General features: G+C 44.5%; 2 protein-coding genes across 4 annotated transcripts in view; both read right to left on the reverse strand.

Annotated features, from left to right (window-relative positions):
• Positions 1-25245: 25245 nt before the first annotated feature.
• FAXC (failed axon connections homolog, metaxin like GST domain containing) lies at positions 25246-52572 on the reverse strand. Its single transcript, XM_049817660.1, has 6 exons — positions 52260-52572; positions 51488-51623; positions 45928-46124; positions 38815-39032; positions 33767-33883; positions 25246-32182 (listed from the first exon to the last, which is right to left on the reverse strand). Exons 1-6 carry the CDS (start codon positions 52532-52534, stop codon positions 31899-31901), a joined length of 1227 nt encoding a protein of 408 aa, XP_049673617.1. The 5' UTR covers positions 52535-52572; the 3' UTR covers positions 25246-31898.
• An 11423-nt stretch (positions 52573-63995) lies between these two features.
• Positions 63996-71807, reverse strand: part of COQ3 (coenzyme Q3, methyltransferase) — a 7949-nt gene continuing 137 nt past the window's right edge. Inside the window, exons 1-7 of one of the 3 annotated variants that reach the window (XM_049817666.1) lie at positions 71291-71362; positions 70502-70599; positions 69981-70133; positions 69712-69811; positions 67900-68142; positions 66565-66724; positions 63996-65093 (exon numbers count right to left, since the gene is read on the reverse strand). In XM_049817666.1, the coding sequence (XP_049673623.1) occupies positions 64897-65093; positions 66565-66724; positions 67900-68142; positions 69712-69811; positions 69981-70133; positions 70502-70503 (855 nt within the window). In that variant the 5' untranslated portion in view covers positions 70504-70599; positions 71291-71362 and the 3' untranslated portion in view covers positions 63996-64896. Of the gene's footprint in view, positions 65094-66564; positions 66725-67899; positions 68143-69711; positions 69812-69980; positions 70134-70501; positions 70626-70728; positions 71108-71290; positions 71363-71807 lie in introns of those variants that run through there. The other 2 variants (XM_049817665.1, XM_049817664.1) reach the window with 2 other exon arrangements.

Below are 71807 nucleotides of genomic sequence, written 5' to 3' on the forward strand. Positions count from 1 at the left end.
ACACTAAAAAGTCTTGGCTATTCTGCTACCACTGAGGCAGCCAAACTCCTTTCCTTTTGGAGAAATGGCCTGTCCTCAGTACTATTTTTCTAAAGTGAAATGTGTCCCTCCCTTGAATTATCAACATGAGGCGCACTGGTTGGGCTGGCTGTTAGCTCTTCACCCACCACATGCTCTGGTTTTGCTCAGAAAGTGCTGGTATCACACAGCAGCTAATGCATTAATGGCTAGCTTATACTACCACGTCAACTGTGGTCTCGGCTGATCTTGTGGAAAAGTGTGAAACGATAAGGAAATTGCTAATCTGAGTGGTGGGGCATGGCTCTGTGTGCAACTCCCACCTTTCACAGCTGCTCTTTACACATGCATGCCCTTGGACAGCTTCCCAGGCTGTCTCACTCCAAGGGTCTCCCGTAATGCTCCTCCTCTCCACCTAGGGTCAAGTCGTCTTCTCCTACGCTAACACCAACAGCTGGAGGCCAATGACACATGAAGTGCATGCCAAACATAATAAGAGTTTACAATGCTAATAACTTAAGCAGGCAGAGTTTGACCGAGGCGTAAGCGTGACATGGCAAAAAAAGTGATATGGAAGCACAACTTGTCAGACTTTGCATCCTACATCCAGATGAAAGAGGGTACGTGCAAAACATGACCTTTCCTAAGCTGTCCTGCTTGACCTACTGTGGAGCTATTCCAGGAGTCAGGAGGGACAGGCACATGGGGAGCTGATTAGACAGGGGGAGCTTTTGTTCCAGAATTTTGAAATTTTGCTGAGAATCTAGAAACCTTTTTTTTTTTTTTTCCAATTGTCTGCCAAAAAAAAGCAGTTTATAGTTTTTATTTTACAAGCAACAGTTTTAAGGAAAACTACTTTTTTTCCATCAAATTGCCAATTTCCCATTTGAAGAAAACAGGTTGGAAGGAAAGTTTTTGGCCAGTCCCAGCCACCAAGCATCAGTTTCTTCATTTTGCAATCCTACTTTATGAGTCCTTTGTGCACCATTGAGCTCAACTCTTCCAGGCTACCTAACAGCACCAGGCACAGTCACTTTCTCTGCACAGTCAGAGCAGGCTATGCAGACATGGTTTGCACCTCCATTAGGTCATAAGGCAAGGTAGCCCCAGCCATACGCTCCAAAGATTGCCAAAGTTATGATGGTTTGCATGTCCAGCATGCCTCTTATTTTTAATGACAAGTTACACTTCAGTTTATCATCAGTAAAACAAAATCAAAATTAATTGATCATGAGCTCACTGTGTATTAATCACAATTCTCTGCTACTACTAGAAATAACAATTAGTCTATATTATTACTGTGTGAAAAGCAAAGGACTGGTTTAAATATGTGGTAAGTCATCATTTAGTACTACATGGCTCCCGCCATTCCGGTCTCTCTATTCCATGTAAGAATGGCAAAATTAAAAAAGATGTAGAGCACAATGATATTGCATCAACTACTGCTGGTAGAAACCATAATAACACAGAAATTATTTGTTTATGTGACATTTTGAAAAGAATGTGACAAAAATGCTAAATATCTCTCTACATAATCTCACTACATAAGCTGTTTCTAGCATCTGAGTCAGCCATACTACGTGATACTGCAAACTCTTCAGATTACATGAAGTTTGAGAAGTGCGGATAAACACAAATGTTATAATTGCCAAAATAAAAGAGTGTTAAGCCAGGGAGATTGCAGCTTAAAGCCTAGCTTAAGAGACTGGATCCGTTGTCTTTCTGAAACAGCTTCAGCTGAGCACATTTAGAAATCTCCCTATAAACCTTCATCTGTAGCGGTGTTTATTTCCTCCATTCCCAGTAGGCAGCCTGATGCCTTCATGCCTTGGAATCCCCTCTTTATATTAATTCCCCCTCCCCTTATATTTTAGCTGACTAGAAAATATTTTCCCCCCTTAATCTTTATTATTGTTTATGTTGATGCATGGAAATTAATGATCATAAGGGAAAAAGATATCTGTATTTGGACTGTATTGCAGGAACAGTTGGCATAACGAAGAGCGGCTGGGACCTAGTTTGCAGTATTTTCCCAGGAGATGCTCTGAAGAGGGGTATGGACTAGTGATAGCTGCAGCTTAACAGTCTGCAAAGATCCACGATGTTACTCCCCGTTTCAGACCTGTTCTGCCACATTTGTTTGTCCATTCTCACTGCCCACCCTGCCTCCACACCTCTTCCCCAAAGCCTGTGAAAGCAAATCCCAGGCTAATGCGGACACACGATGAGGCACCAGCAGAACAACTGGCGCACGTCAACATTTAAGGTTGAATGAGTCGGGGAGGTAAACTCCAGTATAACGTGGGGGCTGTGCTGAGAAATGGAGCTGTGGGGGTTATCTAGTGAATCAGGAAAGGGGTGCAGGAGAAATGGATACTATGTGTGAGAGGTGTACGTGTGTTTTGGAAATCCACCTAAAAGAAAAGTCACGGGGACAATATGCTAGAGAAGATACACCAGAACTGGACCCGATGACAACTGTCTGCTGTCATTCATTCCGCTGCCGTCTCCCAAATGGCGTCAGACAGTCAGAGGTCAGCTGTAGAACAGTAAAGATCACAAACCCATGGGATGCAGGACCTTGAGAAGGTCACCTGCTCTTCGGCCACCTTCCCATCTCCTTATCGTCCGCGTTCACAAGGGGTTGCTTCGAGTACCGGTTCTGGTATTTCTCCAGAAATTACCCAGTATTTCCTTTTGCCCCCCCGGGTCTCCCAAGATTACGATTGGTTTGTACCAATTTCAAGCTTTTCTCAGAGTATGTTTCCTAGTGGAGGGAGCGCCGGATATTTCCTGTAAGACCTCGTCAGCTGGTGTCCCCTTGCTCCCGCTTCGCTGCAACGCCTCGCAGGCGGCGGTGCCGGTGCTGCGCCACCACCTCTGCCGCTCCCCGGTCTGCGCGGCGTGACGCCCCTCGCTGCCAGCCGCACGCGGCTGCTGGGCAGACGTGCTGGGCAGCGTGCCCCCCGCGGCCTCCCGCTCCCCCGGCCTGGCACCCGGCATGTTTCGGGGCACGGCTCCTGCACGATCCCGTGCAGGTGACCGCAACCGTCATACGATTGCGTTACCCCAACATGTGACTTAAGCAGTGTCACGCTGCATTTCACACTCGCCTAATTCCGAGTTACGTGTCAGCAGTTCCTATTTCCTGTCTGCCTGTGGGTTTTCTTCTCCTCTTTTCCTTTTTTTCTTCCTTTTTTTTTTTAAGGCAGCGGATGGTTGTCAAACATGTTATCTGCACGTATCAGTCCCAGTGAAGCTGGAACACATCGCTGGAGTTTTTCCCTGGGGTTGTCTGGGAACCGTGCGCGCTGCTCTGTGGCGAGTTCTTCCTTGCCCTGCAACCAGCAGAAAGATCTTAAACTACCCCAGGTGCCAGCTGCATCCTGCCAGATGGTCAGGGATTTTTCTCTTTCGGTTTCCTACTGACCCAGCAGAGATGGCACGCTCCCACCAACTCTACGTGACCCACCGCAAAACCATGTCCTTACGCTCAGGCAGCTTCGAATGGCTGCTCTCCCGTAAATGTGTTACTGTCACTTTTTTAAGAGATCTGGGGGGGAGGATCAATCTTCATTAATTTGTGGAACAGGGACCTTGCCGTTACCGAATGATTCGTTTCCTCCATGCCTGGGAGTGCGCTGCTACCTCCAGCCCTGGAAAACCCCGGTTCCAGGCACCAGAGGCACCTGGTGCAGAACTCGGTGCCACGGACTCGCATCTCGCCACACATTTGCTGGAACGCTGAAGGCCAGATACGCTGAAGATGCCATGCGTTATCCTGGGGGCTCTGCTGACACCCTGCCAGAGTCAGGCTGGCAGGAGCTGCCGAGGCAGATGCTTGCCCACGTCTCCCAGCAGAAGCGCAGCCGAATGGTGACTGTCCAGGAGAGGCGAAGAGGTACGAATAAAATCCTCAAAGTAAGAGCATGGTGTGCTCTTGAAATCTGATTCTTTCCTAATTATTTCACTTAGCACTCTTAATGTTGCCAATTATACAAGAGGGTGCAATTATTCATGCTATAGGAATTGCGACATGAGAGCAGGTCAGTGGACTTTTTATTATTAGATAAAGTTCATCTCTCCAGAAATATTCTCATGGGCCAGTCTGTGGCAGCTGAATGAACTCTCACAGGAGTGATGAACCATTGCTAATTCTCCCCTGATCCACATGCAGAGCACGTTTCACCATCCTCGTCATCTTTAACACTATCAGCAAGGCACCTTTTAAAAAATCTGAAAGACCCTACAACAGATGCCTCCACAGTTCTCTGCCCTGGGAAGAATACAAAATTTAAAAAAAAAAAAAAAAAAAAAAAAAAAGAAAAGAAAATTAAAATAGGTATTGTTTAATGTGGCTTAGGAGAAGCTCAGTATTAACACACTGAAGTTGGTGTTATTGTTATAGAACAGTGAGTAGAGGATAGAGCAGAACAGACCAGAAGTTACTTCTTTGTCCAGATCAATTAGCCTATATTCTGGCAATTAGGAGTAGTTAAAATTGATGATGCAGTCAGCTATCTATTTGAAACCTTTTTATTTACAGGCATGTATACAACGCCTGTTTCCTGAGCAGGGCAGAAATCAAGAGGAAAATTTCCTCAGTCCCAGCTCTATACCTCTTCCAGCCCACCCTCTGCCCAGAAAATGAGTTCTCTTTCCTTTTTTTTTTTTTTTCAGCATCATGTTTCCAGTCTTTTTCTTTCCATCTCTTAGATTTTCTTGGCTGTGTAGTTCATCAAACTCTTCCTCTCCCTTCCCTAAATAAGTTAGTTTCTAACCAGGCTTACAAACAATCTACATTTTATGCAACTGTTGTTATCTATTTTGATCCTGAATGCTGTACCGTTGCCACATTCACCAGTTTTGATCAGGTTTCCCCTAATCTCCATCATAAAAATAGAATAGCCAAATAACCAAAGTTTGGTAATATGTCCAGTGACAGATGGCTTGCAGGAAGGTGCAAGAAGACTTCATACAGATAATTAAGGAGAAACCCGCTCTTGGAGAAAGTGTCTCTGTGTCTTGAATGGCTTCTGTATTCACTGAGGCAAAAAGGTTTATATCCCTTCTGCATTTTTCATCCTATCTAATGTGACTGTAGACTTCTTAGTTATCTGTAATTGCCCTAATAATAAATGTCTAATCTGTTTTTAATCCTGCTAACCCCTTGGAGCTCTATGATATCTAGCTACCATGAGCTTCACAAGTTTATTTTGCATTGTGTTAAAAAAGATTTTCTTTGGATTTTAAGTAATAATAGCACTTTTTAGTTCAGATATTCATTTCACTGGCATTACAAGAAAGAATATACAATCTATTTACTGTCTCCATTTTCAGTATTATATATTCTGCCAATATGTTCCCACTTCCTTATCTTCTTTCCAAACTAAGCAGTCTTAGTCACTTCAACCATAACTCAGATGGAAGCATCTTCTATTTTTACAACCACCTCTGCTACCGAGATGGCAGCTTCTGCTTCACACTTCTCTTTGAGACAAAGGAAGCAGAACTTAGACTAGAAATCTGGATGATGTCATATTTTATAATATGTGTCTTCATGACATGTCAGATATGACTATAGCATGTTCAGTATTCAGCCCCATTCTTTGCATGGCCAACATTTCACCTATAGCTGCATATTGATCAGCCACTTCCACTCAGCTCTTAGGCTATCCCAATTATTTTCTTAGTTGCACTGAACTGACATCCCAACAATGTTTATGAGTAGCTTAAATTATTCCTTCCAATGAACTGTATTAGACAGAATAATTTAAGCTACCTTGTATTCACTAAGAACAAATCGTCACTTTCCATGTCACAATCTATTAAGTAGTTTATTTTCTTTTATAAATCCTCTTTTCAAAACCTGACTGTCAACACCGTACTTTTTGGCATAATCTCTTCTCTGAGGTCATTGAACTCTTCCCCACTGGTCTTAGCTTTCTTCAGTGGGCCCTCTGTACTTCCTGCGTGAGCTCTGCTCTATGCCTGGCTCGGCACGTCCACCCTCCTCCATTGTTTCTTGGCATAAAATAGAGTAGCTGATTTCTCTCCCTGTATATCATGAAAATTTACATCCAAACAAGGAAAAGTTTACACCCTGGGTCAGTTGTGACATGTGATTGTGTATACACTTCCTGGTACTTGGGCCTTGGGCTGCTGAGGAGCTATTTTTGCCATCCTTCTCCCAGTATGACGTACTTAAAACTAGTAGTTCATTATGTCACTCATTTTGTTTTCTGTAAACACAAGGCCCCAAAATACATTTTAAGTCTGGTTTCTTTTGCTTTAAGGCTAAAGTGATACAGAACAAAATCTAGCATTCCCACCAGAGCAGAAAGGGGGAGAGAGAGAAGCATGACCTGCTGATATAAGTAGGACTGAATACGGCAAATCCTCTGCAGTAGGTGGAAGAATTTCTCTTTTGGTTTTTATAACTGTAGACACCACAGTCAGTGAATGCATTAAGCTATTCATAATGACATATCTTAAGCCTGGCTCTTCCAGAGTGTAAATTGGTTATAACTACAGACATACAAGAGAAAAACATGCAATTATGCTTGGCCCCAAAAGTCTTAAGAATAAAATAGTATCACTGACCCACCTGCATGACAGAAAAAGTACAGTGTCAGGAGACAGGATATAATTATGAAACAAGGAAAGACCAAGATTTTGAAAGAGGGAATGAAACATGGGAACCTAGCACACTGACAAAATGATCCATCTGCCCTAACTTTCAGGGCTGAAAAGATGGCAAAGTTTGACCTTGTTGATTCATGGTTTTTTAATTATCAATGGGAGGAAACAGAATTCTCCAGAAGCAATTCATTGCCACCTGTTGTAGGTGTCTGTCCGAAGATGCTATGCAATGCTCTCTGGAGATACCTGTTCCATATATCGGACTCCAGATGGAACCTTCATGATGCAGTGTAGACATCCAAGAGCCATAAAGGAACTAGCTTTGATTTAGACATCTAACTTTAAGACCGCTGAATTAGGTTGGATGTACGTCACCCAGTCTTCTTATTGTTTAATGCCATCTTCCTCTTCCAGAAGACAGAGAAGGAAAAGGTTGTGACCCCAGCACATAGTGATCCCAGGAGGTCGGTGCGCAATGGACCCAAGGAGCTGCTGAGCACAGCAGGACCCTGCAGCAGCTGGCGTTGCAGTGCTCCAAACCCCAGCAGTAGCTTCTCCAGAGCTTGGCCATCTGCCTTTTTAGCTAGGAACAGTCCCTGTATTGGGTCTGCATGGCAAGGTTTTGGTAGCTGGGGAGGCTACAGGGGTGGCTTCTGTGAGAAGCTGCCGGAAGCTTCCCCCATGTCCGACAGAGCCAACGCCAGCCGGCTCCAAGACGGACCCGCCACCGGCCAAGACCAAGCCCATCAAGCGACGGTGGTAGTGCCTCTGGGAGAACAGGTTTAAGAAGGGGGAAAAGTTGCTGTGGGCACAGAAACAGCAGCCAGAGAGAGGAGTGAGAACATGTGAGAGAAAGAACCCTGCAGCCCCCCAGGTGAGTGCAGAAGGAGGGCAGGAGATGCTCCAGGCGCCGGAGCAGAGATTCCCCTGCAGCCCGTGGGGATGAAGACCATGGTGAGGCAGGCTGTGTCCCTGCAGCCCAGGGAGCTCCACGGGGGAGCAGATCTCCACCTTCAGCCCGGGAAGAGAGGACCCCACGCCGGAGCAGGGGGATGCCCGAAGGAGGCTGTGACCCTGTGGGAAGCCCGTGCTGGAGCAGGCTCCTGGCAGGACCCGTGGCCCCGTGGAGAGAGGAGCCCACGCTGGAGCAGGTTTTCTGGCAGGACTTGTGACCCCGCGGGGGACCTGCGCTGGAGCAGTCTGGGCCTGAAGGACTGCAGCCCGGGGGAGGGACCCACGCTGGAGCAGGGGAAGAGTTTGAGGAGTCCTGCCCTGAGGGGGAAGGAGCGGTAGAGACAACGTGTGATGAACTGATCCCAACCCCCATTCCCCGTCCCCCTGCGCTGCTGGCGGGGAGGAGGGAGAGAAAATCAGGAGTCAAGTTAAGCCCGGGAGGAAGGGAGGGGTGGGGGTAAGGTGTTTTAAGGTTTGGTTTTATTCTCATTACCGTACTCTGATTTGATTGGTAATAAATTAAATTCATTTTCCCCAAGTCAAGTCTGTTTTGCCTGTGACAGTAATTGGTGAGTGATCTCTCCCTGTCCTTTTCTTGACCCAGGAGCCTTTTGTTATATTTCTTTCCCCTGTCCAGCTGAGGAGGGGAGTGATAGAGTGTCTTTGGTGGGCACATGGTGTCCAGCCAGGGTCAACCCACCACACTCCAGCATATACATAGTTCTGCCTTCTGCTGTAAACCACAGGAAGACTCAGGCTAACAGCTCATGTACCTGCATTCACTGCAAAGAATCAAAATTGCATGCAGGCAGTAAAAAAATACCCCAGAACTGCAAGATTTTCCCCATTATCCCATTAAACCCACACTGAAGAGGAGGAAGGGAAACATGAGCAGCCATGAGAGGCACACTTATATGACTGGGTGCAGACGTAACCTCACTCCAGTATGAAAACCAGAGAGCTGCATTACTGCATTGATGTACTTGAGCTAAAAACTCACCCCTATCTCCCCTCAGACCTTAGTTTCATTGCAGGAACGCTGATGGGAATGGCAGTTGTGAACACCTGCTTGACAGAAATGAGTGTGAAATGCAATACTGCTTGTTCAGCTCTTTGACTACATTAAGTGCCACTAAAACACTGCAAGTGCTACATATATTATTCAACTTTTAAAGGTATAACGGGAACTGGCAATCATTATTGGCCTGGCCAGAGTCTGTGTCAGATTTGTTCTGGCTGGAAATAAAAAGCATAGCTATTACAATTTGCGTAGGAAAACTTGATCATTAGCTCATATAATTGCCTCATAATATATAAGGACTGGTTTATCTCTCTGTGATCAGACCAGGGAAATAAGCTCATAATTCTCCTAGCCAGTGCCACCTGTTTTACCATTGGGCATGCATGGGCTGAAGAGTCCAGCTCAAGTTCTGCTTTGGTGGAAATTCTATATAGACCTAGCACAGGCAAAAGAGTTGGGTACAATGTGAACTCCAGTGATAATGACAGGAAATAAAAAAAAAAAAGGAAACAAAATAAAGAAAGAAATCCACTCCTACCATAAAAATACAACAACACGACCCCATCAGTTTGTTGCCGCTGGGCTTCTCTTGCAGTCAGACTTCTTCAGCCAAACCAAGGCTGTGCACCAGCAGCTGCATTGCCCCTGCACAGGACCAGCAGGCCCACAGTCACAACTGGCTAGGCAAGAGGTATTTAGTCCAGAAGGTCCTGCAGAACATCTGCTCCAGTGTCAGCACACTGTCTAGCCCAGAAAACACTTTCTAAAACGTTATCATGCCTCTTAGCAAATGCCAAAAGCCATTGCCTCAGTGGCATAGAAAAAGAGCAGAAGACATCTGCCAGCACCTAAGCATCTAAGATCATGCCATTTATATAATTATTATATTAATAAATAGGAAAGTAATATAAGTATTCAGGAGTTGGAAAATGACAAAACAAATGTGACCCTAAAGCTGTCTTGTACATATGTTTTACAGTACAGTCCTTAATTACATTACCATTGGTTTTTATCTTCCTTTCAGTACCCAAGGTACTAGGTACAGGAATTGCTGTTTTCTGCTTATAATTTACTACTGTAGCACCCAACTTTTTCTGTCAGCCACCTACATCAATATAGCTACACACACCCCCGGTGACAGTCCCACACTCATATACTAGATCTGACACTTCCCAGAGCACAAGGTTAACTGTAGGTATGCAAGGTATCCCGTGACAGTTGGATTTAATGCACTTGCACACAATCAAATAGTCCACACCATACTTTTTCTGAGCATACTCCATAAAACTGTTACTTCTGGGACTGTCTGCATGTGCAGTATCATGTCGTCAGTGGGGTATTTTGTTGGATAGCCAGCATTTTTGTAGTAGCCACACAGCAGTGCTTGGGGTCAATCTCCATGTACTCTGTTTATTTCTGTGTGTTTTGCTGCTGTGAGAACCTGGGGCTGAGTGACTCAAGCTGGACAGCCTTAAGAAGGGACCACACAGGTGTGGCTACTTATGAATACACGGTCATTTACATTACTTGGTCAGTAGCATTTCTTCCCTGTGAGGGTGGTGAGGCACTGGCACAGGTTGCCCAGAGAGGCTGTGGCTGCCCCATCCCTGGCAGTGTTCAAGGCCAGGCTGGATGGGGCTTGGAGCAACCTGGTCTAGTGGAAGGTGTCTCTGCCCATGGCAGGAGGGTTGGAACTAGATGATCTTTGAGGTCCCTTCCAACCCAAACCATTCTGTGATTCTATGACCATCAAGAAACTCTGTCTATGGTGAAATCTAATTCTCCAGGGGTGCTGCCCTTTTTCTTACTGCAGTTTTCTGTTTTGCTCACTACTCACTCCCCAACTTCTGCAAAAGACACATCATAGAGGCCCTGCAGGCAGTAGTCCCTTCCACCACCCACTCCTGCCACATCTCCTGCACATTGCCGCAGCTGTGCTCTAGGCTCCCAGCAGCTCACCTGACCCCAATACCCCCCTGGTTTGAGGAAGGGCTAACTGAACAAATAAGTTTACAAACTTCCTAGAGAATTTAGTTCCCCTGCACTGGAGAAAGTGGAAAAAAGGTTCACTGAAATCCATTAGCGTGAAAACAATGGCAAACAGGCTCATAAAGATCACTAGAAAAAATTTAAGTGCTCTTTAAACTACACTTACAGAAGTCTTTGTCCCCTTTCCTAGAATTACATGTGTCACATGCCCATCTTCCTGAGGAGTGGAGAGCATTTTAGGAAGGGTGCATTTTGAAAAGTGTATTGGGCAGTGTGGCAAGGTTTTGGTAGCAGGGGGTCTACAGGGGTGGCTTCTGTGAGAAGCTGCTAGAAGATGACCAACATGACTACATGTCCAACATGTCCGACATGAGCCAATGCCAGCCAGCTCCAAGACGGACCTGCCACTGGCCAAGGGCGAGCCCATCAGTGACGGTGGTAGTGCCTCTGGGAGAACAGGTTTAAGAAGGGGGAAAAGTTGCTGTGGACACAGAACCTGCAGCTGAAGAGAGAAGTGAGAACATGTGAGAGGAACCAGCCCTGCAGCCCCCCAGGTGAGTGCAGAAGGAGGGCAGGAGATGCTCCAGGCGCCGGAGCAGAGATTCCCCTGCAGCCCGTGGGGATGAAGACCATGGTGAGGCAGGCTGTGTCCCTGTAGCCCAGGGAGCTCCACGGGGGAGAAGATGCCCACCTGCAGCCCCTGGAGGACCCCACGCCAGAGCAGGAGGATGCCCGAAGGAGGCTGTGACCCCGTGGGAAGCCCGCGCTGGAGCAGGTTTTCTGGCAGGACGTGGGAAGGACTCACACTGGAGAAGTTTGCGGAGGACTGTGTCCCATGGGAGGGACCCCACGCTAGAGCAGGGGAAGAGTGTGATGAGTCCTGCCCTGAGGGGGAAGTAGCGACAGAGACAACGTGTGATGAACTGATTGTAGCGCCCATTCCCCAGGGGAGGATGTAGAGTATTTGGGAGGGAAGCTGTGTCTGGGAAGAAGGGAGGGGTGGGAGTAAGGTGTTTTCAGATTTGCTGTTATTTCTCATTACTCTGATCTGATTGGTAATAAATTAAACTAATTTTTCCCCAAGTCAAGTCTGTTTTGCCAGTGACCGTAATTGGTGAGTGATCTCTCCCTGTCCTTATCTCAACCCACGAGCATTTTGTGGTATTTTTCTCTCCCCTGTCCATCTGAGGAGGGGAGTGATAGAGCAGCTTTGGTGGGCACCTGGCATCCAGCCAGGGTCAACCCACCACAATAAGAAAAAAAAAAAACATAAAGGTGAGGCAGCTTTTTCAGGCTAGACAGCACAAACACGGAGCTCACCAAAGTTTCATTCTTTTGAACCAAAATTAATGGATGCTGTGAAGAAGCCCCAGGACTGACTACATAGTAAGAAATGAATCTGACAGAGCAGAATCAGATGTTCTAGAGGATGAGGATGGTTTTCAATTTAGAATCAAAAGGAATGTTGAAAAGGGGAGGAAAAAACCAGGTAATGAGGGTAGCTTTTAGATACCACATCTGAGCAAACAGCCCAGAGGAGCCTGAGACTGCCCAAATAATCTAAATGAAAATTTAAGAGAGCCCCCAGTACCAGAATTAAAGAACTTTGCCTGGAGCTCTGACCTGTCTCCAGCAAACAGCAGTGCTTAAGTACCAGGGAGCATAAACAAAACTGTTTAAAAACAAGAAGGTTAAAAGCAGTCTTCACTTGAAATGGACTTGGTGATGACTACCAATTCAAGGTAATAGAAAACCTTATTCCTTCTACTCTTCCTTTGCAGCTTTCACCTCTAAAGCTTATCATCAGGCTCTTGAGATACATCTGTGACTGTTCAGAAAGTTGTAATAGTCAGCAAGGACTATTTCTGCACAAGGATTGTCCTCAGAACCCTCTTCAGATGTGAAGACAAAGAGACTGCAAAGCAACTAAGCACATAGTTTTCATTGGCCTTATAAATTTGCTCCATTAAAATTGGGCTTATGTAGAGCAATCAAGTTTGGGAACACCTCAAAAAAAACTTTTGAAGAACCACTGGAAATCAGCTAGCACCACTTTTGTTGGAAGTTGAACCAGGGCTGACATAGCAGGTAAAAGTACCGAATAAATTTGGTCAAATGTATCAGAATTCCATTGGCATGCAGCAGGGATGGACTTGAACTACTGTTTTGACACTATAATTACCTGGCACCTGATTTATCCTCTACCCTTTATAAGATATGACAGTGTTCACTGATCAAACAGAGCTCTTTTCAGTCAAAAGGGGTCAAAACCTTTTGTTTTGTGAGCCAGTGCCTGGCTAACCAGACCTCCTTGTATTAGTATTCTGATGGTGGCCCAGCAGCAGAGTAGCATGGAAGGTAGCAGTTGTTTTGGTTTGAGTCCACTTTGTGTTTTTTAGCCCCAAGCACTGCCTCCAGCCACTTGCACTTCCTTAAGAGGATTATTTGCTAGTGATATTTTCTTGAAAAAACATCAACACAATGTGATGCTGTTGCCTTTGCTTAGGAAAATAAGAGAAGTTAATGACCAGGCATATGTCCAGGAGGGATTACTGATGTCATTAATATTTCTTGTTTATTTAGTGGCTTAAAAATAACAACAGCAACAAAATCAGACTTGTCTCAAAACTTTTTTAGTGTAGACTAGCTGATCTTGGTACCCTCACGTCCCTCTCTCCCCTTCCACCGCTCACTTCCACTGCATAGCCTGCAAGAAGCATTTGGCTTTCATCTCCACAGGCAACAGGAACAGCTCTCAGAACCAAAATGTTCCTTCGTGTTGACTCAGATTAACATTTTTTCAGCATTTCCAGTGAATTAGGCTGCAGTTGGGGTCATTTTTGGTAAAGACTAGATCACTGGGGGGAAGTCATCATCAAAAAATATCTCCCGCGAAGGGGCAGGTCGTGATAGGGAGGACTTTGTGCCCTGGTGCTGAAGGCACTGGTGAAGGGTGGGGTGTATTGATACGGGGAGGGCTGTGCTTCTGTGAGAGCACAGAGCTGAACCGAAACCCTCCACTGTTCAGAGCAGTGCCCTAAAGCTCCGGTGGTCTGCCTGGGCCCTCATTGTCTCTCAGAGAATGGCAGTGAGGGGATGCTGTTTTGGGAGGGCAGATGAGGCCGAACATGAACATGCAATCCATTTTCTTTGTCCTCTTCCTAAACCTACAGCTGTTGTACTGGGGACTGTGGAGAGCACATCCCTGCCTCGAACGTGTTTATGGACCCACAGAGCACTTCTGCAAAGCAGAACAGCTTCAGCAGAAGAAACTGGGAACACGTCACTACAGACCAGACAGCAGTCCAGTGGAAAACACTTGAGTTTGGATCCGGTTTGAATTACAGAAGAAATTTGAAGTATCGTCTCTCACAATCCAAGTGACCGTCCTAACTCAGTTGAGAAGATCTGGGGTGTAATTGAATAATTTACAGGTAATGCTCAAATAGAAAAAGGTTAAAAGTCATTATGAATTGGGATAGCAAGCCAAAATTAACATTCTGCTCTGGAAACAACATGTCATTTCTATGTACTACTTCCCTCCATCTTCACTTGACACAGGCCTACCAGCCATAGGCAATAATTCCCTTTCCATGCAGCAAGAACTGTTTCTTACAGGAGAAACTTCAGTACTCCTTCAGTGGGTACTCTGCAGGTATGTTCCAGGTAGGACCTTTACGCACCACGGCAGGTCTCCAGCCTTCTACACAGCACCATTTCTCTACGTGCTTACACATTGCTCCCAAGATAACAGCACTCAGTATGAAAAAGTAAACAATATCTACCGTAGGCATTCATACGTCTCTCTTTATCTCAGGACATGGGAAACTCACAGTTTCCAGTGCAATTTTCCTCAGAAGAGGAAAAAAATGAGAGAGTATTGTTCCCACATTATAAATAGAGATCTTGGAGGCCAAGTGGGCTGCCAAGACCTCACAGCAAAGAGCTGAGTTTTTAAAACTGGTTGTTGAGATGCTGGGGAAAGCTCCACAGAGTAAATGTATATTAAAAAAAAAAAAAAAAAAAAAAAGGAAATGTCTACTTATTGGTAGGTAGGTCACAAGGAGCCAGCTGACAGTATGCGATATTCAATATTTGAAACGGTTGAAATGGTCACCACCCCCATGCTGCACTCACTGTTCACAGGAGGTAACATGAACAAGCATCTCTGCAGATACAGTTTCTGAATTCCTTCCTGTTGTGATACAAAAGTAATTTAGAACCTACTTTATCAGGAGATGTTTCTGTCAACAAACTTATTGCCCTGACTATTGAGGAAACCAATCAGAAAAGGGAACAGAATCTACTAACAGAAATGCTCTTCCTGCGTCCCCCAAAAATCAGTTACTGGTGGGCTGTGTGTGGGTTTGCGCACACAGACCACTGCTGGGTACGAGCCTGGCGGCTCCATTTGATATAAGTGAATAGTGAAAGCAATGGAGAAATAGTGAAAGCAAGTACGGAGAAATCCTGTTTCTTGAATTTACATGCAATTTTGGATGTACTGTAATCCAAGCCTTCAGCTGAAAGAAATGTGTTGCAACCCAAGGCAGATCATGTAGTCCCATGCAAAATAAGCCAGATTTGTAAATCCATGTAAAACCACTGAGAGATAAATCACATATGTACCTACACAGCGAGTCCAATCCATTCACAGTGGGCATGTGGAGTCTGACCCAGCAAGCATCAGGCTGGCCAAATAGAGATTTTCATCCGTCACCCTGTGGTTTCTCATCTGGCCTTCACGGTTAAGGGTCAGGCTCCTTTTGCTTTTCCAGTGCCATCCGAGCGTCCTCTCCTGTCAGCGTCGGCACGCTGAACCTTGCATCAGGAACTGGTGACCAGCCAACCTGGCAGCTGAAATGACGGGTCAATAACCTACTGGTATGCATCTGGCCAGTATAGCTATACGCTGTCTGTTACATGGAGTCAAAACTACTCTGGCACAAGTTGCATAGCTCCTACCTTGTCAGCTACTAGGGGATGTTCTGCTATAATTAGCTGATGGAGCTCACACTTGGGGAAATGTGAGTTTTGCCTCTGCTGCGACTTTCTTTTTCTGCAATGCTTCAACACAAAGACTGGCTACTCTACTGCAAATATCAAAAAGCTCCAAAATGCTCGAGAGGTGGTACTACTCAAATACAAATAGGCACCCTCTCCCTGGCATCAAAAAGTTACAAAATCAGCTCTTTGACAGCCATTCGGAGGTACTTTTGTCCCCACTTTGCAATAGGGAAACTGAGGCATGGCAAGCGTGGGTGACTAGCACAAGGTCATACACGCCAGTGGGAGTTCTGGGAATAAAGCCCAGAAGCTTCTGGCATATTGAGACACAGGCATATATTTCATACCGCCTTGGCAGGCTGCGGATGCTCTCCTCTCCTCCCCGCACTCAGTGTGCCACAGAAACAGCCTTTGTTCTCCCTAACTTGCTTCCAAATGTTTCAAACATCACTTCTGCTGTGAACTGTAAAACTGTTATTCAGTCTCTATGGAGCATTTGTCGAGACGGTGTGTGGCTGTTTCTGCTTGCTGCTAGGCCGGACTTCCTCTGATCCTGAGTATTTGCCAACTTCTATACCTTTGATCGGGGTACAGGGTCTGTCTGGAGAGCTTGTCCTGACATTTTTAGTTGTCTTTTGTCCATCACAGAGACCCTCTGGCCACCAACACCAATCACGATGAGACCTGTTTTCATTTTTCTTTTTTACCAAAAATGTTTTATTCTGATTATAATTACAACTTTTACCCTTTGCTAGCTTAGCAAAAACTTAAGGCAAGAAGATACGCCAGGCCATTAGCAAACCACAGGAGGGTCTAGAGCTATAATTTTGTCATTAAACTGCTTGTTGACCGAAACCTGTGCTGAACGTGGGTCAGGTCTTTCAATGAAGAAGGAATAATTCGGAGTGCATCTAGGACAACTTGTGAGCACCGCAGATAGCCATTAAACTGTCTGTGGGCTCCCTGTTATTTTTTTCTTGGAAGGAAGTCCTGACCTTGAAAGTTGTGTAAACACAGGAGTTGTACAAACACGTTTCCCCCGCTCCCCTCTTGCCCTGCGTGCAGTACCAGGGACGGTATCACATGCTCTCCACACACTGATGATAAGCTGAACTAACAAGAATGTGAAGAAAATGTGCCAAACCCGCAGAGGGAAATGAAAATCAAATCCCCTTTCTCGCATCAGCGTCAAATTTTTATTTCTTGACAAGATAGGAGCTTGGTGGAAGGGAAACGAAACGATTAAAAAACAGATAAAAACTAGAAAGAAACCACATATACAAGTCATCCACTGCCCTCCCGTGGCTGTGTGTAAAGCACCTCCAAAGCACTTGGCAGCAGAGGAGGGCCTCATCTTCAAGTCCATTCAAATACATTTGCCAAATTAGTAGATTGTCTTTATGTTGTCTTTCCCCAGCACTTAAAGCTTGGCGGGTGGCTGGAAGATCGTTTTTAACTTAAATAGTGGTAGAATATTAAACAAAAAAGAACAGACGGTATGTTACATGTACAATTTTAAAACCATGGGAAAGTATAATGTATTAATAGTTGTCTATAATTTTTTAGAAAAATTTAATAGTGCGTTCTTGTGACAAATTCAATAAAAACTCTCGCTATAATAGTATTAATCTCTGAGATTAACCCTGTATTTTTTCTTAATGCAACGCAAGAGTCCCTGAAGAATTCCTGGATCGGGTGCAGATAGGATTACAAACTCTTACTCATTTTCCCGTGCTGTTGCCAAAGGGGCAGGTTTGGGATTGTCGAGTACATTGGAATCATTATTTTGTGGCTTTTGATCCAACAGCATTTTTGGCGTGCGGCATATTTGTTGTCAACGTGTATACGATTGAGGTTTAAGAGCTGTTCAACAATCCTAAATCAAAAATTGACTACATTTTTCAGAATTTCTGCTGCTTGCATGAGCTGTTTCCCACTTTAGCCAATCAGTCATCTACAAATTGCTAAATTACTGCCACACTGCCGACACCGCGCAGGCGCGTCGTGTTTCTACGAAAACAATGGGAAGACGTGCTGTCACCACAGAGGCGAGTGCCGAAGGTCAGATGAAGGACAGGTTGCCGACAGAGGGGTTGTCCGTGCAGATGTGATAATTAAGGGACAGGTTCTCCACTGTGGATGGCCCTGCCAGGGCAGAGCGGCAGGCAGATGCCCCATGCAGCGGCAGGGGAATCCGGCGGAGGGATGTCCCGTGCTGCCCAACCCCACCACAGCCACCCCGTGGCTGTGAGGAAACCTCTAAGCAAGGGGATGGAGAGGGAATTCTGAAGAACGTGCAAGTCTTTCTATTTAAATAGGGCTCCACAGTAAGTAGCCGACACGGAGGAAGAAAGAAGGGTCCGGGTTTCCTCTCCGCCAGAACACAGAAGAGGTGGCGGAGTTGGTGACACACAGCGAAGCTTGGAGGCGTTTGTTTCAGCTCAACATAGCATCTCCAGAAAGCACGTACGCTCGGACAGCTACGTCCAGACACCACAAAAAGGAAGAGTGGGTGGTCAGGAACTGGAAACTAGAGAAACTAAGGAGGCAGATTTGTGACCACGGGGGGATCCAGGAGTCATCCGAGCATGCCGGCAATACTGCACTACCACCACGTATCCATCAAGGCAAGCACAGAAGAAGTGTCTGCAGAGGAATGATTCAGGACGCAACGGGGACCTTCCCTGTAGCTGAGAGCTATCGATCACCAACGAGGATTCTGCAAAAGGAGAAGAAAGGGGCACGAACAACAGAATTATGTACGTTTCCCTGATGTATAAATACAGCAAGACTGGATGGGACATCTCACGTCTCTCTTCTAGTAACAATACATAACTAAAATCAACAACAGTGCCGCATGGGCAACCCCTTGAAGAAAGATGTCAGAGTCTTTTTTGCAGCTTCTTCCAGAAGATCTCTTCAGAGTCTCTTTCATTTTTCCCCAGGAAAAGAAACAGGAATATTTATGGTCGAAACGTTCATTGCTGGATCCTCTCCTAGTGAGATGGCAGACTGCACGAACAGGAGGGTGCACATCATCGCGTGCGGGAGCAGCCGGCTCCGCTGGAGATTCATCAGAACGACCAGGAGGAGGTTGAACTGCAGAAGCACACCGAAGGCAAATAAGGTAGGAGCTCAACTTCAGTCCTCCGCAAAGATGTTTTGCTGAATGCAAAGTGGATGATTTACTTCTGCTTCCTCATATATGGCTGCTAAGAGATGAAGTACCAAGTAGGGAGCACTAGATGTTTTAGAAACATGGTATATCTGCGTTAGATGATGTAATTGTGTCACTGAAAGCTCATGGCATGATTCACTTGGCTTGAACGTTAAACTGGCTGACTACACCCTGCTTAGGATGGGGAGGTTAAAGGAGCGGAAGGATCAACACTTTAAATTACAAACATCGTTCTCTCATTTAGAGTTCTTGATAAACAAAAACTAATGATATTTTGAATACATATGGAACAAAATGCTGACTAAACGAGGCCAGAGGGGGGGCATCCGAGGGGTCTGACATCTCTGGTGTCAGTCAATCACTCATATCTATTTCATTTCATTCACATGTCAAAGAGAAAAAATATTTACTTACCTAACAAAGCTTCGTTTGCTTATGTTTGCAGTGGCCTGATGACATGAGCTACCCTCAACTCCGGTACGGAGGCAAATAGACTTAGATTACAGTTAAAAAAGGCACTTCTGTTTGACAGAGATTACACACAGAGCGAGAATGAAAAACCAGCTAAATGGGGACTTTGTTGGGCCTTTCCTTATTTGGGGCGTTGTTATACCAGATCAAAATCAGGGTGATTGACACCTAAGTTGTCATTTTAACCCCAGCACATAAGTTTGGGGATGTGCAATTAATAACTGGCCCTGGCACCTCCCAGCAGCAGGGAATCAGATTAGGGGCACGGTGTGAGGCTGCTGCTCAGGCCAGGGCTGCCTCGAACTCATTTTCCTCAAAATATTTTTACTTTGAAGCATCCATCTGTCTTGAACCTGGATGGAAACAGGGAAGTTTAGTAAGATTTGTAAGCAGAAATGCTGCAGGACGACTCGTTCTGCTTCAACATTTTTTGCCTTGCTGAGCGGCACGGTGCATACGGAAAGGCTGCCCCAGAGAGCAGCATCTAGCAGGCTGCAGGGAACTACTCAAGCCAAAATAAACGACTTGTGTCTCCTCGGAGTTGTTTCAGCCGTGTTTTGGTATCAGTGAAATTTAATCATCGATGTTAGTAATCAGGGCTGTACAAATTATGATTTTATAAACACGTTTACCTGAATATTAAGTATTTTATTTATCATTTCCTTCCTCACCCCAGTTTCCTCTCCCTCTTCCCATCTCCTCAGCCACCAAAACACGGTAGAATACAAGATTGTCTGTAGAGCTGAGAAACTGTCTGATTTAGATGATGCATTAACCTCTTCCTGACTTACAATTCAATGAGAAAAGCATACACTTACATTTGTGCAAGTAAAAGTGGTCACAGAATCTACTGTTTACTCCTCGTGCTAAAAAAGAAACCTCAGACAACAGCAGTAAATCCAGAATTTTCTCACCTTATTAGCTTGGAAATTGTTCAATTTTAAGATAATCTGTTAGAAGCCATTCTGAAACCTTCAAGATGCCACCAAGCCTAGAAGCCTGGTTTTAGGCTGGTGAAAGTTTATCACAAAATCTACCTGGCGTCTTTGCCAGCATCAGCTACTTTGAGACAGACTGACCCACCATTGCAATAAAGCAAGCTGTTTCATACGGACTTTGTGAATGGGAACCTGCCCACTGCAGCCATTCGATCTCTATTGTTGGGTATTGTAGTGTTAAATACGATGGAGACGCTCTCCTGTGGATCTCATCCCTTTTCCTCCCCATGAAGTTTTAAAATTCTACATAGTATAATTTTAAAACCTCACGTAACAACCACTAGGTTTGCATGTGTAAAATGATTGCTCGTCTTCTGTATCATCCTCTTATCAAAAACTTCTGGTTTACCCCATTTGTTTAAATGATTGCTTTCTTTTCCCCACCAGCCACAGCTATTTGCCAGCATGTCCCACATACATGGTCCTTTCTGACATTTGCCTAATGCTGACTCAGGCGTGCCTGTTTCCAAAGCTCTCCAAAATCTATCTATGGATTAAAAATAAAAATAATAATAGACATGGCAAATCATTACTAAGTACTTGGCTTTTATCTGTCTTGTTAGCCAGCTCCAAAACCACAGAGAAATTAGTTAGCAATCATACCATTCATTCTTGTTTGTCATATTTTTAGGCTCATTGTAAAAGTACTAATATTTTCATGGCTTCTGATAAAAGACTGAAGACTTCTTTAACAACTTAGATAAGGGACTTGATATTGTGAACCACTTCGTTAAGCAGGCTTTAAAAAGATCGCTATTCGCTCCAATTCCCCAAGTGTGTTCCAGATTTATCCATAACTATATAAATAGTGTTTCATATTTGGTTACTTTTTTCCCCTCTTTGGTTAAGGTTTGCTTTTGGACTCACAGCAGAAAGGAAATAAATTAACTAACAATAGTTACAACAGCTAGAAATCCTTCATATCATCTTCAAACTTTTACAACCACTTTGGTATTCTGCAGGGTTTAGGTAGCTGGTTATGAGCTACAATGAAATCCAGGCATTCCCCAACCTACATTTGGACACGTACATTAAAGTAAATGTAAACCTTTGAGTTATTTTAATGGGAATACCAGGGCTGGCACTGGCTTTCAGAAGATAGCTGGGAGAATATTTACAATTCAGATGGTACTAAGCCTGAGAATGCAGAATAGCTACAGTCGCACCTTTATAATGTGTAACAGTACTTTCCAGCTGAAATATTACAGGAAAGTTTTCTGGAGCTGTAAGAGGGAAAGCATGGGCTGTTCACAACTTGCACAACAACTCAGGAGAAAGGAGGCACAAACTTCACCCCCTGCTTTCTCAGGGGTAAAAGATGCACGCATTTGGGAGCCAACTGCTTTCACGGTGATGCTCTCTTCATCAGCAAACCTTCGCATTTTCCCTTTCTGAATCGCTGTGTGACAATGAATCACTGATGATCTTCAGCTGCAGGACCAAAAATAGAGCCGAGCGCCGAGAAAGGCTGGGGCAGGGCAGGGGCAACCTCTCCTATGCTCAGCCCAGGGTCTCCCAAGCAACAGCCAGCACGTTGCTCCACCTCCAAGCACTTCGGATCGTCCCGGGAGCAATCACCTTTGCCTGCTCCACTGGCTATTTCTGTGATGTTGTATTCACAGATTAAAAGGGGTGCCAAAAAGCCAGGCCGACAAGAGCCATGTTAGTATGTGGTGAAGTTTGTATGGTGAATAATTATGGATTTCTTTGTCACAGTGAATCACTGTATGTGAAATTGTGGCAATTTCTCTGTGTGTAGATGTAATCAATAAGTCAAAGCTTCTTACTAGATAATAACTGTGTGTCAGGTGGCTCCCAAACAAATGCTGCCTTCAAAACAATGGCGAAGCGTGGCCCAACCTAAAAGCCTTCGCGCCTGGGCAGGGAAAATTCAGCTCCTTTCGCCACTGTCTGTAAGGGCAGCACACCCCCAGCCGCTGCAGAATTTGCTGTGAAGGACAGAAAAAGGGGACAGCCCATGCCTCCTCTCTCCAAATCTTATTATTTCTGTGTCCCATTTCTCCTTTAAGTGATTTCCTTCCTGTTTTGACAAACAAGGCTCTATTTTAGACCCTCAACTTCCATCCTAGAGTAATCAGCACTTTTCTAAGACCCTCTAACCCACATAAAGTGCATCTGCTAAGAATATCTTTGATGCCTATTGTTTGTTTACATCTTTCCTTTCTTTGAGTCCATCCACTGGCTCTTCCTATATCAAATTCCAGCTCCTTGCACTTAGTTTCCAGGCTCTTGACAACTCTGTCTTTCTAGTCTTGCCTATTACTGCATCTCAACAGGGATGTTGTGAAAATAAACTTGTTAGTATTTTTGAAGCACCCAGAAACCATGGTAATGACTGCCACAGAGAAGCTCATGAGGAAATTAATCATTCTGTTTCCATTGTAGGGCTTGAATCCTGCACAGTAAATAAGGCTTGGCGCTCAGACTTCAGATGAAATCACCACCAGCTCATCATTAATTCACTAGTCTCCACCCTCTGCACCAGATGAGGCAAAGGTCTTCAGGAAAAAAAAAAATAGTAAGAGTGAAAGAACTGAAATCTGCAACTCAATATTTATACAAAAAGAGGTGGCATTAGAACTATATGGGCAATCGAACTCGTGTTTCCTAACTGTGGAGTGCTCAACATTATAGCCTCAAGTTCCCTTGAACAACTTCTCCTGTCTGCAACAGTATGTCATTTCCAAAAAAAAAGTATCCAAATAGAGGTGATGGCTGGGCTTCAAGGTAAAGACACGGCCATTTTAGGGTAGGATTCAGCCTGGGATTAAGGGGTGTTATTGTTGATGTCTGGCTGTAGGCTACACTCCTGAGCTATATGTTCAGCTTCCACTGCCACCGACAGAGACCTGGGCCATACAGTCAGCACAGCAGGAGCAGTTCAGCTCACCTGAGAGCAGACACTTCTCCTCCCCTGAGGAGCCCCGAGGCTGCTTGGACCACTCGGAGCAAATCTTCATGGATTACGATGATGCAGACACCTAGAGATGCCTAGTGAAGTCTTAACATGAAATCAAATGTACAGGGCCAAACCCAGAGCCAAAAATTGAAACAATAGACTGATTTTATCTTCTCACTCTTGTTGCATCACTTTTTTTTCTGCTACTGTAAACCTCACGGCAGGCAGCCTGAGCCTGTGAAGAACATTGCACGCAAGAACTCACGCTGGTCAGATTATTTGGGCCCTACCATGATATAAACATTGAATATTATTAGTTGCAACACCACCACCATCACTTTCTTTCATTTTCCCTTTAAAGGGGTTATCCAGGGTGGGATTCAGTTGCCTGAACACAGGTGTTCAAGCCATCATTTCAGATGCCGTAAAATAGCCTGTCCGGCCTCAGGCTGCCGCTCCTGGTCTCGGGTCTCCCCCGAGTCCTGCCAGCCAGCCCTGGACAGATGCCCCAGGTCTCCCAGGACATCTCAGGAGGTACTGGGCACCTACCTTGGGCAACTGAACCCCAGCCTCACGACAAACACCAGTGCAGGGACAGAACTGGCATAGAGGCTTCTAATCAGCTATTAACAATTTCACTGGAAAATGAGGAATATTAGAATCATAGAATGGTTTTGGTTTGAAGGGGTTTTTAAAGGTCATCTAGTCCAACCCCACTGCAATGAGCAGGGACAGTATTTCCAGCCAGGATCTGGCTGATGGCTAAACAGCTTTTCAGGGAACATATTTGTGCAGTTCCCTTAAGGGTGCTGTCCTGGGGCACTCTTGGACCACTTGCCTCTATCTCCTCACAGGGAAGCACGGGCACCCTCAACTTTTTCAGCACCGCTGTCTGAAGTAAGGATCAGGCTTACCACGAGTTACTATGATTGACCAAATTCCTGCCGGCAAGGCTGCGGTAAGCAGTACATATGCCTGCATGGCCCAAAACTACCGTGTAACATCCAGAATATTCTCACATGCTGCCATTTAAAGTTTTGGGGACTGGGGGATAAACATATTTTGTGAGTATTTCACCAAGACAGTTCACTGGAACAGAGAGAGACCTGACCTTGACAGGGTTCTCAGCTCTGGCCACCAGCTCTTCTGAGCTTGCACTATTTAATGTTTTAAGTCCTGTATTTCAACCTAGGTGCATTTTTCTGATCTCCATGTTTATTAAATACATTAACATTTATAACCTTCATGGAGAAAAAGTCTATAAACATGAACCTCACTGGCCATAAAACTGCAAGGCAATGAGAGGAGCTAAAAATCTATTCAAAATGGTACTACTGGGTTGGGCCTGACTTGTCTTTTTTCCCATGTTCAGGTACGTGAAGTGCACCTACAACAGAGACATCGTCACTTACGAAGTGGGATTTGATGTCGATCCTCTGCGAGGTCTGAAGGCACCCGTGTATAGTCTTGCACCTTTATCACCTGCACGCTGTTGCCCCATGCTTCTTCTAGCAAGGCCACATCTCCTGTCACGCAGTCCCTATGCTGCATTCAGGGCAGCACGCCAGGTCTGGCTAAGGACTTGCACTAGCTGCAAGATTTCCAAAATATTATCGTACAATTAAACTAGCCAGGACAGTGCTTTAGGCAAAGACCTTAAAGCTTATACACTCCTGACAGAGTTCCATTCTCAGTATTATTTATTTTCACAATGGTAGCAGTAGCCACGAAACAGAGAGAGGAGCAGGGACCCCTCCTTGTGCCCAAGTTTAAGTGCAGTTCTTCCTCTTCTGCTGCCCCCTGAAATCCTTTCTGCAGTGTCAAGGGGAGAGACGAGCTGTGACGGGGTGACCCCATCCAAATAATGCTGGTGGCTAAAAGTACTTGCCTGGGGAGATGAAGGTTTAACTCACTAGCCATTAAAGTTTCATGCACTCCTCGTTCTCGCACTTATGAGAACACCATTAGTTCACAGCTCTACAGAAATCACAGACATGTTCAGAATAAGGACATAAAGCAGAAAGGTATTTTAGATCCATTAGTTATAATTTACACACCAGTGACATACGGCATAAAGACAAAATATACAGATTTTCATATATATATATACATGGATCAACACAGTGCACAATTTCAAGTTATGTTACAATTAAGTGTACAATTTTAAATATGGCTTTATAAACTAGTAGTAATAACAGTGCTAAAATAATGTATGTCTCATGTAAGTTCATACAAACAACATAATGCAGCTACAGTATTAGAGTCCTCATTTAGCAATGTGTTGCTTCATTTTGTTAGTTAAACCTCGTACACTGCAGCTAGCTGGATATATCCCTCCCCCCATACCCATCTACATATACTGTATTCTTGCTGGATTGCACACCCCAGTGATCAAAACTTTGGGACTTGCATTCTTCAAGTATCCTGAAAAATAAAAACCTGTACATTCCAGGAAAGATAGTTGTCAGAACAAACAAAGAAGTGAGGGAAGAACACACACAAACATAGTGCCCAGTAAGAATATCAACACGATCAGTGAAGCTTAAAAAAGCAGTCCTTTTTTTGTTTGTTTAGAGAGCTTAAAAAAAACAATGGTCACATCTTGTTTGCCTTACTGCTCCAAATAAGGCAAATTTTTAGGTAAGGATAATTAGACAGAGGAATAAGAGAAGTGGTAAATTTTGGGTCACTTGGAAGCTCGGTCAGAAACTCTGGCCCCGCTGAAGCTAACGGCACTTATCAGCGGCTTCAAAGAGGACAGGATTTTATTTGTTCGGCAAAAGTTGAATGCCTTTTGGAAGCATATGCTCCGTGGAAGTCATTAGATGAAATCCTACAATCCTTTTTATGCACGAGTCAGACTAAATGCCCATAACTATCTCCTCTGGCCTAAAAAAAATCTGGAAGTGGGGCAACCAGGGTGTGATACTAACAGTTTAGCACTGTAGTTACACACTGAGTGTTTTCATTGAGTGTACGTAGACATCCCTTTTCTTTTCCAAACTCCTTAGGGAGTTGCAGAAACATCTGCTGAGAAGTACTTCACATTAGGGTACTTCCACAGGGAAGGAGTGCAAAAGAAGCCCTTGCCGATGGCCATCAAAGAAAGAACTGCCCCAAACCACCGAGACAGAGCTGATTCATGTTGATGTTGCAACACTCTTCTCCACCGAGGCAAAGCTGTGAAGACTAGGGTCACTGGCCTGAAAATTAAATCCCACCAGCAACCCATGCGGTACAGGGGAACACCTTCCCTCCACAGGGCACCAGCTGAACACGAGGGCCCACGTTCACCAGTAAGCTCAAAGCTGTGGTCGCTGCAATGCTCTGGAAAGGGGTCAAACCCGAGCAGATCCTTGTCCTTGCCCTTCATCACCAGGATGCAGACGACTCTGCAGCGCAGGCACGGGATGACAGCATGCCGACAGCCTCACTGGAGCCACAGCTACCGAAATGAGTCCCTGCGCTGTCTACGTAGCACTAATACCCGAAGCATAGCACTGCATACATGAATACCTGTAGCACTAATCAACTGCTGAAAACCACTGCAGTCATTTAAAGGTACCTCTCATCCTCTTGGTCCACAGGATTAAACACTACTATTTGAGTACTCCTGCAGTTCACAGCCACTGACAAGTATGGGCAAGACTCACACCTACACTATGTATTTCCATTTCCATTTGCCAGCTACTGGGACATCCAATGTAATTCTGCGTTTAGAGAGCATAATTTGCTTTATTTCAATCACATGCCTAATTCATAACTTTGCAGTATTTGGGGATGGGAGGGGTTAGGCTAAATAGCTACTTGTCACAAAACAGATTCAAATTCTTATTCAAACATCTAATGACAAGACCCACTTGAATTCATCCCCTGCCACAGAAATTTCACTTGGTGAGCTGCCCTGCATAAATCTGCACATAACACACTTTTCCAGCAGGCAATATTTTGTAAGGCTTAGTATCTGACAGATACAGCCCTTTCAATGAAAACAGTATGAAACTGTCATGATTACTTGAGCAGACATCACTGACAAAAGGAAATTCGTGCCTGAACTGTTGCTGCAGAAATATTTCAGGCAATATTTTTTCAAAGAGAATATAGATCTGGAGGGACATTGCCAAGGTTTTAAAGATCAAAATGTGTGACTTGCAGTGTTATAATTGGATGGAAACAGTCCTCCAGTTCTGAAACATCGGGTTCAGTTTGGTTTTTATATCAAGCACCACATTTGTAGGATTTCTGTAGGACCTATACATCCCAGCATCTGTTTCCCCTGCTCGGTAACAGTGAGCTTTGCTGACAGAGCCAATGAGTCCAACAGGGGTAAACGAATCCCTTCTGACATGACAAGAGTGTTACACAGTCAAACACTGCAATTCACATGAAAAAACAACAGACTGCTTCAAATCTAACTCTACTGGAAAGAGAGGGCTTGCTTTAAACTCCCGTTTGCCAAACAAGGAGCAGACCAATTATGCATTCTTTTACAGCAGCACTATGGAAACAAAGGTAGTACACGGCCTTTGGTGGCATTTAAGGCAAAGTAACTGGGAGGAATGGCACTGTCTCCTCAACAGCTCGTGAGCAGTGCAGGGCTCCCACCCAGGCCGGAGCAGTGGCATTAGCCAGGCTGCAGGTTCAGCCCAAATCCTCCTGTGGTGACCCACCACTTGGCACCCTCCCCGCATCCCACCATCTCCCCTCCTACCTGCTGCCTCCTCCCCTGACCATCCAAGGGCTGCCCGTCCTATTTTGGTAGGGGCTGGATAGTGTGCAGGACCCCCAAGCTAGCTTTTGTCTTGCCAGGACCACGTACCACCGTCTACGAAAAACCAGCCTGGGGCTGCAGCTGGGACCACAACCAGGTTTGGTGCTGGCAACTGTGATGCTCTCTGAGACATCACGGACATCTGGCTCTCGTGACAAGGGTCCCTGAACTTCCTAACATTGCCCCACAATGAGTTTCTGGCCACAGTGGAGGCACTCCCAGCCAGGGAAAAACATCATGTGGTCCATGTCACCTCAGACATGACATCATGGCATCCATCATCCTCCATCTCCAGCTTGAAATGGCCATCCCAGCTCACCTGCTGGGTGGTTGTCACCCTGCGGCTGTCCCAGGTTTCACAGCTGCAGAGACACCCGATGTCCCTGACCCCCATCAGCAGCACAACAGGGACCTCCAGCATCCCTACAATGGACTTGCTTGCAATTTTGATCAGTGAGGGTGTGGGAAGGGGAAAAAAAATAAAATTAAAAAAAAAAATCCACAAACCACACACACCAAAAGGAAATAAAGATGCTCTCCAACTATTTTTAGTTCTGTACAGCCCCTCAGGACTAAGATAAAGAAAAGAGGTGATTGGGGGGTGGGTACAAAAAAACCACACACTGCAGGACTAAGAAAACATTGCTCTTCTAGTAGAATTTTGGAAAGTCAGAAAAATCTGTTCTGGTTTTTTTTTGAAGACGACTCACTTTCTCTTTCCCCATGCAAACCCAAATGAACTACCACTTTTTCACAGATGTTAAAAAGCTTTTTTTTTTTTTTTTAAAAGACTTCCCCCCCACCCCAGAACACTTCATCAAGACCAGCTTCCAAAAGAAAAAAGCTTGGATTAAATCCTTTTAAAGAGGTCTAGCAGTCAGTGTTTGTTTCTGAAGGGATGAACAAACCCAAGGCTTTCCTAACAAACATGAACAAAATACTACACCTATAAATTCCTAAAGAGATACTGTTTCCTAATTTCACCTCTAGTTTGAAACACAGCCAACCCAAAAACACAGACCTTATCAAGAGTAGCTGTCATGAGGAGAAAGCCAACTAACTTCTCCTCTGAAGTAACCCGAGTAGTCCCTCAGAAAGGGAGGGCATGTGATGAACCACAAAACACATTCACCTCAACGATTAACACCCTGAAACACTCAGCTGACAGCAAAAAGCTGCTTCACCTTCTGCAACCCCTTCCAATCCTCTCTTCAACCTCCCCAGGGGCAAGCCCATTACCTGGCCAGTCAGGGTGAGATTCAGCCTCTGCTGAGGCACACCAGTTATTTGAAACAAAAGCAAAAAACATCAGGTGCAAACATAACTGCAGCCCTGCGAAGCATCTACATCCTCGGTGCAGGTCCCCAGGCTGCGGTGTGGCAGCACTGGCATGCCAGCAGCTCCAAGTGCTGGCAGACAAATGAGGCCGTGCTGTGCACTGCGCTGGCATCTCCCATCTCTGCGCCCACTGCTGCACGCGGCCACATGAAATACAGATCCGGCTGCCTGCACACAGGAGGGTAAAATGATGTCATGTCACTGACCTGGTTAACCCGCTTTTTGGGATGTTGCAAGGGCCACTGCCACAGAGAGATCTGTCAGCCCACCAAAATTATAAAGGTGATACAGTCCACTGAACTCAGGCTGGTCTTTTAATAACTGTGACTCACAGCTGGGACTCATCTGCTGCAAGCACACCCTCCCAGCGCTGAAAAGATGGAGAAAGCACAGCCTTCAAATACGCATGGGTAAATGAATGAGAACATCTCTATCAGAATTTCCAACACACAAATGTTTTTAAAGAAGAGCTTTTTGACATGGATGCCTTTTATCCAGAACACCAATACCTACATTTTGCAGGTAGAATCTGCCCTGACTTGGCTATGAAGTTTCCCAAGCATTTCAGGCCACCACCTCTGTGCTTTCAAGCCCAAGACTTATCTTCCTGTGCCCTATTCCTGTGCTTAATTTACCAAGAAAGGTCCCAAGTAACTGGATGATATGTTCCTCCTTCTTGATTTTGGTCCACTTTGCAAGTGATACTTGCCCACAACATTGGAGACCATTGACTGGAACACGGCTCCAAGGACATACCTGGGGGACTGAGGAAATAGGTGCAAATTCACACCCATCTCAGACCACACCAAACCTGTCAGCTCTTGCTGCAGCAGCTCCCATGTATGAACAGACCTGGGAACTTGCTGCAGACACGTGTCCCTGCTTTCAGAGCCACAGCTAGCTCAGTGTTTCCCCAGAGCAAGCACTTTCCTCTGCAGGAGACACTCCACGATCCAAGAAAGAGAAGTATTCTTTGAAAGCTGGAATTATTTCAAGCTCCAGACTATTAGTACTGCCAACAATTAACATCCTAAAGCAGTTGTCTGCCCTGTCTGCTCCCAGAATGTATGGCACAACCAATACATTATAAAAATTTTGCTGACGGATCCCAATTAATCTAATTGTAACTCATTGAGAAAGTCATAATTAAAATATTTTTAAATGGGCCACCACCAAAGGCTGCAGGCAAATACCTGATTTTATATGCATGTTTACAAATACCACAGTTGTCTACATATTCTATATGCTTTATCTCTACTTAAAACCAACTAATCATGGTTAAGCAACACTGATGTACTTGCTTACCTTCAAAGTGGTGAGTAAATCCAGTGGATTCATTCTCACCTCTAACCTACATTTAGGGAGACACAAACACGAAGCATGTCAGCACCTGTACAATCAGTCGGGATTTGGGGTTCCAGATTCACTGATGCTCTAGCAAAGGCACCTTAAAATCAATTCTGGTCACACTTTCAGCACCTGGAAATCCCCAAAGACAGCAGTGATAACACAGCTGTCCTATCTCAACTGCCTCCCGTGCATCAGCTTTAGGTATTGTGCACTGTAAGGCAGCAAAGCACCCAGCATCCACTGAAGCACCTTCCTAGGCGGCTCTAAAGCATTTGATTGCCTGGGCCAACATCTTGCATTTATACAGCATTCCATGCCTAGAAGTACTCCAAATTGCTTCACAAGCATCACGGGTTTGACATGTCTGTTGGTAAAGAACACAAAGCACCCACTACTGAGATGCACCAGATTTTTAGTAACAAATCCCAATTCTTTAGCCTTGCCTAGCAACAGCAGACAACAGCCAGTGACAGGAAGTAAAAACATAATAATAATAATTTGAAAACACTGAAGAAATTTGGCCAACACGCATTCCAGATGAGTGTTTGGAAGATTATACATTAAAACTGACATCTCCCTTCTGAATAAAAATATTCTAGAGTAGTGATTTCAATCTTCTGCAAAGAACAAGAAACACTAAAAAGCTCCTTTCTGTAGGAATATGTTTTCTTCCTGTCTTCCTCAACCCTCTCCAAAAGAACTGGGAGCAGTTGTTTCCTACAGACACTGTAATAACACATGCACCCAGAGTACAGGTAGCTATCAAATAAAATCCCCCCCCCAAAACTCCACGAAATCAATACAGCATCAATCATTTTCTTCCATGGGAGAAAGGTGTGCCACTCATGCCTCTTCTATTTTTGTCCTCAACCCATTCCTATAAAGATAAGATATCAACACAAACCAGCTCTGACAAATGCTCCACTTCCCAGAGATCTGTCCCACCTGGTTACAGGATCTGGTTTTGAACATGAACAAAAACATAGATTGAACAGTCCTGTTGCCCTCTGGACCTCCAGTTTGACCATGTGTTTTTTAAGTAACTGTTTACCTTGGTTCCACCTGAACAGTAACACAAAATGAAATAAGGTTGAAATAGTCCAGGTAACATGTGACAGCTGAGTCAAAGCACAATAGTCTCTTCCAAAGTGGTATAAACCTCTTCCTGACCTGAAGGAGAAAATAAATCAGACTAATCCCAAGAAACAGCTTGTCTTCAAAATGGGAGATGCTTGTATGCATCACTTGCATTGTTCATGATCTCTGTACTCATCCATGTCCACATCCGAATCAAAGAGGGAGTGTCCAGTGTAATCTGTGTCAGGGGTTTGAGAAATACTGTTCCCTTCCTCATCAAATGTTTCTGTCCTTGAATAAAAACTGAAGTCCTGCAAAGGGGAGTAAGTCTTGCTTGCTTCGCTGCTTTCCTCAGATTCATACAGAGTGTTATCATCATCATGGTGCCATTCTGGCCAAAATTTCCTCCTTATTCTTTCACAATACATAGCAAGGTTAATCAGTTCACCTGCAACACAGCACCAACAGACTCCAGTAAATACATCCAGTCAATAATGCTCTAACTCACCTGCTGATGCAGAAACATTAGCGCTGTTTGGAAACTAACTGTGCAGGCTCCTTCCAAAAAGATTTCAAAATACCAAGATCCCATCAATCCTCTTAGCGGCTCTGTTTGTAACTTTCATGTAACTTAAAACATGTATTATTAACGTACATACAACAAGAAGAGTTACACTGGAATGAACATAAATGCATGTAGCAAAATAACTATCCCCAATTCAACCTCTGCAGAAATAAATCAAGACAAGATACTAATACTGTAAGTTTTGCACAGTAAAATTCTTGCTTATGTTGCAGAAAGTTGGTTTCTAACGACAGAATTCGATCCTATATACACAATACAGTGTAAAACACAGTTAATTTTGGTTTTCCACCACCAGATGGCAGCGTTGTCTGCAAGATAAATCACATCTAAGTTTTTCTATGTCACTGGCTCACCCCTCATGCTCCTAGCCTTAGTACCTTATACCTTATGTTTACACATACATGTACACTTAGAGCGTGCTTAAAGAAGAAGTTACAAAAAACTTCAAAGAACAAAGTAATAATACTATATTAAAGGGAATGTGTATGCAAAACCTGCACTCACGATAGCCTGAGTAGGTGGATGGGTACAGAGAATCATCCATACTCCTTGGGTATCTGCATCTATTACCACCTATTTTCATTAGAGACAAACTAGTTCAACAAACACAGCATTCCTTGAAAGCCATGGACCCTTCAGAATTTTATCTGTGATTCCCCAGACATCAAGGGAAGAACTGCATAGACAATACTTATGTCCTTATGTCAAGTGGTTTTTTCCTCAGTTTTAATAATGAGCAAGTCTATGCCTCCTAACTATTGCTTTAGTAACTCTCTTGCACAAAGTAGATCTACAGGTCACATTCATTCCTTTTACACCTATTTCCCATCCTTTTCCTCCTTAGCTCTTTCCATTTTTCAAACCACATGGATTTATTCTGAAAAGAGATGCAAGGCTACTTTCACACGCCTATGTCACCCTACAAGAAAAAAAAACAAAAAAAAAAAATGTGTGGAGGGAAGGGGTATGGTGGTTTCCAATTCATGCAAAAACACAGGGACTCCAAAGTCAGGCTGGACTTTCTCCTTGCCCAGCATCTTCAGTAACAGCAAAGGCTGTAATTTCAGTGGGACAATAGTACTTGCAGTTCTACTGTCAATGAAACTACTCAGTTCAGCAGAATTTGGCTCATGGTCGTGCTTCTGTCTTCTCATACTTTACCCAGCATTCACTCCTTAGAGGCATTCAGTCTTTGCTATGTTAAACAGGGAAAAGATCGAGTACAGGAATAGAAACAATTATTGTGTAACACATTAAAGAGAAAACAAAAGAATTTTAAGAGAAAACAACATTACAGGATACAAATGCTACATCAAAGGCAAGAACAGCCTGCGATGCAGCTGAAGTGCTGCTGCGGTCTTCAACTGTCTTTACAAGGTGCTCCAAGTTTAAATGTGGCAAATGCCACCACGAGTTTTTCATCAGAGATCCCTTAAGCTTTCTTACCTTTGATTAGTCTCTCTGGTCGAGTCCCTGGTAGTGTCCACATTGCCTGTGCCAGATGCCCAAAGACAGTGGCATCAACGGTGGAAACATTTGGTCCCATAATGTACTTCTTGTCACCTGTGAATATAACAGCAAATATTTCTCAACTGGATGTCCCTTCTCCCCACTTAAAAAAAAAAAAAAATTACCCTGGTTAAATCTTTAGCCTTTTTTTTTTTTTTTTTACTGAAATCATTTAGCTGAAAAGGTTCACTCGTTCAAAGACAGGGATTCAATGTTGAATACAGTTCAAAAGCTGTTGCTAGGGTTCAGGAGGTAAAATCCATTACTACAGCTTCCCCTGTGTTCACCACTTCTCTAACTAGGTCAATTACAGAGCCACCACTGGCCAAGTAACCTCCACTCATCACAGCTAGCAGTGCATACACACTGCACTAGTTCTGCTGCATTTAAAATCTCCTCTGCAGCCAGCGGGTGCCCAAAAGCATGATTTTCTCCTTTGGTGCAAACCCATAATCATCCAGCCATGGTTAAAAATCATGAATGCACTTGCTGAAAGAAGCTAGTCACCCTGTATCTCTCGTGTGCAGATCCAGTTTCAGGTAACCCATCTGATCACACAAAAAAAAGCTGTACCCAAAGCTCTCCTCTCCCACCATTTGTTCAGGCTGAAACCAATGCACCAGTCAGACTGGCAGTGACTGCTCCAAAATGACCTGCATCGCCAGGAGGACACAGCTGCAGGCAGGAGGGAACAGCTCCTCTCACCCACCACCAGTGTGGTGTCCCCACCCCCAAACACTGGTTTCTACCTGGCAGGGACCACACAGAGGCACATCAGGCATGCTGGCAAGCAAGTGAAACAGCAGCCTCTTGGGACTGGCCTGGTCCAGAGGAGTGGCATGTCTGCTCCACACCACTATTCTGCTTACCCCTCTGGGCACCCCAATGCCATGATGGTCCTAAGTGGCCACCACAGCACAAACAGATGGATAACTAGCTAAGACAGGGAAGAAAATCACGTTTCAAAGCCACCGCTTGCAAAGAAACATCCAGTATAAACTCGTTTCCTCATCACAGGCACAAGACCTGGAGCAAAGACTGCACGTGGCACACAGGTGAAACATGTAGTATTGCAGAGGTCGGGTTAGATGGTTGCACTGTCCCTGCCTTGGCCCAAAGTGCTAAAAACTGTGAAATGTGGTACGTAATTGAATTCTCCAAATCCAGTTATCCCAACTCCCCACGACATTATTCCCCTGCCCAATATAAGCTGCCTATAATTCAGCAAGTTATTAAATGTTAGAGTTATTGAGTGAGTTTAGAAAAACTGTCCAGCAGTAAAATGCATCTAATCCCAGAGTATGGTACAAGGAATATTGTCATCTCCCTGTACCGTAGCATAGCAAAGCTCAGGAATAACGAGTAACAATAACCTCCTCCAGCCTGTCAGATGTAATTTTAACATGGAGTTAACTCTCCCCAGCTCTTTCACAGCTGCATCAATCTACTGTTTGAAAACCATGTACAAGGTAAATGTTGTATCTTTTCAGTATTTATCTGATGCCTAGCATTCATTGATCTCAAACACAGCTCAAAAATTGGTCCCCAAACCACAGTTATAGGCCACACTAGGAATTTAGCACCACACAACTGGTTCTGAGACTCGATCCATAACAATGTTGTGCTGGGAAGTAATACCGCCATTTCCATCTCACTACAACTAAGGCAGGCAGTGAGAGAGGACTGAACCATCTCACTCTTTTGCAAACACAATGGCTCCCTAGGCACAACACCTGCACCTTCAGGTGCGTGGCAACAAAGGGGAAGAGGAGGAAATAGAGCTGTGGTTCCGTAAAACTGTAAATATGGCTTTAGGTCACCCTGCACTGCATAACACAGCCTCCAAGCACATTTCTTTCTACCAGTTCCGATCTGTTCCCAAAACTTCCAGTACAACTTTTTTCCAGAAGACTTTCTGACAGACCAGGCACCTTCTCTCAGCATATAGTTTTATGCCAGATTACACAGCGCCTGTCACATCAAGGCTGCCACAGTGCTAATCTCAGACACCTCGCTGCATCCCCTAGCTAATCCAACAGAAATGCAATCACCTGGTCACACTGGACTTGGATCAAATTTGTACTGCCCAGGGATTTGACAGCACACAGCCCTGCTATTTAAGAACGCATGCACCAGAGGATTAAAAAGCAGCTACTTCAGCACTACTTCAAGTAACCCTGGCAAAAGACACATCTAGGAGATGGCCCAGCAGGAGACCTACACCCTTCCACAGCAGCATGTACAGCCCATGCAGGCTGCTGCAGGGCATTTCAACTAGCATTAGGGGCCTGCATTCAGGTTAATCCCACCTCTGTGCTCTGAGCACCCCTGCCCTCCACAAAACATCAAATGCTTTTTTCAAAAGCCAGTTCAGGCAGCTGCTGCCCTGCAACTCCCTGCTCAAAATCCCCATTTACCCAAAAGCCTGAGGGAGGCAGACAGCTGAGAAGGCACCAACAGATTTATGGGCACCACTCTCTCGCATCTTTTAAATAATTATCAAAATGTATATTTTTCATTATTGCTAGTTCATATGCCCAGTTCCCCCCACTTCCTTATACTACTACCAAGCAGTAAGAAACTACTACAACACAAGGAAATCACATTTGTGCTTTAAAGACTGCAGGACAGAGAGCAAGATGATACCAACAGGGCAGACTGATCCAACACAGGAGGATTAGTTCCAGTTTCTTTTATAAGAGATCTGGTAGAGTCTGTTAGGGAAAGAGGTACACGGGAGAAGGAAAAATGATTCTCAGAAATGAAAAAGAAAGAAAAAAGCATCCAAGATGTGACTGTGAATGTCAAAACGAGTGTCACAAGACCTGGCAGCTGCCAAGTTATCCTCTGGAAGCAGCTCTTGGAATTTAAAAATTATTCTTGTTCCTGTGGGAATGTCTCTGTTAAAAAAAGGGGAACATTAATCTGATATGCCTGATGACTGACAGCTACAGTTTGGTATGTGCAGCTATTCTGCATGATAGACATCCTTTTTAAGCTCTTAAGATAGCCCTCTCACAGCCAAATCCCAACTGCTTCCTCTTCTGGGAAAATACAAGGGCACATATACATGGAAGGGAATCTCACAAAGATTTTTGTGCAGGCAATAGGCTGACTGACCACCTTCTCCTCCACCCTGTGAAATGGGAGAGTCTCCAGTCAGGCTAGGAGTCCTCATCCCACCTCCTGTCCCCATCCCAGGCTACTACCCAGAGGCCACAGTTACTAGACCCAACCATAAACAGCGGGCTGGAGAAAACCTGAACATGCTGGTGTTAACAAAAAAATCAAGGCAATTGTAGGAAAGCAGACAAATGCACCAATAAAAGGGCAAATATAATGATTCACATAACTGCATACTGATTAATCTGACATCTGTTTCAGAGGGGAAGATGAAAAAAATTGTACAATATTCAGGCAGTAATGTAGTAAAAATAACAGGAATACAGCAGATGCTTATCAAGGTTTTTTGAAGTACACAAGGCACAACATTCTCATCAGTAATCTGGAAGTAAAAATAAAACCCCTGCTCCCAAGTCATAGGTTGAACTTGCTCCAGCTCCTGTCCCAACCCTATCCCTCTCTGCAACACGCATGGAGCCACACAGTGCCAACTTTGAAGCTACAGCGACAGTAGTCCCACAGTTGAGGGCACTTGAGTTGGTCACAGCTCTGCAGCAGATGTGCCCAGACCTCTTCTAAAATGAGCTGCTCCCTCCCTCCCCCAGAAAGAAAAAGGACCTCTTAAGCTCCAAAACCAGGTTTTCTTTGAAGAGGCACTAGAACCGGTAACTTTTTTTGTTAACAAAATGCAGCTTGAGAAAGTGTTGATCCAAGAGGAGCTGTCAACAAATCTCCCCCTTGCCCATGGTGCCCATGCATCACATGTCTTTTTTCCACTCTGCTCCCAATCCAGCAATACAGCAGGTTTGCTTCAGAAAAAAAGTTATAGAAAACTCTAAACAGCCCAATCTAGGTCCTCTGCAAATGTCTTTGTTTCCAAAACACCTTGGAAGCGCAGAAGTATCTCTTCCTTCCCTGTCTCAGCAAGCACTCAGTTTCTGCCTTCTGCTGGGCTCTCCTCACCTTGCTCCCTCCATCCACTCCACACTTACCTACTTCGAGCATGTGCACTGTAATATATCCTCCCTCAGGAGGGCAGGGCAAGAAGGCATCCCTCCTACCCTCCACTCAGCCACCTCTTTAAAGCAATCGTAACAGGGAACAAAGCAGCCACACCGGTACCGTCTCTCTTGGTTCCTTGCACAAAAGAGACACAAGCTTAAGGGAAGCGATCATCTGCCCCAAACCAATTCCTCAAAATGCAAACTTTACACAGAAGCACAATATGGTTAGCTCTCAGCAGACTGCAAGGCAAGAAACACAGCATAAACAGCTCCAGTGCAGATTTCAGCCTGAGTTACAAAACAGAAATGATGCTCATGTGGTTCTAACAGAGGTCAACCTTAAAAACTAACCCTATGAGATCCACCCATGACAACCAAGCAGCCTAAAACCACCGATTTTGGCACAGGACCCATCTCCTACTAGCAGCTTTAAATAAAGTTTTGATTAAAGCTGCTAACACCAACCAAATACAACAAAGACCCCCTCCCCCCAATATAAAAATAAGAGGTTTCATCTGAAGAACTAAACACTACGTTTTCCTAAATTCACATAACAAAATGCTCTTCGAAAATCGCAGGCTACATTCTGCTCCTCTAGATACACATACCGGGTGCTTACAGAAGAAAGCCATTTACCCCTCTGGAGACACAATTAGGTAGCCAACAGTGGGGAAAGAAACACTGTCCCTGCCAGAGCAAGGGTGGCACTGAATGACAGCAGCAGTGTGGACTCTACACACTGACAAATGAGATTATTTGTGTATGTGACCAAGCTACCAGAAAGCACTCGCAGTCAACTTCATCCTGTGGACAGCAGGTTGTGAACAAACAGAACACATTTAACTCGCTGTACGTTACCCAGGAGGCCTGCTAGAGTCCGCATGTCCTTCTCCATCAGCGTGTACATCTCCTCCTCCGAGAAGCGGCCAATGCCATGGCCGTACATTTCCCGCTTCACAATCCCTTTGGTCAGATGGCAGAGGATCCACTTCAGCAAGTCACTGAAGGGGCCAAAAAGTGAAACCATCTTTTGCGTCTCATGAAGATTTTCCACCCACTGGCAATAAGCTAAAGTCCTAGAAGGATGTGAAAATAAGTTATAGCGGTGCAATACTTCTGTCAGCAGCCCATCACCACCCTGCAAAGGCTCACACAAAGGTTAGGTGGCGAGCTTTCTTAAGGCTGAGTGCTCACTGCCCTGATGGAGAGGTAGTTTCCAGTAAAGAGTAGACCCTGATGCAACTCAAAGAGTGACAGCAGAGAAAACTGACTTTGCAATACTTACGCAGACTGCCCAGTGCTTATTCTCTCAGTAAATCATGACTCACATCAAGAGAAAATGAGATTCGCATTGAAATATAAAATAAAAGCTGCAGAATTCTGCTAAACTCGCATAACAAAATGCAATGCCAAAAGGATTTATTAGCTCAAGATGACTGACTGCACAAGCCTGGGGAAAACAAAAACAAAACAGCCCACAAAGAAATCAATCTTTCCCACCAACCTGTTCTCCTTGCTTTCTATACTGCTGAAACTTAGCCAAGCAATAACTCTGCCCCAACATAAATATTGTAGCAGTCATTTTTCAGAAGATCTCTGCTCTCCTCAGAAACTAATAATGACACAATCTTTTAAAAATAAAATAACAGAAATGAAGGGATGGTTGTTATTGGGTTGGTTTTCCACTGTATTTTTTCCTCTCCAAAATATTGATTTTATGAGAGAGATATTTCTGAAGGACCATTGTATTTCAGGCTGTATTTCAGCTTTATTGAATGGCAAATATATTATTTTGAAAGGTCTTTTTATAAAAATTTGTCTTACCAGCTGAAATTTGTTTCCTACATGAATTTTTGTTCTTTACTAATATTGTAGGCAAACAAAAAATTGATTTGTTGCTGTCACTACTCAAGAAATTTATGAAAAAAGAAACATTAATTTTTTTAACATCTAGCATCTCCTGACATAACCAAGAAACCAAAAAGACCATATCACTTTTGTCACCAAGTTCAAGGAATGTTGGAAAAAGGGCTAAAGACACCTCAAAGTAAACATGACAAACCTATGAAGCCAACAGGATCTCAGAAACACTAGGAGTTGATACCCATATTCCATTATGTTTGTAGCAATTTCCAAACTGAAAAATCTAAAAGTGGATTTACATATTTGAGATCATATGAAAACAGGCTCACGGAGACATGATAAACTAGTGAAGCTAGACTGAAAAGTTAAAATACCAAAAGTTGCAAGTTCATGTACACAATTATATTAACTTAATAATCAAATGTTTTCATTTCCAATATGATAGGAGCTCCATTGTTTTAGTTTGGAATATGACTTCAGTTTTATCATTGTACATATTTTTAACTGCACCTAATTTCCTTAGTGCTGATACGGATCGCCTAATTCAAGAAAAAGAAAAAAAAAAAAAAAAAAAAAAAAAAGGCAGTACGTCCTGGAGAACTCCTGTGAATTTTTTTTTAAATGTATGTTTTATCAAACTCCTGTATGTCACGAACAGAAGCTGAATTCAGCACTACCATCAGGGAACAATTACGTTTACACCATTAAAATGTTCTAAGCTTCAAGTTTTCACAGTTTCTTCACTTGAATTACTAATATCATGAGGTAAAAGGAAAATATTTGGCATAACAGCTGAAAAATAAAATCCACTTATAGCTCAAATTTAGAGTGCTCCCAACTGAGTGGGTAAAAGATTTTTTAATTCTATTAAAAATTGTCTCCTGCAGGACAATGCCTTCTGCTCAAATTGATTTCACTAACATCAGTAACAGCAAGGCAAGTGCAGGTTTTATTGCAAATGCATGAACAGTAAATGCAAGAACAAAAATGCACCTGCTATGTTTCTGATGGCTTTTATCCACAACAGTCTTCTCCACAACCTCTTGCACTGTATTAATATGACAAAAGCATCCCGCTGACATTTCACATGCTTCAGTACCACTCTTTGAATGGGGGTGTTCCACACAACCATTTTTTTCAAAATGGATGGATCACCTCAAGTCATCGGGCTGGTTTCAGCACAGCAGAGTTTGAAACACAGACAGATTTAGTGAGAGGCACCAGCTCAAAAGCGGCAATGTGAAGCCAGCAAGCACAGGAGTAAACGGCTACTGAAACTCCAGAAGTATTAACTTTGGCTAGAAGATGTGGTGCACGACTGCCTCACTCCTGGAACAAAGGTAAAACAGAATTAAAGAAGGATGGAAAGAAGACTGGGCTGAAAGCATAAGGGCGCTCCACAGAGCACAATGTTTCAGTAGTCATGTTTCACAAGCCTGGGAAAGGACAAGGTCCTTTGGGCAGGTACAGCTCTGAATAGGAAATAAAACTCTGGTCTCGATGCAAACACTAGGAAATAAATTACAAATACTATCTGTATCTGTAAATTATTATTTATTACTTGAATAAGCTAAGAAAAACTTGCTCTCCGAGAGCACTGCTGTGTGTCTCACTGCAAAGACCCTCCTTCCCCAGCATGGACCTGACAGGTTTCACCCAGCAACTCTGCAACACAACTTAGTCGCTTTAGGACAACAGGCCTGGCCACAGAGAGGGACAATAAGAAAAAAAGAAGCCAAAACAAAATGGAAAAAGAAGAGAGGAGACTCTGCTGCAGCATTTTTTAAAAGTCACCCCAGTCACACAAAACTAACTTGGCCCTATGGACTTGCCATCACCATTGTTCACTTCCAACCCCACCAACAAGCTGGCACCGCACCAAGAATGAGCAGCCACATCCAGGATGGTTTTAATTTCATGAGATGGGATGAACAAGGTTTCCCACAAAGCTAATTAGCCTATACTTTAAAGTACAAATACATTTCCCTAGCACTCATTTGCTCTGGGGTAGAAGGTCTTTGGGTCCGGAAGAGGCAGAAATCAAACAAGTGTTTAATGATCAGGACAGCAATGTAGGAAGAGCAGAACTGCACAGGATTTAGGTAATCCTGCTTAGGCTAAACTGTCAAGCCCAATCTTAGACATCTGCTTGTCACTTTGAATGAGTAAAGTTGTCACATGTCCCAAATCTCAAATTTACACGGGCAATGAAGGCAGCTAAACAGACAACCAGAGTCTACTTCTAAAATTTTATGTTTCTGAGCACACAAAAGCAAAGAAAAAAGTAGGCTCAGATTCAAAGAGACAGTTTAAAGCACTTTTAAAGCTGGCTTTACAAGCACTTTGTTAAAATAACTCTATTCAAAGGTTCATTAATCTGTGCTTCCTACCAAAACATGCTCCTCTGCATTTAATCCCACCCACCACCCCCCTGCTCAGACTACATTACTAGAGTATTACCAACATTACAAAAGGTTAGGAAATGCCAGAAATCAGGTAGTCTACATAACATACTTCAGCATAACTATACATTTTAAACTACAGTTAGCATTTATAGGATGACAATTATTTTAAATATTGGCCTGAACTGAGCATTTTGGGAAACATTAACATTCCCATTTGTACCAGCACATCTGTACAAATTTTAGAGTATAAATAAAACAATAACACATTAAAGAGCAATGCTGCAGGGGTGAAGCAAATCTGAAGTCTAAATGTAACAGCAGCTTTGGCCTCAATACATAAATCAGGAGAGGAGATGGAGAAAGTGACTCACCATCAGCGGCTTGCCTGATTATCCCCAAACTGTCTGAACATCAAGGCGAGGGGGAGGTGTTCACAAGGATGTAAACTGGGGGTTATTTTTCCTATCTGAACCTGTGCAGACTGGAATTTCTAGATATACAAAAGGATTATAGCAAATTCATTCCACAATCAGCTGTAGAAACCCCACCTGCTGTGCGATTTCCCAGAGCAACTGGCTTTTAAGCCACCAGTGGCAGTCAAGCCTCATCATTTTTAATAGCAGGAGAGACATCGCTCTTCCAAGTGGCTTGATGTATTTAAACATATTTATATTATAAACATATTTTATGTTTAATCTATGGCAAGTCTGAATACCTACCAAAGTCAGATTCATTTGTATTCTCATACCATGCTTTTCCTGTACTTCAAGCACTCATCACATATGTGATATTTACACGGTCTTCTTGAAAGACAAAGCAAGAAATGAGTTAAATATATATGTGTATATATATATATACACACACACACACTTGGAAATCACAAAGGTTGTGTTTGACAATACAGCTAAACCAATCCAACAGGTTAATTTGTTAAGCTGCATATTCAAGGCTTTAGGTTCTCACTAAGCACATTAGTGTCACTGATCTCAGACACGTCTCCTGAGATTAAAGTGCCAGAAAGCACCTTGCAGGGACTGCTAGCCCTCCAGGCACCAGGACCTGCCTGGCTTGAATGCTGGCAGTGCCACTGAGCCCAGCATGCCAGCGGCAGAAGGACATGAGAATCAGGTGTCCTCGACCCATCTTACAGGGAGCCAATCCCACAGACGTGCTGCAGATACACCAAAAACTCAACACGTCCTTAAGTCGGCTGTGGGTGCCCCGCTGGTTTCTGAGGGCCCACGGGTTGCTGCAGGCAGTGGAGGCGACCCAGGGCAACCCTTCAGCACATGACAAAGGTCTGCACCAGACCCAGGATGGGAGCCACAAATTGGTCCACTCCCATCTCTTCCCTGCATCTCAGATACATGCTCTAATCCCTTCACAAAAATAGGCACACTCGCTTGCTGGCTGTCTGCCTGACCCCTGCCAGGCATAGCAGCCTGGGGTGGAGGCAGGGTGTCTAGAGGCTGAGGTTCACAACAGCCCTGCATTGCTCTCAACTCCATCCAGAGCAGCAATTTCTACCTGTAAGAGGCACTAATTGGTGAAGATGAGCAATTACGTCAGCAAAAGCTAAACGTTTCAGGATGAAATGCTGAGCACCCACTAGGATTACTTCCATCCAGAGACAGCACACCACAGGATGTACTCTGCTTCTTTGTTCGATAAATGTACTACAGTATTACTTATTTATCATGAAGCTACTTTGCATGCTGCTGGCAATGAAACAGTATGAATCACATTTTATATCACTGCTTTGGAGGCTTGATTTTATAGATCTTATTCTGCAGAAAGGCAATCACTGTTACAAATTCCTCACCATGGGACTTGAGGACACCATGAACAAACGCCAAGCTTCTGGTGGGAAGTGGGCAGGTTCAAGGACCAATGTGAAGGGATCCCACAACCACAGATGCAATGCTGTCAGGGAGAAATGCGGCCCTACACAGCTAAAGCCTGATTTTATTTTGGTGTAACTACAGAATGGTTAAAGTTATTATCCAGGAATTACAGCGGTACAACTGTGATGCCTCATAGCTCAGGCTTTGCCTAGTACAGAGAACAGGCATGGTGTAACCTCACCAATATAGCAAGCCTCTGGTACAGCCACACAGCAGGGACATACAGTAAGACTTACAGTTGGATGTTTTACTACACTGCAGCAAAAATACATGCCTTAGGGAAACTCAACCGTGTGACTAAACAGGAAAGGCAACAGGGATATACAGCCAGGCATGCACACCTCTATTCTTACTTGGTCTAGCTTTGTCGACCCATTTCAATGTCATCTCCCCGGGGCCAGCACCTGAATTTGCAATACCTGTCCCCCATGCTCCCCTATGTCATGCCCAGCAGCACTGAGTCAGCTCAGAGGGAGCCTGGATGGACAGACAACAGCTTCACAGAGGAAAGTGCAATTTCTGAGACACAACAGCAGTGTAAGTCTGTCATCAGTAATGTTACATTTAAAGCAGTTAAGTCTATGGACCACAAAACAACCGACACTAAGGCAAGGAGATGGAGCATTAGGGGATTAAAAGGCCTCATCTTCCCTTTGGCAGCTATAATAATTGAGGAGAGAAAAATGAACAAAAAAAGTCACATTTGCAGGCTACTTGAGTCGTATTTTTGAGGCTATGGCACTGCAGATGGGTAGAATTGGTGAAGGTCACGCTTCCTGGAAGGCAGGGATTACATTTCTAAACCATATCATTTAAATCTGCTTCCTGAATGCTAAAATTGATCCCAGGAAACACTAAAAGTTATTTGAATAACTATATGCACACATGTTGCTGCTCATCTTCGATCACAAGGTGATAGAAAAAGCACATAAATACGTTCAACTTAAATCACACGTTGTTTTGAAGAAAAAAAGTGCAACATAAATGCAAGACTTAATACAGCAAGGACTTAAATGCATGCTAGAAAGCAAACTACTAGGAAAAAGCCTTGTGCCTACTGAGGCAGCCAATGCAGCATCCAAGATACATGTCCACCTGCTACTTCTATGAATCCAGACTGGAAAGGGCACTTAAAAAGGACTGAAATGTAAAGTGGGGAATATTATTTTCAAAGGTGTCAGTAAAACACAAAGTACCAGCAAGGTTATATTTATGTTTTCCATTCATATACATACTTCAGCTTCTCAGGATACTGTGACTAATGCTGTATCCTATCTACTGTCAGTGTTGCCAACAATACATATTAACAGGAGTATCCTGTGTTACAGAAAAGGAAACAATCCATATTATAATCACACACACAGATAATTAAAATCAGTAACTGTAAGAACACAATATTCTGGATTCACGCCGAATGCTGGATTTGTTCCCCTCCCCCCCAAACCACAAATGTATTCAGCCATCTTGATTTTTTGCTCTGTATTAACGAGGCTGTTTCTATACAGAGGTCACATGAAACAGGACAGAGGAACAGCCCACTGCTGCTCCGTTCTGCAAAGCTGCAGGCAAAGAGCCTGTCCCCTTACCTTGCCTGCACAGCACAACTCTCAGGGGAGTTACCCCCAGCTCATACTAGCGTACACAGAAAGCAGCAGTTTTCTAGGGTGAAGAGAGTTGTGAAATTAATAATTGGGTACCCAAGCTTTCTGCAAGAGAAAATAAGTATTCACATCCAGGCACAAGCAGAGGGGCAGATCTGAGAGCACAAGAACACAGCCAGCTTCACCATGCAAGCTTACCAGTAGAAGTGCTCCTCCACCATTTTTGTCACAGCTCTGGAAACGGCTCTTTCATGCGGACCAAGGTGTTTATTTAAATTCACTCCAAGTTTCTCTTCCAAAAAGTCAATAATGAACTCAGTGCCAGACACTTTCTTGTGATTGTATTCAATCCAAGGCATTTTCCCTTGAGGGGAAAGTTTTCCATCAAAATAGTTCTAAGAAAAAAAGCAAGTAAACAAACAAACATACAGACAAAAAAAGCCCTTCAGGTTCTGTTTCAATGAGAATAAAGCTTTTTAAATATTTTTCTGTGTTTTTTAAAGGCAATATTATCCAACAAACCTTTTTTTTAATTAATACTTTAGACTAGTGGTAGCTGTTCAATCAGAGCAACAGCTTTACCCTATATGACAATTCAGATAAAATTATTTCCAGGTCTTGCAAGGTATATACTTTTATGTTGGATCCCATGTGATGTAATATTATTTAAGTATCCAGGTTATTTAAGGGTTGGAAATGCTCAAATCTCCCGAACACTGAATCAGTTATTCTAAACAAGTTTTTAATCATAGGACTCACAACTAAATTTGGCTCTTGCACAGAGCAGCACTTTTCATGTTAAAAGTACTTTATAAAGATTAATTCACTACCTATCTCAGATAGCTGCATTACCTCCAAGGATAAAACACACACAATCACAATCATATAAAGAAAGACATATTATTCCCTCACTGAGCAGGAGGGAAATGTGCCTTTACATACGCTTCTGCAACTTCATAACCTAGAAATCTCCTACCTTTACAGACACACTTGTTACGGTTGGGTCTCTGAAAGCCCAGCACCAGTACACTACTAATGCATCGCTGAATACTGGTACATCTGCTCAGCATAACGCTCACACAGAAGTAGCAACGTATTTTCCCCATTTTACAGCTAGAGAAGGTGAAACACAGAGATCAGACATTTTATGTCTCCTCTGACAAACATGAGAAGAATTGCTGGCTTCCAAGATGTGATCAGACATTTTACTTCAATTCTCTCTTAACCCTGAAGGCAGAGCTTTCTTCCTTTCTTGCGATTCCCACCCTCACATCCTGTTATTTAGTGAATGAAAAAACCTAGCTCAGAAGGCCAAACCATAAAGGCTCACAATAAAGGCTCAGCACTCAGTCTCTGGCAGTCACACTAAGCATTTTGGGATCTAGCTCCTAACTGCTGGAGGTTTAGGGTTAGCAGTTCTGGACTGACCTGTTTGGGTCTCAAGTATTTATCCTTCCTGAATCCACTAAAGATGGATTAAGGTCCTCTCGCAGCAAGGAGCATACACCAGAATGCGCCTCCAGCTCAGTCTGAGAGCACAACATCCTGGCTACCGCTCAAAACACAGATGTGCAATGCACTACTAACACACGGCCATTCCCAGAGGCTCTTCCCTTGTGGATGAAAACACACAACACGGGTAGCACTGCTGGGAAAGCAATGCCTTCTGGCTGTAGCCTTTTCTGGGACTTCTGCCCAAACAAATAGCATGGTAGGGACACCAGATTATATAATGTCTCATCTCCTGCATCCCTGCATGGGTGAATAAAGCAACTGAATCTACCTCGCTTGCACATGTGGGTGACGTGGGAGTTATTAGCCCAGTCCATGGAAGAAACTCTGAAACTGCTGAACACCTGAAACAAAGGAGCGCACTACCCCATCATTTCACATTCCAGACTTTTCCTTCATCAAAAAGGCTCTTTCAGCACTCAGACTGACTTGATAGGTTTCCATAATTTTTCATTATGAATTTAATACAGAATCATAAGTTTTTCCTGGATAGTGTGTCTATATGGCACTGAGCATTGCTGGCTTAACCTTTGTTAAGCCCTTTCAATACAAGATTTCCGTTCTTGTGTACAAACACTGATGTTTTGCTGAAGCTACTAGACTTGAAGATGTGTTTATCACATATTGCAATTACTGTAGTCCATATCATTTGCAACCCAGAAAAGAAGCAAGAGCTAAAGTTCTTATAGGAAAGTTGGTTTACCTAGACTTATAAAAACCTTCTCAGGATCTTCACGTTTCAATACATACAGTTTATCAAACAAAATAGGAAACATCTTTCAATGACCTGAGAAAACCTTGGTCTCTTGACAAATCTGTCACACTGTTCTTGTATCCACTGTTCTCAAATGGGTACTTTTAGGCTTGAAACCTCGGTATCCTTACGGCTGCTACTAACTGCCATCAAATATTTATCAATATTTATTCCTGCAAAGCAGGGAAAAGCTGTGGTATTATCATTAAAAAACCAAAAACAACCCAACAAAATATCCCCTCATACCTCACAGTACATTTAACTGAACTGCAGCCTGCAAAGCAACGATAACAAGAGCTCCCCAGAACCTCATTTACAGAGGAATTTATAAACAGAATGGCATAGGGTACTTCTGGGGTTATTTTATAGTACTATCCAAAAGAAATTAGGTCCCACATTTTCAATTACTGCTGCTTATGCTTTTACTTTTATTCATGTCTCTTCCCAAGGAGGCTACCATCTTCACAGACCTGGCATGAAAACAGCATGCTTCTGCTGTGCCAATTACTTATCAGATTACATAAACACTCAGGTCTTCATGTTCCTGAAGGAATCAAGGAACACCCAAACGGTCTCCAGAACCACCCAGAATGGGCTCTTTCAAAGCAAGCTTTATCAAGAAAAGCATCAAATATTTTGAAAGAACAGCTAGGTACTCTTGACAGCCCAGCTGGGGTGGGGCTGCCCAAATTATTTTTGATGGAGAACTTGCACCTAAAAAGGCAGTTTCAAGAAAACATAAGCACATTACAAGAGTGCATCTGTTGGGAAAAATTCAGATAGTAGTAAGGTAGGAATGCATCACCCAATTCCACTTCTCACATGCCTTTAAAGCATGTTGTGTAACACGCAGCACGTTATTCAATAGTCTGATGCACTATAATAAAGTATAAACACAAGGAATTGAGAGTAAAAGCAGCCTGACCACCCCTCTGCCTTTTCTTCACTCTGTTTCACAACCTTCCCTTCAAAGCATCCCCTCCCCGGGAAGGCAATGACCACAGCTAGTCTCCAGAGGCAGGCCCCCTGCACCAGCTGCCACCCAGAGTGCCATCGCTTCTCTATCACGGCCCCCACCAGCATGCAGTGAAGCCAGGTGTTTCCTTCTGCGTCCAGCCGTACCCCCCCACACACACACACCCCACTGCCCACTGGGAGGGCCATCGGTTGTCTCTGTCACCTACAGCGTCCTATAGGTAACGCAGCCACAAGGGAACAAAAGAAAAGTCTCCAGGTAGTCCAAGTACAGGAAACTTCATAACTCCAGCTGAGAATGGTGCTGCCTGCTGGCTCCCCTCCTGCTACCTTCTGCTCCCCTACCACTTAATCCCACGGCAGCATACATGCCTTTCTCCACCTGCCAGAGCCAAACGCAGCACCATACTCCTAACACAAAGACAGAAACACATCTGCCTCTTCTGGGAAAAAAAGCTGCATCCTCAGCTAGTAAACTCAGCTCCACCAAACTGATCTCTAAAACCCTACATAGAGTCGATTAACCCTACAAACACCTTAAGCCCATATAATCTGGCACAGCTAAAAGCAGCAATGTGGCATTCCCAGCACCTGCGGGACCCATTCCTGCTCCTGCAGTGCGGCCCCCATGGAGCATGTGGATAACCGAGCTGGGTTAAAACCAAACTAAATCTTCATGGCTCCCAGTGGGCCACCTCTGGCCCAGCCTGATCTGGCACAGAAAAGGACATGCAGAAGGGGACAAGAGGGAGCCGCTGAAAGTAGGGCTGCTGCTTTTGGTGGTCCTCCTGACCCTACACCAGCTTAGTGTGCTCACAGCTAGCAAGTAGGGATAGAGAGAGATGCAACACCAAAAAGCAATGCTGACCTACAGTACAGAACATAAAGAAGGGAAGATAACCACCTGGAAATCCCTCTCTCTCCGAGAAGGTAGGCAACTCAGTTCTACACAGCATTAACTGTCTAAACGACTCCATCCTGAACCGCACAAATGCACAGTGCTCTCTTTTAGAAGTAACCATATCCTGTGACAACCATCTTTTATACTGCAGCTTTCTTTACTCTCCATTCTGATCATCACAAACCTCTGAACTGCATCAACTGCCATTAGAAAGAAAACAGATCTCAAAATAGTTTTCCCTTCAAAGGTGCAATTACTACCCAAATTACCCTGGGCGGAAAAGCAATGTGTGCAAAGTCCTCCTGCTCCAATGACATGTTCAAACTTCAGTATCTTGCAGGTTCTGTACGCCTAAGTGAGGAAAATATATCCCACAGGACAGAAATCTCCCTATTTAATGCTCTGAAGCATCTGAATCAAGCACCATTAAATCTCAAGACAACATTAAACTCAGTCTTTTAAAGACTTAAGCAAAATGTTACTAACTAGAGCGTCTTTCACTTCCAATGTAAAGGAGTTTAATCACATACAAAGCTGAATGAATATCAACCACAAATGTGTAAAAAAAGAAGTTGTAATATGGTTGGTTTTCCTCTGTAAAACACTGGACATAAATGAAATATTCTTCCTAACATCTTGGTATGCAGCAATAAAAAGTGACTTGAACGCATGTGGGGTGAGCACACAACCTAGCCACAGCTCAGCCTCTTTGAGGTGAAGAAAGATGCCAAATTTACATCTCGGGGGGGGGGGGGGGGGGGGGGGGGGGGGAGGAAAGAGACAGACATTTCTTCTACCCAAGATCGTTATATTTATCACCATTGTTGTATCATCTTAAATGCACTCAATGCTTCACACAAACAGAAAAAAATCCATCCCATGTTTCAAAGAGCTTGCATGCTGTACAGCTTGCCGACACCACAACAAGGCACACGCCAGACTCGCAGCATCACAACTAAACCCTGATGCTAACAGGCAAGACTGCTAGATTCAAATTTCTGCTCTCCTGGCTTTCATTCACCACAGTAGCTTGGGCTTCATCCCCTGTGGCAAGATGGCACTGGATGCACCCAGCCACAATTAAGGAGCAGTATTCACGACCTCTGAAAGCAATCCTGTCCTCCTTCACTGGAGGGGAAGCACCAGCGATGGGAGGTGAAGCAAAAGGCAAGAACGCCTTCCCAAGAGAGCTCCAGAGAGAAACCCTCCAGGAAAATGAGCAGCTGCAGCTGCCTAATCTTGATCTCTTTAGCATAGTGAAATTCAAAGACCAAATAATGTTACACTTTAGCTTTGGGGTGTTATGTAGCATCATATAAACTCCAGGCTACTCTCCCACTTCAGCATTTCCAGCCAAGTTATCTTCTAAGATTCATTTAGCTTTGCCAGTTAAATCTAGAGCTGTGGCAGACCAACATTATTCAAGTCATATCTTTAAAGGTTATACACCAAATTTAACCGGAGACATAAAAGTGTCGATGTACCCACCTAGTTGTAGGCGTATGTTTACATCTCCCTGGGTGAGACAGATCGGGGGGGAGGAGAGACAGGATGCCTATTTGCCATTTCATGCAATTATAGCGAGCCGCAACGTAAAGGAAAACTGCACAATGTACCTGGTAGGGTAGATCAGCCATCCTCAAGTAAGTTTCCATTTTCAGACAGAATGGAGATAAACTTGGAACACCATTGTTAGGCCTTGAAAACTGATGCAGGATGATAGCATCTTTTGAATCGAGCTCTTGCTCTTTCCTGTCAAAGAGAAAACAATTAAAAAAAAAAAACCCACAGGCGCACGATACCTCAGTACGTTGAATGCACAAAGGAGAAATCCTGGCCGAGGCAACACGCGCGTCCTCCCTTAACGGGCGGCTGCCGGTTTTTGATCCACCGGATCCCGAGCCAGCCAGAAGCACTGGGGCCGCCGTGGCAGGCAGCAGCCTCGGCTCACCCTGCGCCAGAGAGCCGAGACCAGCGGAGCCCCGCCGCACCGCCCCACACGGGGGCTGACGGCCCCCGCGGCCGCCCGGGGCCACCTGTGGAGGCGAGCGCAGGGCACCTCTTCAGAGCCGCCTCCTGCGGGGCTGCAAAGGGTAAGCGGGGGGAAAGGGCGAGGAATAAAGGGCGAGGAATAAAGGGGGGGGGGGAGCGGCGAGTGGCAAAACCGCGGTGAAGCGGAGGAACCACCCCGCCGGGCCGCAACGCCCTCTCCCCTCAGGTGAGGGCCTGCCAGCGCCGCCTCGGCCCGGCGGCCAGGGCGCCCTTCGCGCCCACCCGCCGCTTCTTGCCGGGGGCCGGCGCCCGGCCCCGCCGCTGCAGCCCCGTCGCCGCCGCCGCTCCCCGCCACCCCCCGCCGCCGCCGCCGCCGGGAGCCCCCCGCAGCCTCACCGTATGGCCAGCAGCTCGTGGAGCAGGTAGGCGGCGGCGGCCAGCAGGGCGCCGCCCGTCAGGTACAGCGTCTTCTTCCACCAGGAGTCGGAGCCCAGCGCCGCCATGGTGCCGCCCGCGCCCCCGCCCGCCAGCGGGAAGGCGACGATCTCGCCCCCATAGAGGGCGGGCGGCGGCTCCTCGGGCCCCGCGCACCACCCCAGCGACAGGCTGCGGTTGCGGCTCAGGTCCGCCACGCAGGAGCGGGGCGCCGCCAGGCCCACCCCCCACAGCATGCTGCGCCCGGGGCCCGCATCCCCCGCCGCACCGCGCAGCCCCCCCACCTGCCCGGCCCCGGCCCCGGCCCGCCCGGCCGCGCCGCGCTGGGCGGCTCCGGTGGCTGCCTCGGCCGCGGCTGCGCAAGGCGGCGGGGAGGGGAGAGGAGGGGAAGGGAGGGGTGGGCCGGGCCTGGCCCTGCGGAGGCCCCCGCGTCCCCCCCGGGCGGGGCTGGGGCCCGCGCCGCCGCCCGAAATGCCGGGCGAGAAGCCGCGCCGCTGAGCCCGCGTCAGGCCTGGGGCCTGGCGCGTCGGCCGGCCGGTCCTGTTAAAACACCCGTGGCACGCTGCGCCCTCACGGAGGAAGAGAGGCCTCGTGCTGCGTCCCGTGTGGGGGACGGCGGGCCACCGCCGCCGAACGTGTCTCCAGACGCCCGGCCTCCCGCGGCAGTTGTCGGTCTGCCGTGCTGGTGCTCGGTGAGGTGCTGAGGAGAACACCTGCACGGGCAGAAGGGGAGGCAAAGTCACCTGGAAGCGAATCCCTCAGCCCACAAGGTAGCGAGATTTTACTGGCGCTGAGGGTCCCGGCGGTCCCTCGCCCGCAGCCTGCCTGCCGCGGCGGGAGCCTTGGGTGCCCCGTGATGGTATGAGCAGGAATTCGCCTTGTATTCTGCAAATATCCGCGTCTCTGCACGTTACGCTGACCCTAAAACACTAGCAGTGACCTTCGTTTTCTGATGAATACCACTGCCCGAATACCTAGTCCTTCGTCAAGTGCCGTGGTATCTGCACAGCTGCTCCAAAGAGCTCCCACAAGTCAGGTATTTTATTACACCATCAAGGGGGCAATAGAAGTGACCCGATTCTTCACACAGGTGAAGCCACTTTCAGTGTCCAGTAGGGGATGGATGGGGTCTGGGACCGGGGCTTTGTCGACGCTTTATCTCGGGGTATGGGACACAGTAGACAAAGGAGGAAGGTGAGGAAGAGGAGAGCCCTGGGCGAAGCCGTGTGGTTCAGATCCATGTGCTGACTTCTCCAAGTGCCAGCGGTGGCCAGTTTTGCATGTAGTTTTGCTGTGCAACATCGGCGAGAGCAATGGTCTCTGCCTGCGCTCACCAGGAAGGCTGCTGTGCTCTGACACTTTCCTGCGGTAGCTTCTTGCACCATTTTGGTTTATTCCTCACTTTTAACTTCTTGTTTATGGATGTTCAGTAACCACAGGCTACAGCGCAAGAGCCCCATGTTTGATAAATAGCATCTGTCTGATACTGTGCTGACACCCTGCTCTCAGGAATTAATGGGATCAGAGAGGTCCCAGGGACCGGGCAAATCTCGTTCTGCAAACAGGATGCTCGCTCCAAAACCTGCTGTGCTCCTTTGCCCTCATCCTTAGCAAGGTGCTGGCTGAGCACCTTCTTCACAGCTTTTGGGCCACTCCACGCTACAGATGAGGCACAGGTAAAGAAGTAAGAGTGGAAGGTGAGAGCAGCAGCCGCTTTGTGCCACAGCTGATCATTTGCAGCATGAGTTTTTGTTAAATTCTTATGACGGGGCAGTGAAGAGACAAAGAAAAGTGCTTTTTCTCTGCCACAGCACCTGTAAATCTCAGGCTGAAGATTTGTTTCAAGTGGCAGACAGCCTAATAAATCTGGACGGTCACAGCCTGGTAGCTGATCTCAGCTTTTGCTACTGCAAGGGAATTGCTTGCTGTGTTACAGATAAGAGGGATCCTGTTACAGATGGGATCTAAGCTTGTGTGAGGGCAGAGAAAGGTCCTGGGCATCCACATCCCAGCTGCTGCCACTGCTTGACTTTCAGAGGCAAATGAGCTATCCTAAAACCTGTGTTTTGAATCACTGGCCAGCACAGGCAGGGAAGACCTTTGAAGGAGAGGAAAGAGGGAAGGAGGGAGTAAATCATTCACCTCCCAGTGCTGCCCCAGATGAGGTAAGCAATCGTGATATTTTGAAGGAAGCATTACCTCAATTTATGCTCCAAAAGTCGATACTGTGTTTTGGTAGTCTGGCTTGTGCCTTTGCTGGCATTAAGATGCTGTACAGATGGAAGGGAGACTGTAAGGCAGGATTATTAGAGCAGTACTCTAGTCAGATGTTTAACATTTGTTCGACAAGTAGACTGCCACTCTCCTTTTGGAGAAGGACCTTACGCTGTGTTACTCCTGTTCTGGGTGCAGCGTTGCCCGAAGGCTGCAAGGGTCCAGTGCACAGCAATGCCTCCCAGGATGCAGCGCGAGAAGCCTCAGCAGCAGAGCCCGTGTGCCTTATCATATGTCGGATGCAGATCCCCACAGGCTCACCCACCGGCAGCCTTGCCATCCTGCTCATCAACCAGATTTTAAGAGGTTGGTTATGACCTGCATGGCACTGACTGGACTTGAGCATTTAAAAGATACAGGTCAGAATGTCACATCCTGGTAGCCGGAGTTTAACACCGGCAAATAAAGAACGTGGATAAACCACAAGTTCTGTACCCTTATACCTGTCCCACATACTTGACTCACTACCGGTGCTCTGTCAGCATCTCTTCCTCATGCTTTCAAAGTCTCCTGCCACCAGGTACTGAATCCATTTGGCCTGGCAGTCTGGTAGTCAAGTTCAACTACGGGCAAAACAGCAAAGAGCGAGTTCTCAGCCCACCTTTTCCCTGGCTGTGGAAGAAGGCAGTGTCCATTCCTCCGGGGAAGGGGCACAGCCTCGCAAGGCGGCACTGTTGCCTGTGACCAGTGACTTGTATTAGGGAGGCTTATTAGATGGCAGTAGTGCCCAGGAACCCAAGCCGCAGCACTCTGTCCAGCAGAGAATATTGCTTTCTGCTCCTGCGCATCGCAGGTGCTGTAGTCTCAGACTGCTTCCTGACATACGGTCTGGTTTTCCCACCTTTGCCTCAAAGAAGCTCACAGGTGATGCCTGCCGGACTGACAGCCACCTTGCTCTCTCGCTCAGGAAAGTGGGAATCCAGCTCTGCATCTTTGCTAAACTACCACTTTTCATCTTTTGTAGTGGGGAAAATAACAGCTAACAGTGATACACCCACATGCTTGTCTGGCTGCAAACACACACCAAGTGTGGCAGTCGGGAACAGTGAACCCTTAGATATATTGTGCAGAGCAAACCAAGAGCTAATACGTTGAAGTACACTTTTATCTGTAATCTGTTCTAGTGCAGTTGCCTAAAGGAAGAGAGAATAACAGAATAAAATAAGTAGATTTTTCTAGTTAACATAAATCTAAGCCTACTTCATTATATAACAAGTCAAATTTTTCTTCTGAAGTCTGCAGTTTGATTTGGGGGCAGGGAGGCACCAATAAACTCATTAGTATTACTAGATTCTGTATGTTGGTATAAAGACTCGTGATGTTCTACATTAACCTATTTCTTTTTTCTGTGATGTCTTTGGGTTCATTGCACCTCTTTAAGCTAAGCCTGCAGTGAGCACAGCAGGCTGGCAGTGGGTGTAGAAACCACAGTCTGAGCCCAGTGGTTGCAATGGGTCTTTACAGAGTCTCCCCCTCAGAAGCTGTCCCATCTGTATTTTGGCTGAAAACTAAATGTTTTAAAAACCAGGGCTCATGCCAAATGCCTCACCCTGACTTTTGCTTTTCCATACTGCTGCCAACTGGGTTTGAACAGCAGAGCTTCACTCACCAAATCTCCCCTGGGGTCTCAAGAAATAGAGCCACCCGTTTTCCACTCATTTCCCACACTGGTATCACCCATGGCTCCTACTCACTGCCTCTTTCTCTTCCAAGCAGCCAGAGTTTGCGCAGCATGGAGCTTTTAAGAGCTCCATTAATTGGTACAGGTTGTTTTTACAGGTTGCTCTGCCTGAAGCAAAAACACCTCGCCGTGCCCAGTGGCCAGCTGTCCCCAGCCAAAGTGACACCCCTGCTTGGGTTGGGCTCTGGCTTCACGTGCTGGCAGGGCATCCGCCGGTGGTACAGAAATGCTTTCCTTCTCTTTGAAACAGCCCAAACTTACTGAGCCCTTGTCTGCAGAAGACATAATTTAATAGGGTTTTGTGGTGATGGCTGAGTTTATGGGGGGGGGGGGGGGGGCAAGGTCTTTTTCATTGCCAGCCGGCTCTCGAAGATCCTTCTGAAATAATCGCTGACTGCTGCCAGGATTGTTTTTGTTGTAATATTAATGATCTCTCTGGGCAGCTTGAGTTTTATATACATGTCTTTTTAATTATTCAGCTAAAATAGCCAAGGTATAGCTGCAAAACACTTATGCTGTGTTTCAGTTTGGATTTAGAAAAGGGGGTAATGATAACTTTAATGACATACAAAGGTACAAATAGAGAGGAAATGTAAAACATCCAGAATCTGAACTACTACTGCTACTACTGTGCTATACAGAAGTACCTATATCTAAGTCCCTGTTAAGTGCAGTTCCAGCAGTGCCCCAGAATTTACCTTGCACTTTCTGCTAAACAAAGCCACTTTCAAAGGTGGTGCACACCCTGAGACTGCCCCAAATGATGTAAATAACTCAGGGTTCCTTGCTTTCACCAAAAAAAAAAAAAAAAAATATTGTTTTGCGTGAAACCTCCTGCTTTCTGCAGGTGGAAATACTCAGGCTGGCAGCTGAGTATAGCTGTTGCCTACTCAGTTGACAGACCTAGAGTCTCACAATTCTTTAGTTGTTTTTAATTTTATTACACTGTTTTACAAGCTTTTTGGACAACTGACAACCCTTATAATGTCAGATCTTTCATGTAAAACTCTCAGTAGCAGAACAACGTTGGGAACCAGCTACAGATTGCTTGCCATAGCCCAGTGCAGTGGCTCCCAGTCTTTGCCCATTTAAGTGCTCTCCCATTTCCAGCACCCTCCCATCAGAAGAAGTAAGATTTGCAGTACATGCTGCCGTTACCTGGTTGGCATCTCAGTTCATATTTGATTAATAATAGAGATGTATGAAGTTTTTGCAGATTTCCATACACAGATTTCCTTTCTTTACCATACTTACTCTTTTCAAAAGATGTATGTGGTCTTCAGAATTTACCCTGTTAAGTCAGAAGTGGTGGTTTTGTGGGAAAATTAGTTGTTTATTGCATCTGCCTTAGATTAGCTAGCAACTAGCCTAAGGTGGTAATGACAGAGATAAAAGCACTAGCTGCTGCAGACCCTGCAAAACAGCAATGTACCATTAGTGAGCACAAACCCTGTCAATCCAGGGCAACAGGACCACAAAATGTGAAGAGGTGATCATTCCAGCACGACACATTTGTTTGCAAATCAACTCCCAGCTGAAGGCAGTGAGAGGAGAACAAGAAGGGATGCAAACAGGGAGGAGGAGAGCCCCTTCCAGAGGCTGTGTCCCTGAGGCCAAGGCTGCGCTTTCACCTCCCAAGAGCTCTGGAAATAAAGAGGGATGGGAGAGACAGCGGCAGAGCCGACAGCCTGCTGTCCGCATCCTCTGAGAAGGCAAACTGATGAGCACCGTAGCAGGATTTTGGTTAAATGTGAATTTGATTCTGGAAAAAGGTACTTGTCAAATAGTCATGTAGACAGAAGCTTTTTTCTTATCTACAGATAGGATTCAATGAGGGAGAGACGCTGCACAATGCACATGGGAACGCTGTCCTGTCTAGACAGGCCATTTGAAGTTTCTTCCATTAACCACCATGAAGTATTTCTGCCCACGTAGCATCCTCCCTTTCTCGTCCTGCCCTGGGACATCATCTCACCTGCCTACAGCTTCAGAAACTTTGGCATCGAGGTTCATCTGGGGACTCACACTTCCTCTGGAGAAGGAAAAAACAAGGCACCTCCAGACAGAGTCAGCAGCGATAGCAGGGTGAGCCAGACCTTGTCCTCCACACGCATTTCTCCTCAGCGGGCACCTTTTGTGGCCTCTGGGCAAGCCTACGCTCAGGGAACCACCCCACTGTTCAAAAGCTTTGTCAGATGGTCTCGTTATTAGGACTGGGAGGGGTAAGGAGGGGCGTAAGGAACACAGAGGCACCTCTCTTGGATGTTGAAAGGAAATCTGGTGCTGCTTTGTTTAGAAAGAACAACATTGGGGTTTACTGGGTTTTAACATTCCCAAGTGTGGCAGAGACGCAATGGTCAGTGTTCCTGCGGCCATGGCAGGCACTCGGTGGCTGTGGACATGCCCCTCCGGGTCAGAACCTCCTCGGTTACAGCTGGGGAGCGGGGCAGATCCCCCAGGGCTCAGGGGTAGTCAGGTCCCGTGAGTTTTGTAAAGCATGTCTTCACAGTAGATCAAGAGAGGCAAGGCACTGAGCTGCTGTTTCTCCAACAGCTGGAAGGCAAAGCTGGGAATTAAACCCCAAGTTTCAATGCTGGGGCTACGCTTCATCAGAGGGCATTCAGGGTAAATCTGCTAACTGACAGTTATTTATGCGAGTTCGATACAATCTTCTGAGGTCTCTTTTTTTTTGTGTATTTTGTTTACTTTAATTTTTATATGTCTTCAGTTTGTATGTGCTTATTCTAATTCAGGAAAATAAACACATCTTTTTCTGTATGGTCTATTATTGCAAGTTTTTATAATACATCTACTGTACAAGGCAATATTAGCAGTTCAATCTCCAAGTTGTTTGAGGGCTGATTTTTTTTTAAAGTTAACACATCTCATGAGGACGCAACAGCAGTTTCAGATTTATTAATGGAACACTAATGGTCTTCACGATCCTTTTAAGCAAAAAAAAAAATGTATTATATTTTAGAAAAAGTGAGTATTGATTATATTACTGGCGTGACTCCATAGGGGAATAAAAGCACAATAAAATGCAGATCAAAGTGTATATATCCTGAATTCCTAATGCACTGCGAGGTGGCTGTGCAATTAATGCATGTGTAAGTCAAGACAGGTCAGGTGATTTTACAGCCTAGGTGAAATCCCAGCCCTTCTGGCTAGAATAAAACATGACATCGTTTTATATTGCTTCAAGAAAATGGGACATCTGTCAATACAAATAAAGTCTACTGTTAGCACAAACTTTCAATGATTAGGATTTTGTCCTATAACCTGGAGGAACCAGGGGAAATACAGGATGATTTTTATCATGAAAACATAATCTGAAAATAGTTATTTTTATTCAAATTTATAGTACTGTTCAGTCTAAGCAGAACCAAATGATTTTGAAATGGTTATAAAAGCAGACTTCTACTTTCTGTTGGAGAAGGGGCTGGGGAAAATACGTGGTTATAATGGCAAGACAGTGCATTACATAAAAATAACTATTTTTTGGTCACTCATCATGAAGTAGGAGCCAATGCAACAAAATTCACCCCAAGTCAGAAAAATAGAAAGTTATTCTGCAACAGTACAGAACCAAATAAACCCCAAACTCTGCTTTAGAGGTACTGATTTTACACTAAGTGTTACTACTCCCTCGCAGGCTCAGCAAAGCCCAGCACAGGCAGTAAGGGTGAAGCAGTGCCGTGGAGCAGTTCAAGAACTTGAAAGGGGAGGTGATGGGAAGAGAAGTTACGCATTTGGGCTTCTGCATTTTTCCCCTTTAACAAGATAACATTAGTAATTTTATTAAATAAATGCTGACTTAAGTCAACAGTGTTGCAGTTCTAGGATACCAGTTGTTCGTACCTGTGGGCATCTTCGGATACATAGTGGAGAAGTTCTGCTCTAGTTTATGCTCCCGATAAAAGGGAATTAAATGCAAAGAAGTACAGTGGGAATACATCTGCATGTGGCAGGGTAAGAGGTCCTCTACACAAACGTGGGGAGCACCATGACTGAGGGAGCTGGCAGCTGCTCATGATTACTAAAGTGACCAACATGCAGTCTGAAGTGAGAGGAGCCCACCTTTCCTTCCCAGGGGCTCAGCGAGGGGGTAGGCACTTGGAATGAGGCACTGGAGGTTAACATGCAAAAACAAGTGGGAGGCTGTGAATACCTGAACCGTTATGCTTCAGTCTAACACAGAGCCACTCTCCCAACCATCAGTAGTTCCGTTCCTCTTCGAAGGCACGCTCGAACCTGACTGCCCTTTATACCTTTGCTTCACATTTCTTGTCTCCATTGGAATTATATTTATCTTCCTGGCATCGCCCTTCTTCCTTCTACAATTTCTGGCTTTTCAATGCTGTCCCCCATTCCAGGTACTCCTGGCTGCCTCTCAAATCCCTGCAACTACAGTATCAACATTCATGCGATGATTCATGTTCTGCCTTTTTCTCCTCCAGTATGCTTCATCAGGCTGGCTAATTACAGAAGCTGAGCCTTTTGACTTCCAGGCCTCTAGACTGCATGCAATTATTCCTTTCAAGTATTTCTTAGAAGTGTGTGGAAAATAAGCTGCTTTTTTTTTTTTAATTAAAGCTGAGATTTCAACATAATGAAAGAACTTGAGAAGCCATTTTCAGAAAAAAATTCTACAAGATAGTCTTTATTCTTATCTCTACTCATAGCCACTACACGTTTCCTTTCCTACTACTTTCTCCCTCCTTTTTTCCATTCCCTAGAAATCTGACACAGGGTATTTGTGGAAATGTATGTAAAGAAATTGTGAAGTCTTGCAAAAATGGCCATGAAATGTCACTGGACCACCAAGAAACAATGGGCAATGAGATAACGTAACAGATCATCATGGAAGCTTCAAGTTCTGTTTTTATTTAAGCAGGAAATTAAATGCAGATCTCCTCTGAGGGTCTCATACTACTCAAATTGGACTTGAGTGCAATTAATGTTTCAATTATTATCTAAAAGTGCTGTTTCACAAGACAGGTTGAGCCAACCTGAAAGCCTACCACCCCTCAAGAGGCTGTCCTGGCCCACCTTCTCCCTGGCCATGTGCTCCCACTGCTTACCTCCTGGCTAGCACTAGTCCTCGACAGTGGGAAAATTCAGCTCCCTGAACAGCACAACCACCACCAGCAACCCAAGGAAAAAAAAAATCAAAAGAAAGGAAAAAAAAATTACAACTCGGACAAGCATCAGTCTCAGCAAAGGGCTGGGACTGGGACCATGTGGAGCAATAGGGGAGAGATGAGACAACATGACAAGCCACAACAGAGCTGAATAGCTGAGACCACCTGGAACCATTGTTTGCTCTGTTGATTTTTTTTGGCCAGATCAGCTCCTTGCTCTGATTTGTTGTGTTGCAGAAACAAATGGCTAGGAATAGGAGAGTCAAAGGTCTCCAACCAGAAATAAACACAGAGACTGAAAAAGAGCAAGCCCCAAAAATGAAGTTTTCCCAATCTCGAGGCAAGAATCACCTCTTGCCTCACCCATAGTCCCAGGTGCATGCCTGGTGCTGTAACATTTTTACCTCCTACCAGTACAGTATTCCTGTAAGCGTCAAAACTAAGGCTCCATACTCATCAACAACTTACAAAAGGAAAGCCAAAAGATTTGCAAATTTATTTGACTTAAATTCTGTCAATTTCAATAGCACCTATTAAATTTCCACAGCAACTGGGCTAAGAAAAGCATGAAATCTTGATGGGTTTCCTATGCACAGATTTTAAGAAAAAAGTTTCTGCAGCATGAATACGTAGTACGTATTCAGAGCACAGTACTGAATTTGATTATGCTCTGCCAGAGATGTGCATTTATGAATAATGCAAAGATTTAAAAAAACAAAAACAAAAAACCCCACACAAAAAAAAAACAGCTAAAAAGCAAGGTGTAGGATATTCTTGCATTTTGTTATCACTAAAATTATCTCTAGTTCAATCATGTACTTTCTAGCTTCAAAAGAGGTTGTTTTAACCAGAGGGATGAAATACAGCCAGAATAGTAAGGATACTACAACAGGAGAGGACAACTGAGGGCTGGAGACCAAGGATGGAGCACACTGGGACATCTGGAGACGCGCCATGGGTACAAGGACCTGTTCAAGCAGTCCCCGCTCCTTTGCCCACACCATTTGCTAAACACTCCCAGGTTGACAGGCCTCCTATACATACGTAGGAGCGGAAGGTCAGGTGCTTGCAATAAGCTTTTTGTCAAGAACAGGCGTCTCCATGGACAACCAGGTCCATGTGCTTGTTCCTTAAATGCCAGCCATTGTTAATTAGGTACATGATCCCTCTTGCAAGTCTGGGCAGAGAACCCAAGCAGCATCAAAGGCTTTTTGTGCTACATGCAGTAGAAATACCAGTGAAAAAACCAGTTTGTTCCCCAGGCAGCTCACAGTTTAATGAAAAACTACAAGCAAGCAACAATCAACTGGGAAGAAAGGAAAGGATGAGAAAGCCAGGATAACAGCTGGTCACACAAACATCTGGATTTAGGGCTTTTAAGGCAAACAAAAATCAGCTGTTCTATTCCAGTTTTAGCTACATTAGTTTTATTTTGCTTGACAGGTCTCAAAACAAATAGGTGAAGGGGGGGACTGTCCCCCTCAGGGGATGTCTCTAGTGGGCTACCCCAGGAATCTGTCCAGGTCCCAGTGCTTTTCAGATACTATTTCTTTCAGTTCACTGTTGGTAAAATTTGAAACAGTCACACAGTTGTAATAACTTAGACTGAAGCTGGTAACTTGGTATGGGGAACTCACTCAAGCTGCATGGTTTAACATGCCTAAATATACCATTAGGAACAAAGACTGCTGGTTATCTGCTCTGGCTCCATTTTTCCCAGTGTCACTCCTCTCCTGAATACTATGTGCCACGCTGCATGCATGACCAATGGAGCAGACTCCCATGCAGAAGAAAGTGGTCAGGCAGAAAGAGAATGATGGTGTTCCTTCTATGGACAGTATTAGCGAAACCATTGCTGAAACGCTGCATCTATTTCCACTGTCATGCTTCAGAAAGGATGTTTACCACAAAATTTTATATGAAGACAGAAACTTACACCATAGAGGTAACAGCTGTAGAGATCATCTCAGTCCATTTATCTAAGAGAAAATTAAGGGGTGACTTGACTCAAAACTACAGGTGATAGAGGTCCTTAACCTAAAAAAGATGTTAAAGATACCACTGGCTGTGATCCGAGGTTAGACCACTTCAACTGATGACCTTTTGGAACAATTTACTTACCAACATAGTGGCTTCTTCACCACTGAACCCTTTACATGAATCTTCTTCTCAAAGCCAAGCTGTAGCCCAAAGAAATATTATAAAGCAGAACTTACTGTCATGGAAATCATCACACTAGATAATCCTTTTTAGTATTAATACCTATGAATTACTATTTTTTTCCATTATAAATTAACTATATTCTTCCAGGCATCATCAGATAAATCATGAAACTTGGATCCCAAGGCGACATGCAGATACAGCAAAGCAGCAAAAATGCAAATGTGTAAAACAATAACTTAGCCCACCAAACCTCTACAGCAGGAGAAATGCACAAGTAACAAAAAAGAAAAAAAAGAAAAAGAAAAAAGAGAAAAAAAGACAAAAAAGAAAAAATACAAAAAAGCGCAAAAAGCAACAAGAGCAAAAAGGAAAAAAAAAAAAAAAAAAAAAAGTTTCATTTTTATCCCTGCAAACAAAGCCAGGCCACTGCCTCTACCTGTATAAAAGCTGAAAGAAAAAGAAGAGAGAGAAGGAAAGAGATACAGCCATGGACGCATCCAAGACATTTTATTTAGAAAGTTGTTTCGTTGTGAATCAACACTTTTCATTACCCTGGCACTAGGACTTTAAGACTGAATTAAGTATGGCACTTCAATTCTATGATAGTCTGCTAATGTATCCTTTTTCTAGCATAAAGCTCTGGTCGCTTAGTAAAATTTTACCTGCAACTTTACTTCCCTTTATTTGGGCAGAGGGAGAAATTTGGAACAATAGGCACAGATACAAGTACCTTTATGGTGAAGAGGCTTCTGACAGCTGAGGCACTCCGGTCTAGGAGACTCTTCTGCTGCACAGTTAGCTCACATCAGCTGTAGAAATAGCAGGACCCGACAGAAAAGGTTTGCTGCTCGCTCTTTTTTAGAAACAAGTGTTTGTGGTTTTTAAGTGTTTAATGTATTTTAACTAAGTTGACTAACTTAAATACCTAAGGTATTTTATTTATCATACATCATTGTGTTTTTTAACTCATTCTACATTTAAGCAATTATTCTGTGGAGATCTGTTTCCTGGTAGGACTGAAAATGCCATCACATATAAGAGCTTCCTCCAAGCTACCGACAGAATAATTTGCATTTCCCTGTCCAACAATTTGAAACTACTTTCTTAAAAAAATACTTACTCTTTAAAAGCTTTGCTCATTTCAATCTTAAAAGATTCCTGAGATAATGGGCACTTGTTTTTTTCTGAGACTGCCCTAAAATATTTGGCCAAAAATAGCATAAGCATTATTAATGCAAACAGCAAGCTTGTTGTTACAAAAGGTTTTATTATGTCCATCTGGGTAAAACCTTCTTTTCTGTTCTGGTGACAGTCCGTCACCACACATCTCAGACAGTCACATGGTAGTACCAGCTGTGGCTGAGGGCTGTTCACTTTCCATCTCTGACAGGACGTCTGTTGGGCTTGACTGTCCCTGAAGCCCAGACTTCACAGCATGCATTGCATAGTTAACACTCGTGCTTTCCATCCAGCTCCACGACCCCGAGAGGGGATTATACAACATCCCATTCACAGTCTTGACTGACAAGCCATCTAGGAAAGAAAGAAGCCATAAAGCAACCCATGTTCTTAACTATGGTAAGTCACTGCAATATCAAACCCTTTAGAACAGCAAGTCTGAAACACGCCTCGTCCTCTGAGCTGGGAATCAGTGCTTCACGAGCTGGCCTTTGTCAGACACCACCACAAGCAGTGGCAACAGGCATCACTGGTGACAATGGGTCCTGCTGTTGGCAGCAGCAGCACTAGCTCTGTGCCAGGCCACATGCCATTAGCACACTATATGGTGAGCCACTGCAAAGTGGTATGCTAAAAATCCCAACTTCACAACATCACATTTGGGTGACTGGTAATGTTTTGTGTAGGTGGAGACATTCTTCAGATTGACATCACGCACTTCAAAATCAAAATCTGAGCATATCTTTGGAAGGATTCTGTAGATTTCCCTTAGGAACGGAAAACAGAAGAAAGAGGCAGAAGAATGCCATCAAGGATGCAGTGCAAGTAGAGAGTGATTTAGCACTCCCTGCTGAGCAGATCTCAGTTCACTGCGTGGCTATGCTGTGTCCCAGCAGGGTACATGAGGGAAGGCAGAAAACAAACACTCCATCAAAACAAATCACTCTGCTGCACCTGCTTCTCCTTTTGAAGGGAGAACAGAAAGAACCACCAGCATGTGAACCAGTATTAGTCATGTTCCTTACGGCATCACTGCAAAGTGCCAGGAAAAGACCTTGCCAAGAGAACAGCTCAACTCGCACTTCAGCTTCTTTACAGTGAACTAAAGCACAGTGAAATATTTGGTGACAGGGCTTTTAAAACATCTGCATGCAAGGAGGGCAATGGGCAGAACTCTTCCCAGCTCCACGGTTTGTCCATTTTAAAAGCAATCAAACCAGGGCAATTTAATTATTTTTTTTAAATCAGTAGCATACAGTTTCTCAAGAAATGACTAATGGACTTGTGGTAGGTTTCATCTTCACATTTTTTAAGAAATCTTTTAGCAACGTAATATGAATAAAGAACATGGGGCAGCAACCAAAAATAAAAACACCTTCTCCCAAGGGAAAGATGACAAACAATGCAGTGGCAGCAGCGCAGCTCTGGAGTGCCAATATAATTGAGTGCCAATACAGTTATTTTCTCAAACCTCACCTACAGCGTATGAACCACTTCAGAGCATACATTCCATCACCAGAACAGGATGGAAAACCTTGGAATATTTAATTTAGGCTATCAAACAGAGGACAGCTGTAACAATGATTTTGTTTGAGTAATCTCTGCATCCTTAGGACTCCACTTAGTTTATTTATTTTATGCAAAATCCAGTAAGCGGTAGTGTCTTTAAACCAGAAATGATACTCATAATATATGACTAGTAATTCACATAGGAAAAGCTGTGTATTGTTCCTAGCACTGACCCCACCTAGCTTATCCCCTTGCCATTTCTACAGGGATCATTTTGGCATCTCTCTGCATTCCCTTCACCCAGTCTGGAACTTACTTGATTCCAGGAGGCGCTCCAGCTCTTCTGGGGAAACAAACTTCTCCCACTCATGTGTTCCTTCTGGTACAATGCCCATTATTTTTTCTGCAACCACAATTCCCAGGACATAGGACAACTGTGTTTTATTGATTGTAGTAATGAATAAAGAACCTTCAGGCTAATTAAAAGATTAAGCGTTCAATTAGAAGAATGTTTAATTAAAAAAAATAATTTGTAAATTTAATCATATTAAAACACATAGTTTGTCTATCTACAAGTCTACATGCTGCAAGAGTAAGGACTAATTTCATCCCAGGACAGGTATTTACAAGTATGCCATTTAAATACAATAAAGAATATAATGTTCTAACAGTATGACTCAGTAGTCCTCAAACAGTCAACATAATCAAAGTCTTGGGTGGTCTGAAAACCATTTGCTTGCCCCCAAAATATCTAACAACGTCACTTATAACATAACATTGCCCAGGAAATGGATAAATAAAAGGTATTAATGTATATACGATACCTATTGTAAAAAGAAACACTTTTTTTAAATTAAAACCAAAGTAAAATATGCAGTACTGCCTAATTTTTGAGACTGCTGAATGCTGTGCTTGTTTTAATGATTACAGGGTCAAAAAACAAGCCAGAAATTAATTCTAAGTACTTAAGAGACCCTTTGGTAGAAATAAAGCATAATTTCTGTGTGCCCGGCAGGCTGAAAATTAGTTAAGCGTTCCATTCAAATAATCTATATTCCTTCTGATGACCAGGAAGATAAATCAAGAGATTAAAGGAAAGCTGCTGCTGCTTGTGTACTGAGCCTACCAACCCTCTTTACAAATGAAATAATATCAAGAGGCATAAACCACCCAATTAACTCCAAGCATAACTGTGACCCTTTAAAAGCAATCCAGGAGCACATCTGATGTGATGCTAGAGCTAGAATAGAATCTCGTGAGTCAGAAACATCATTACAATCAGTTTCAGTGCAGTCTGAGCCACAGCCATCCAACAACAGCAGCACTGCCATGTTTTCTCTCACCTAGGTGAAATCAGATGCAACCAGATTTTTAAGGTCTTGATGCAAAGGAACACTGCAATGCTAGGTAATGCCATTAACACTTTTCTAAGGCAGGGTTGAGGAAATAAATTTCCTCTAACTTCAATTATTGAAGTTGGGAAGATGTACTTGCATCATGGAGGAGAATGGAAGGCACCTCTAGAGCATGGTTCAGACTTCAAGGTGGAGAAATGAATGCAGGTGTAGGTGTTTTCACATTCCTTCAAATGAAAGCCTTAATAATAAAAGAGAATAAATATTCGCAATAATGAAAGCAAAAACTCCCTTACCTTTAACACCCGAGAGCAACACTTGATAAACATTTCAAGGTCAGCCACATGCTCCACTACTTCAGAAGCTACAATTACATCAAAGGTTTCCATAGACTCTTCCACAATCTCCTCCAGTGAACTGGACTTGTACTGTATTCTCTTGGCCAGGACTGGATCAAATGACTTGTGCTGATCTGCTGTTCTAATGTTGTCCTCCAGAGGATCAATTCCAGTAACTGAAGCTCCCAGTCTACCTAAAGGCTAATAATACAGAGTATAATTTATTCTCTGCATGAAAACAATTTACTTAAAATTTGTGTCTGCAACTTTGCAATGTACATCTATGACGCGGAAAACAGCCATCAGAGAACAAGACAACAATAAGTGATGAGCTCTGATCTGGTAGTTTTATTTTAAATGTTTATTAAAGCAAGAAAACCCTTAGATTTGGGGGAGGTGGTGTTAATTTTCTTAGAAAATTATATACTGGAATATACACATTTAAATTGTCTTTTAGAATAAATTGTTCTGAATCCATTTTGTTACACCAAATAAAGATTTCCTCCACTATTACCCTCTGACAGAGGAAAAACAAAGGGGGAAAATCAACACAGTAGTTTAAAGGGGGGAAAACAATGCTGTATTTAATTACTGTCATTACTTTCTTCAACATCCACCTGTAATGGTAAATCCTCATATCTTTTTAATGGTTATTTAATATATGATTATCTCTGTGACTTTCTCACTGCTGAGAACTAAACACTGATGTTTACTAGGATAGCATCAGGCTTGGCTGTCACTCAAGTTTCTCCAGTGTCTTCTTACTCATAGGTTAACACCTCAGCCATCACCTCTTTTGAAACTGAAACAGGCTGCAGAACATGACCACATGTATGTTATTCCAACCTGAAATTCACCAGTTGTTCAGCCTGAGAAGGTGATGCAGCACACCAGTTTTGCCAGCCTTGTCGGAGAACATGCTTTCATAAGGCTACAGGATTTTGCTCAGAATAAAAGAAATAAATAAAAAAAAAAAAAAAAAAAGAAAAGAAAACACGGGGAGAGATTCAGGTCCCTTTGTAACACCTCGTTACAGATGCTGATGAAGCTCCCAGAGTAAGTCAACCAGATCTGTAATCCTAAATTCACAAGCCATCCTCATCTGTTGATAGGATACAGCACTGTTCAGAGCCTGTGTGACCAAATGGTTCCACCACAAATAGTTACTTCTTAGTCCCAAGGTTGTGCAGACTCCTCGGGAAGCAGCTGTAACATCAGCAGGTGTTTGACATTATTCCGCGCTTTTCCCAGGAGATCAAAGCAAAGGCAAAAATCTCCACCCCCAATACAAAAAAACCTGAAGATAAGCACTTCAAAGAAATTAACGTGTAACAACAAGTTTTGTAATAGAAAATATTTCTTTGGTAATGAGGATTGTCATGATAAAAGTATTCTTGTGAAGGCTTGTAAATTAAAAAGAGAAAAAAAAAAAAGTAGTCATACTGTGACTGCCCAGAAGAATACTTGAAGACTTTTACATCATCCTTCCCCTCTCCTTTTCTTTACAGTGTTTGGAATCTTATTTTTCTGATGAACCTCAGAATTTTAGAATTTCTCATTACCAACTCCGTCCTTTTCTGTAAACCATCACTACGCTAAGCAAATATTCTATGGGGTTTATAGAACACACTGTACCTCAAAACATTCAGTAACTAATATATCATAGAAAAGAAAAGCTCCTATTTAGAGGATTAGAAATTAAGCAGTGTAAAACAATTCAAAGACTTTGTACGCTTTTTAACAAGAGAAACCAGAGCACAGTTTTCTTACCTCACTTAGCAGTCCACCGCCACAGCCAACATCAAGAATCTTTACTCCAGAAAGTGGATTTCCCAGATGATAATTACTACTCATGTTCAACAGAGTATCTCTGAAAGAAAAGGGATGTGATTAAGGGCAAACATACAAGGTGGTTTAGTAGACGCCACAAGCAGTTATCTTAAGCACTGGTAATTGTTTTTATTTTGCGATGTTTTCTGAAATTATGCAGAAATAGTCCATATTAAAAAAAAAATAAAAATCTGTCTTTAAAACCATACCTAATAAATGGCACTCTAATATCATTCATAGAATGAAGGGCTGAATATTCTCCTTCTTCATCCCACCACTTATGCGCGAGATGCTGGAATTTTTTCATTTCCTTTAAATCCACTGACGGGTGTGAAGTGCTGAAAAGTCTCTTCAAAGTGAGCCTAAATAATGAAAGCTGAAAGTCATGAAACTAATACCGGTATTTCATGTCAGCTGAAATATGGGAAAAACAAATTCTGCATCAGAAAATTAAAAAAAACCCTCATGTTCCTTTAGAGACTCTAGTTATACTTGATTAATAACAAGCAGATTTTATACACTGTATATGTAACGTATCTTCCAAAACAGATGGCTACATACTTGTAATTTTAAGTTAGTAATTAATAAAACAAAAATAGGCCACATCAGACATTTAAACAATTGTGAGGTTTAAAAATTCCTTCATGTGACACTGTCACAAAGTAAAATTAAATTGTTATAGAAAATGACAGTCCTTGTCACGCAGGATTATTTTAGATACAATACTTACATGCTGCTTTTTATTTCAGTCAGAGACACAGGCAGAGTACTACTGGATTTCAGCTGTGTTTTCCAGTCGCAGTTCTGAAGGGTACCCCTCAGGCCTGTCTGAAAAGACAGATCAGCACGGTCATCTGCATAAATAAAAGAAAGGCAACCGAATGGAAAACATCAGCTTTATGAGAGCTCACAGGCAACAAACCCAGTTTAACAATGCCGCTCTAGAACAATACTAACCATGCAAATCTTTAGACATTTGCTCACCATCGTACTTAGGGAGCGCTTGGGGATTAAATAAAAGAGCACATGCCAGTCCATCACCCCAGTACTTCTCAAATTATGTACGATAACATTTGTCAGAGCCTGAACGAAAAGGAACTTTTCATGCAGCTGAAATGTTTCAGTTGGTGAGAATTTCACCGAAATATTTACTCTGACCGCAAGCTGTGCGTACACGCACACACTTCGCGGTTGTCAACAGCGGGCTCCTATTCCCGTTTCGTTACATATCGGAATAAGAAACATACAGCTGCCCACTCGTTTTGTACTGTATGAATTGGTAAGGGAACACAAGTGAGAAAACCCCGCGGACGGCGCAGAGACAGGCCAAGACCACCGTCTTGAATACCGTTCTCCACACCCGCTCTGCCAACGTACGGCCCGGCTCTCCCAGGCGTCACGCGCACCCACTCGCCGTCCAGCTGCCGCCCGGCCACCGACAGCGCCCAGACCTCGGCAACGCCGCGCCGCGCCCTGCGTAACGGCCCCCAAGGCGATTTTAGGCCGCGGTGACAGAGACCTCTGGGCCGAAGGGCTGGCGGAGGAGGTGGCAGGGGGAAACGTCTCCCCTGGGAGAGCTGCTGGACGCGCGGCGAGCCCAGCAGGACCCGCCGGCGCCCGAGGCCCGCCGGGCTGTGGCGGGGCTGGCTCGGCCTTCCCAGCGCGAAGGCAGGGCAAGCGGGCTAGGACAGGCCGCTGCGCGCAGCCGCACGCCCTCACGCCTCTGCCGCGGGAGAAGAGCGGCCGCGGTCCAGCCCAGCAGGCCGCCGCCGGTGGCCAGGCCGCTGCCGCCGCCGGCTGCCGGGCACCCGCCGGGCCGGGGGCGGAGGGCGGGCGGGCCGCGGCCGGGGCGCCGGGCCCAGGCCGGCCGGCGAGGCCGGGGAGCCGCCGCCGGGGGGCTGCCGGAAGCACCCGGCGGGCGGAGGCCGGCGGGAGGTTGTTCGCTGCGGCTCTGCCGTGAGGGAGCCGGTGAACCCACGCCCCGTTGGGCCACCTCGGCCGCGGCGGGCGACGCGAGCCGGCCAGGCCCCGCCGCC

This window comes from Accipiter gentilis, chromosome 15 (assembly GCF_929443795.1).
Source record: "Accipiter gentilis chromosome 15, bAccGen1.1, whole genome shotgun sequence".
In the NCBI taxonomy this organism is placed as follows: domain Eukaryota; kingdom Metazoa; phylum Chordata; class Aves; order Accipitriformes; family Accipitridae; genus Astur; species Astur gentilis.

What these genes read in the sequence shown, in the direction of transcription:
- FAXC (XM_049817660.1), bottom strand. Translation starts at nt 52,534, where the DNA reads ATGCTGTGGGGGGTGGGCCTGGCGGCGCCCCGCTCCTGCGTGGCGGAC. An exon ending in GTGGAGGAGCACTTCTACTG is followed by an intron (nt 39,033 to 45,927) that starts GTAAGCTTGCAT and finishes ACATCCTTCTAG; the next exon opens with GACTTTAGCTTATTGCCAGT. An exon ending in ACCAGAGAGACTAATCAAAG is followed by an intron (nt 32,183 to 33,766) that starts GTAAGAAAGCTT and finishes GCTGTGTTGCAG; the next exon opens with GTGAACTGATTAACCTTGCT.